Source organism: Macaca fascicularis, chromosome 3 (assembly GCF_037993035.2).
Source record: "Macaca fascicularis isolate 582-1 chromosome 3, T2T-MFA8v1.1".
Lineage (NCBI taxonomy): Eukaryota > Metazoa > Chordata > Mammalia > Primates > Cercopithecidae > Macaca > Macaca fascicularis.
In genome coordinates this window covers 4,130,882-4,201,016 of record NC_088377.1, presented here as the reverse complement: position 1 = coordinate 4,201,016, position 70,135 = coordinate 4,130,882, and the positions used below count along the sequence as shown (strand labels likewise).

General features: G+C 51.6%; 2 protein-coding genes across 13 annotated transcripts; one reads left to right on the top strand and one right to left on the bottom strand.

Moving 5' to 3' along the window:
* Positions 1-14,435: 14,435 nt before the first annotated feature.
* Positions 14,436-45,726, bottom strand: WDR4 (WDR4 tRNA N7-guanosine methyltransferase non-catalytic subunit). Of its 11 annotated transcripts, none has more exons than XM_005548600.5 (11): positions 45,580-45,726; positions 42,868-42,933; positions 40,781-40,921; positions 30,073-30,229; positions 28,933-29,045; positions 26,233-26,293; positions 21,966-22,064; positions 20,539-20,603; positions 19,543-19,726; positions 18,133-18,214; positions 14,436-16,128 (listed from the first exon to the last, which is right to left on the bottom strand). In XM_005548600.5, the coding sequence occupies exons 1-11, from the start codon at positions 45,666-45,668 to the stop codon at positions 15,935-15,937; spliced, it is 1,251 nt and encodes a 416-aa protein (XP_005548657.3). In that variant the 5' UTR covers positions 45,669-45,726; the 3' UTR covers positions 14,436-15,934. The 11 variants fall into 11 exon arrangements, 9 of the variants coding, with proteins under 9 accessions (XP_005548657.3, XP_005548658.3, XP_073890058.1 ...); XM_005548601.5 differs by having other exon boundaries at positions 18,145-18,214; XM_074033957.1 differs by having other exon boundaries at positions 40,833-40,921.
* A 4,891-nt stretch (positions 45,727-50,617) lies between these two features.
* NDUFV3 (NADH:ubiquinone oxidoreductase subunit V3) lies at positions 50,618-66,409 on the top strand. 2 transcript variants are annotated; one of them, XM_005548598.5, is made up of 4 exons: positions 50,618-50,687; positions 54,686-54,806; positions 59,601-60,695; positions 65,625-66,409. In XM_005548598.5, the coding sequence occupies exons 1-4, from the start codon at positions 50,640-50,642 to the stop codon at positions 65,780-65,782; spliced, it is 1,422 nt and encodes a 473-aa protein (XP_005548655.3). In that variant the 5' UTR covers positions 50,618-50,639; the 3' UTR covers positions 65,783-66,409. The 2 variants fall into 2 exon arrangements, with proteins under 2 accessions (XP_005548655.3, XP_005548656.2); XM_005548599.4 differs by lacking the exon at positions 59,601-60,695.
* The last annotated feature ends 3,726 nt before the right edge of the window (positions 66,410-70,135 follow it).

Sequence of the window (70,135 nt, the reverse complement as noted above, 5' to 3'; positions counted from 1 at the left end):
GAGGCAGGAGAATGGCGTGAACCCGGGAGGCGGAGCTTGCAGTGAGCTGAGATCTGGCCACTGCACTCCAGCCTGGGCCACAGAGCGAGACTCCATCTCAAAAAAAAAAAAAAGAGTACACAGAAAAACATAAAAACATAGAATATTATAACACTGTAATTATGGTGTGTAAACTACTTTTAAGTAGAAAGACTAAAAGACGAACCAATCAAAAATAATAACTACAACAACTTTTTAAGACATAGACAGTACAATAAGGTATAGATAGAAACAACAAAAGGTTAAATAGCAGAGGGATGAAGTTAAAGTGTAGAGTTTTCATTAGTTTTCTTTTTGCTTGTTTGTTTATGCAATCAATGTTAAGCTGTCATCAGTTTAAGATAATGTATTATAAGATAGTATTTGCAAGCCTCATGTTAACCTCAAATCAAAAAAAAAAAAATGCAATGAATATGCAAATAACAAAAAGCAAGAAATTAAATCATACCACCAGAGAAAATCACCTTCACTGAAAAGAAGACAGGAAGGAAAGAAGGAAGACCACAAAACAACCAGAAAACAAATAACAAAACCGCAGGAGTAAGTCCTTTCTTATCAGCAATAACACTGACGGAGAATTGACTAAACTCTCCAGAAAAGACATAGAGTGGCTGAAAGGATTTAAAAACAAACAAACAAAAACCAAAAAAAGACCCAATGATCTGCTGCCCACAAGAAACACACTTCATCTACAAAGACACACATAGACTGAAAATAAACAGATGGAAAAAGATATCCCATGAATATGGAAACCCAAAGGCAGCAGGAGTAGCTACAGTTCTGTAAAACAGAACAGATTTCAAGACAAAAACTAAAGAAGAGGCAAAGAATGCCATTACATAAATAATAAAGGGGTCAATTCAGCAAGAGGATATAACAATTGTAAATATATATGCACCCAGCACTGGAGCACCCAGATACGCAAAGCAAATATAATTAGAGCTAAAGAGAGAGACAGACCCCAATACACCAGTAACTGGAGACTTCAACACCCCACTGTCAGTATTCAACAGATCTTTCAGACAGAAAACCAACAAAAATAATCAGACATAATCTCTGCTACAGGCCAAATGGACCTCACAGATATTTACAGAACATTTCATCCAACAGCTCTAGCATATACATTCTTCTCCTCAGCACATGGATTACTCTCAAGGAGAAATCATGTGTTAGGTCACAAAACAAGTCTTAAGACATTCAAAACACCGAAATAATATCAAGCATCTTCTCTGCCCACAATGGAATAAAACCAGAAATCAGTACCAAGGGGAATTTTGAAAACTATACAAATACATGGAGATAAAACAATATGCTAGAATCGCTTGAACCCAGGAGGTGGAGGTTGCAGTAAGCCAAGATTGCACCACTGTACTCCAGACTGGACGACAGAGCAAGACTCCATCTAAAAAAAAAAATTAAAAAAAACAAAAACAATATACTCCTGAGTGACCAGTGGGTCAATGATGACATTAAGAAGAAAATTGAAAGTTTTCTTGAAACAAGTGATAATAGAAACACAATACATCAAAACTATGGGAAAAAGCAAAAGCAGTACTAATAGGGAAGTTTATAGCCATAGGGACTACATTAAAAAAAAAAAAAGAAAAAAAAGAGGCCAGGTGCAGTTTAATCCCAGCCTGGGAGGCCAGGCGCAGCCTGTAATCCAAGCACTGTGGGAGGCCAAGGCGGGTGGATCATGAGGTCAGGAGTTTGAGAGCAGCCTGGTCAACAGTGAAACCCCATCTCTACTAAAAACACAAAAAAATTAGCCAGGCATGATGGTGGAAGCCTGTAATCCCAACTACTCGGGAGGCTGAGGCAGGAGGATCTCCTGAACCTGGGAGGCAGAGGTTGCAGTAGGCCGAGATCACACCATTGCATTCCAGCCCAGGTGACAGTGCAAGACTCCGAAAGGAAAAAAAAAAAAAAAAGAAAGAAAGGGAGAGAGAGAAAGAGTGAGAGAGAGAGAGAGAGAGAGAGAGAGAGAGAGAGAGAGAGAGAGAGAGAGAAGAAAGAGAGAGAAAAGAAAGAAAAAGACAGAAAGAAAGAAAGAAAGAAAGAAAGAAAGAAAGAAAGAAAGAAAGAAAGAAAGAAAGAAAAGGAAGGAAGGAAGGAAGGAAAGAAAGAAAGAAAAAGAAAGAAAGAAAGAAAGAAAGAAAGAAAGAAAGAAAGAAAGAAAGAAAGAAAGAAAGAAAGAAAGAAAGAATAGTGCTGGAAAATGAAGATCTGAGTGCAAGGTGAGCTCACTGTGGCTGGGACATCATCGTTTCTAGGCCCTTCGAGCTTAAAGACCTAGAAAAGATGTGCATACATAATAGCCCAAGCATAGGCACACTTCTGCATTTATTCCTGTATCTACCTGCATACATACATGGTAAAAACCATGGGTTTACACAGATACCTCGGATGCCAACCCAACACCAAGGGTGAATTTCCTTGGCCTCCCCCGGCTCTCACTGTCCACTGTAGATTAGATTAGATTTCCCTGTGTGGTCAATCCTCATGTGTACAGACATTTCAGAACTGCTAGCCTGGACCCCTGTGTGAAAAACATTCACGATCTACAGCAGGGGTGTCCAATCTTTTGGCTTCCTTGGGCCACCATGAAACAATTGTATCGTACCACACATAAAATACACTAACATTAATGATGACTGATGAGCTAAAAAAAAAAAAAAAAAAAAAAAATCGCAAAAAAATCTCAGGATGTCTTACCAAAGTTTACAAATTTGTTTTGGACCGCATTCAAAGCTGTCCTGGGCCGCATACAGCCCACAAGCTGCGAGTTGGACAAGCTTGATCTCCGGTATTCTGTCCAGTTCTTTTTGTCTTTAAACTTAGGGTATCCATCACAATCCTGTTTTCCAAAGTTACTACTTTTTTTTTTTTTTTTTTTTTTGAGATAGAGTCTCACTCTGTAGCCCAGGCTGGAGTGTGGTCTCAGCTCACTGCAACCGCCGCATCCTGGGTTCAGGCCATCCTCCTGCCTCAGTCTTGCCAGTAGCTGGGACTACAGGCGTGTGCATCACCATGCCCAGCTAATTTTTGTATTTTTAGTAGAGACAGGGTTTCACCATGATGGCCAGGCTGGTCTTGAACTCCTGACCTCAGGTGATCCTGCCTCAGCCTCCCAAAGTGCTGGAATTACAGGTGTAAGCCACCGTCCCTGGCCCACAGTTACTCGTTTCTTTCCTTCACCCTGAATTCAGGGTGGTGAACTTATTTTTGAACAGTGAAGTTTGCTTGTTACTGTTTCTATCCATTTGGGATTCCTCCCACAACCTGGTTGATCTTCACTGTTTATTTTGGGGGCTGTGATATGTCACTGTGATTCGAAGAATGGGGCACTTCACAGAATGTCTCCTTGGAAAAATGTTGCCCCGCCCCATCCCTGCTACTCCATTCATGTTCCCTTCTTTCTGCCCCACTCCCATCCACACCTGCAGGCAACCACTCTCTTTAGGTCCTGGTTTATCCTTCCTTCCTCCAGGGCACCCGAGTAACTGCTTCTCTCCCCATTTCTCTTACCTGAAGGGCACACACTGCAGACACACATCTGCACCTGCCTTCATGCTCAGCAGCGGGTCGTGGGAACCACCCCACATTGTCACTCATCTGTCACAGCTGCACAGTGCTCCCTTGTGAACAAAGCACAACAAATAACCTTGGGTGTGTGTTTGTTGGACGTGCATCTTCAGGGCAGACTCCACCAAGCACTGCTTCTGAGTGTGGGTCGGACTCTCAGACTTAGGATCTGGGAAAAGAACCAAAGGGCCGGGTTGGGTGCGGTGGCTCACGCCTGTAATCCCAGCACTTTGGGAGGCCGAGGCGGGCACATCACGAGGTCAGGAGATGGAGACCATCCTGGCTAACACGGTGAAACTCCGTCTCTACCAAAAAATACAAAAAAGTTAGCCGGGCGTGGTGGCGGGCGCCTGTAGTCCCAGCTACTCAGGAGGCTGAGGGGGGAGAATGGCGTGAACCCGGGAGGCGGAGCTTGCAGTGAGCTGAGATCCGGCCACTGCACTCCAGCCTGGGTGACAGCGCGAGACTCTGTCTCAAAAAAAAAAAAAAAGAACCAAAGGGCCCTGTGGTCCGGGCCAGACCAGGGTGGGGCGTGGAGGGGGTTCTGCACAGCCATTTGCAGCTCAGCCAGCACCGGGTGGCGGCAGGGAGGCCTGGGCTTCCATGCTGGCTTCTGACTTCTTCTGGGCACCCGCGCTTCGTCCATGAATGGAAGGCAATGCTGATGGCTGCCAAACCCGTCCAGGATGTTTATGAAACTCCTATCCCTCTCCTTGTCTCTCTGTCCCTCTTCCTCTCTCTGTCCCTCTCTCTGACCCACTGTCCACCTCAGTGACCTCCTCTCTGCGCAGCTCTCACCCCACACTCTGCCACTGCCACATTTTCCTCTGTGCCCAGCCTCTGCCTCCACCTGAAACTTTCCTGGAAATCTCAAAATGTAATTCCAGGTCCCACTGCCCTGGGCAGCACATCACCCTTCAGAATAAAGGGCACCCACCGTCTTCCGGCACCTGCCCAAGCCATACCCCTTGCTCCCCTCCCCTGTCCCTGCAGCCCGAGGGTCCCTTCGGCCACCTCAAGTCCCCACCTGGGTTTCTGCCCCGCCCGCGCTGCCCTCCCCACCCCTGGCCTGCAGCACCTTCTCCACCCGGGGCCCCTCTGCTCACAGCGCCCCCCTCCCCATCTCCCCGGGGAGCCCTCTGAAAAGGGTTGAAAAAAGGGCTGACCCTGAAAGCCTAGCCCTGGCCTTGACCTCCCCGGAGAGCCCTCCCCGCCCTCTGCCCTCCGCCCTCCGCCCTCCGCCCTCCGCCCTCTGCCAGCCCCAGCCCCAGCCCCAGCCCCAGCCCCAGCCCCGCCCCGGCCTCGGCACCGTCCTCTGCTGCCGGCCTTAAGGTAGCGCCCGCGGACTGAGCTGCGCGTGGGGGTCCTGGTGGCCTGGGCCGTTCCGCGCCTAATCCAGGAGGATGGAGTCCGGCGGGGATGGGCGAGGTCCTTCTCGGGGCTCCTCTGACTCATCCTCGAGTCACCTGAGGGCGCTGCTTCCCTGCGGCCGCCCCGGGTTTCTGCGGAGGAGCCGAGGCCTCCTCCCCGGCCAGGTGATCCCGAGAGACCCCGGGGAGGCCGCTGGGGAGGCGCGGGCTCTGCTCCCAGGTCCCAAACGCATTGGCTGCGCCTTAGGAGGGACGGCGACTTCCACCCACAGCGCTGGCGCCGGCGGCTGCTCCTCGGGCTCCAGAACTTGCTCGTCGCCCTGTACCCTGTTTAGTTCTCATCACCAGCAGCCTGGACTAGGGCCTGCATCCTTCTGGCCTCCTTCCACAGCCCACTGCACGTCTCCCCCACTTCCCCGAGGTGCTGTCATTGTTTAGCTGGGACCTTCAGCCTCCGTGGTTTAGAACCGTCAGGAACCCGGAATCATCAGGTCACTATTGATTCTGGTTTGCATAATCCTTTCTGAACTGTGTGACTGTTTCCTGTCAAATTTGTTTGTCACCCAGGCTGCAGTGCAATGGCACGATCTTGGCTCACTACAGCCTCCACCTCCGGGTTCAAGCAATCCTCCTGCCTCAGCTTCCCAAGTAGCTGGGACTACACACACCACCACAACTGGCTCAGTTTTGTAATTTTAGTAGAGATGGGGTTTCACCATGTTGGCCAGACCTCAGGTGATCCACCCACCTCGGCCTCCAAGACTGCTAGGATTACAGGTGTGAGCCACCGCGCCCAGCCAAGCAGAGATTTTTAAAGGCAAAATGAAGGCCAGGCACAGTGGCTCACGCCTGTAATCCCAACACTTTGGGAGGCCGCGGCAGGCGGATCACTTGAGGTCAGGAGTTCGAGACTAGCCTGGCCAACATGGTGAAACCCCATCTCTACTAAAAATTCAAAAAAATAGCTAGGCATGGCCGGGCGCGGTGGCTCAAACCTGTAATCCCAGCATTTTGGGAGGCCGAGACGGGTGGATCACGAGGTCAGGAGATCGAGACCATCCTGGCTAACACGGTGAAACCCCGTCTCTACTACAAAATACAAAAAAACTAGCCGGGCGAGGTGGCGGGCGCCTGTAGTCCCAGCTACTCGGGAGGCTGAGGCAGGAGAATGGCGTGAACCCGGGAGGCGGAGCTTGCAGTGAGCTGAGATCCGGCCACTGCACTCCAGCCTGGGCGACAGAGCGAGACTCCGTCTCAAAAAAAAAAAAAAAATAGCTAGGCATGGTGGACACCTGTAATTCTAGTTACTCAGGAGGTTCTCTTGAACCTGGGAGGTTGAATCTCTTAAACGTGGGAGGTTGAGGTTGCAGTGAGCCATTATCACACCACTGCACTCCAGCCTGGGCAACAAGAGCGAAACTCTGTCTCAAAAAACAACAACAACAAAAAACCTCTACTTTCTGGCTGGGTGTGATGGCTCATGCCTATCATCCCAGTACTTCGGGAGGCTGAGATACGAGGATAACTTGAGCCCAAGAGTTGGAGGCCAGCCTGAGCAACACAGCAACATCTCGTCCCACAGGTTTTCTTTCCTGTTCCCATCTCTTTACTCTCCTCGGCTGACTCTTCCGTTCCGTTCTCCTGCTCAGGAATTTGTTCTCCAGGGATTTTCATTCCACTCCTTAGCAGAATGTGTTCCTGTTGCTTTCCATGGTCAGTTTTCACTCCCAAGGCCTCTGTGTTCTTCTCCCTAATGGGTGCCCTCTCCCATATCTGATGGAAGCAAGCCCCTATCAACTCTGGAGGTCCCCAACCCCCAAACGTGGTGGGTGGGTAGATGGGAGGGGCTGGGCAGGAGGAGGGTTCCCGGGGCCACCTCTGTGTACCTGCCGTGCCTGCCTGAGTTAGGCCCTCCTGTCTGCATGCCACCCCTGCTGGCTGCAGTGACTCCATCTCCAGACCAACTCTGCATGTGTATGAGCGTGTGGTGTGTCTGTATGGTATGCGTGCATATATGGTGTGTGTAAATAGTATGATGTGGTATTTGTGTATGTGCATATCTATGTGGCGTGTATGTGGTGTGGTGTGTGTATGGTGTCTATATAGTGTAATGTGTGTGTGCATGTGTAAGTGGTCTGGTGTGTGTGTGTGTGCATAGCTGTATGCAGTGTGGTACATGTTTGTGTACCACATGTACATGTGTGGTGTGTCTGTATTTGATGCTGTGTGCATGTATGCATGTGTAGGGTGTGTATGTACATGTATGGTGTGAGTGGGATGGTATGGTATTTGTGTGTATGCATGTGCATGTATGGTTTGTGTGTGGTGTAGTAAGTGGTATAATGTGTGTGGTATATGTGGTGTGTACTTTATCTGTATGGTGTCTGTGCACGAGTGGACATGTGTACGCATGTGGTGTGGCGTGTGTACAGTGTAATGTGGTGTGTGTATGTGCACAATGCACATATGGTGCAAGTGTGCGTATGTGATGTTTGTGTGCATGTATGTAGTGAGGGTATGTGTGGTGTGAGTGTATGTATGTGAGTGTATGTGCACATATGGTGCATAAGTGCATACATGGTGTGGTGTACTGTGATGTGATGTGATGTGTGCTGTATGAATATGTGTGGTGTATGAATATATGCATATATGGTGCAGGAATGTGCATATGTGATGTGTGTGTGGTTGTGCGTGTGTGCATTTATGGTGCGTGCATGTGTGTGTTGTGTGGCATATGTGGTGTGTGCCTGTGTGTATGGTGTATGTGTGCCATGTATGAGTGTATGTGCATGTATGGTGCGTGTGTGTAGTGTGGTGTGGTGCAGCACATGAATGTGCATGTATGGTGCGTGAGTTTAGTGGCACATGTGTATGTGGATGTGTGGTATGCGAATGCATGATGTGGTACCTGTGTATGTACATGTAAGGTGCATGTGTATAGTGTGTGGTATGGTATGTGCGTGTATGGTGTGGAGTGTGCACAAGTGATGTGGTGTGGTACATGTGTAAGTACATGTATGGTGCATGTGTATAGTGTAGTGTAGCATGGTGTGGTTGTGTGCATGTATGGTGTGGAATGTGCACGTGTGATGTGTGGTGTGTGGGTGTGCATGTATGGTGCACGAGTGTGTGTAGTGTAGTATGGTGTGTGTGTGTGTGCATGTATGGTGTGATGTGGTGTGGCACATGCATACGTACATGTATGATGCACGTGTGTGTAGCATGGTGCATACTCCACACTCCTCTGGGACTCTCAAGCTTCCCTGCCTCCTCCGTGGGGACCCCTGGGTGAGGTCTTGCTGTAGGGGAGCGGGTGCTGCTGTGCGATTCTGGTCCAAATGGTTCAGCCGGGAAGAGGTCCCAGGCTGCATCCCTGCAGAGTGGTAGCTGAGCCCATGCCTTGACCCCAGGGCCAGTCCCCGCCATGTGTGCCATCCTGAGCAGGGCCACAGAACGGATGTCCCACATAGGCAGGACCCCTATGGCCGCCTGACCCCAGAGGGCTGAGGCCCTCGGTGAAGCAGGTGACCAGGCAGGTGTGGGGTTTGGTGTCAGCTCCGCAGCATCACTGCCGCTCAGCGTATGAGTTTCCACTCCCAGCAGTAAATGAACGAGCAACTGTAGGTGCCTCCGAGTGCTGGGAGAGGGGACGCTCAGCCAGCCAAGGGCCTTTACCCCAGGGAAGTAAACTGGGCCATTTCCTGGGGGGCGCGGGCTGGGCTGGAGAAGCTGGGCCTCCTGGCAGGGGCTGGCATACTGTCCAAACACCGCATGGGCAGCCAGACACTCCTCACCTGGACCTCGGGCTTCTCACCTGAACCACCGGGTGGTAACCCCTGCCCCTCAGGCAGCATCAATGTGACCTGCCTAGTACACAGTGAGCCTGAGGCAATACAGTCACCACCGGGGGACTCCTTGGGGAAGAGGCCCCCAGACTGCGAGGTGCCCTTGCAGAAGTTCTGCACAGGGGCCGCAGCCGTCCAGGAGATGGGAGGGCCCCTGTCTGCACCCTGTCTGGAAGGGGAGTGGGTTGGGCAGGCCCCTTGGCCTCCCTGGTGTAGGTAAGGCAAAGGCAGCTAGAATTTGGGACAGAATACCCACAGAGGGGAGGGGAGCCGCACAGACGGAGAGAAACACGCACCAGGGTCCCATCAGGGTCTTTGAATGAACACCGACCTACACGTTCTGTAAAACCCCAGGACGCCTTGGCCGGGCGCGGTGGCTCAAGCCTGTAATCCCAGCACTTTGGGAGGCCGAGGCAGGTGGATCACGAGGTGAGAAGATCGAGACTATCCTGGCTAACATGGTGAAACCTCGTCTCTACTAAAAATACAAAAAATTAGCCGGGCACGGTGGTAGGCGCCTGTAGTCCCAGCTACTTGGGAGGCTGAGGCGGGAGAATGGCGTGAACCCGGGAGGCGGAGCTTGCAGTGAGCCGAGATCACGCCACTGCACTCCAGCCTGGGAGACACAGCGAGACTCCGTCTCAAAAAAAAAAAAAAAAAAAAAACCCCAGGAGGCCAAAGAGTAGCTTTTGAGGAAAGAACAATCCCCCGACGGTAAGACAAACAATTCCTGCGCCTTGCACAGAGATCACCCTCGTCCCTCCAGCCAGTGTGCAGACACTTCTGAATACACAGGATTCTAGGGTCACACCTTGGAAGGACTAAATCATCCCAAGGAAAGGCCACTCCAGCCTCACTCTAGTGAGCTTAAAACAAACCTGAAAAAGACCAAATTAATCTTCATGGGGCTTAACAGCCTGCCAGAAAGTGTAACATTCTTTAAAGGAACGTAACAAAACTTCGCACTCAACAATGTAAATCTCCACATGTTCATTATCAAAAATTTACTAGACAGACTCAGTAGCAGAAAAACATATCCCACAAGCAGAGGACAAATCGCAGATGCTCCTTGACTTACGATGGAGCTACATCCCAGTAAGCTCATCTTTGGCCGACAGATTGCACATAAGTGGTCCACAGTCGACAGAAACCGACCTAGATATGACAGTGACAATGAATTAGCAGAAAAGGAACAATTATCTTAAATTTGCTCCATATGCTCAAGGGTATTTTTTTTTTCCAAGGGTATTTTTTAAAGCCATGATTATGATTAGAAGAGAAATGGAAGACACTGGTGTGCTTTTTTTTTTGAGATAGTCACTCTGTCACCCAGGCTGGAATGCAGTGGTGCGATCATGGCTCACTGCAGCCTCAAACTCCCAGGCTCAAGTGATCCTCCCGCCTCAGCCTGCCGAGCAGCTGGGGACTACAGGCATGTGCCATCACACCTGGCTAATTTTTTTTTAATTTTTTTATACGGAGTCTTGCTCTGTCGCCCAGGCTGGAGTACAGTGGCGCAAACTTGGCTCACTGCAACCTCTGCCTCCCAGGTTCAAGCGATTCTTCTGCTTCAGCCTCCCAAATAACTGAGACAACAGAAGTGCACCACTGTGGCCGGCTAATTTTTTATATTTTTAGTAGAGACAGGGTTTCACCATATTGGCCAAGCTGGTCTTGAACTCCTAACCTCGTGATCCACTGGCCTCAGCCTCCCAAAGTGCTGGGATTATAGGCGTGAGCCACAGCATCTAGCTTTTTAAATTTGTTTTAAAGATGAAGTCTCACTGTGTTGCCCAGGCTAGTCTCAAACTCCTGGGCTCAAGCAATCCCCCTGCCTCAACCTCCCAAAGTATTGGGATCACCAGTGTGAGCACCAGCCTACCTGGAAGACATTTTTTAAAATACCAAAACCAAATTTATAGAGATGAGAAAATACAATGGCTCATACGGAAAACGGCCATGGCATAACAGCAGCTTAAAAGAAAGATCAGTGAGCTTGAAGACGTGAAAACAGAATCTACCGAAAATGAAACGCAAACTGAAAAATGTGAGCAGAGACTCACGGACCCGTGAGTCCAGAGCAAGCAGCCCATTCGAGTGCCTGGGACTGTAGGAGGCAGGGCAGGAGTCTGTGAATAGCTGGAATATTTCCAAATTGCATAAAAATGACAAATCCTACTAATCTTGACAAACCCCAGAACACACACACATACCCTAAAGCTTATCAAATTACAGAAATCCAGGGATAAAGACAAAAAAATCAAAACCAGCCGCAGAATACTTACATGATGACTGACACATCATGTATCAGTCAAGAGACAGAAACATTTAACATGAAGAATGATTCAAAAGGAACAGAGGGTTCCACTAACATGTAAAGAGACTTCCAAGAACAGGGGCGCTGAGACCTCGGGAGAACCTCCACCTCCAGGACTGAGACAACAAACCTACAAGCATTGAGTCTGGATCCCCGTGAGAACCTCGGAACCCCACGTCGGCTGAGACGCAGCTCTGACCTGAGTGGGGCTATGATGTGCCAGGTGGTGCAGTTGGCCGAGGTGCAGCAGGCCAAGGCCTGAGAGCAGGAAACCCGGGGCAGGCGTGCCAGTGAGACTCACCCAGAAGCTCTCCCTGGGGCAGGAGGGAGGCAGACCCCCTGGGAGCTGGACAAAGACAAGGAAGCTTAGCAGGAATCCTTCCCACCATGATGAATGAACCTGGGTGTCGCTAAACTCCTGGAGACTGTCACTGAGAGCCCCCGCCCCCCCCCCGCCCCCACTGTGAGGTTTAGCAGGCACGCACCATGGAAGCCAGGAAAAGCAAGCACACTGGAACCAGGAGGGCAGGCCCTCCCTCCTGTGGAGTCCCTCCAGTTCCTTCCAGTGAGAGCCAAACACTGTGCCAACCTGCAAAGGAGGGCACAGGGAGGGCCCAGCTCCAGGGCCACACAGCAGGGCTGAGAAGGGTGCGCTGGGCACGGAGAGGCAAGACAGGGATAGCTGGAGACGCCGTGTGGGGCCACACACCTCTGCACGTGCACATGCAATCGTCATCCCCCAACCATGAAGCACAAAACAGGGCTCAACAAATCTAAACAGAGGGAAGTCAGCAAAGTAAATTCTGAGACCACAATGGAATTAAAACCAGAAACCAGAAACAACCAATTCTGGAGGAAAACCCTAAATGTTTGGAAATTAAACCATACTTCCAAATAACCCACGGACCAAAGAAATCACAAGGGAAATCAGAAAGAAAAACGTATCACGTCAACATATACGGGGTGCAGGAAGAAATAGAAAGCTCTCCTGTCCCGGAGGGGCCCTCGTGGCTGGTCAGCTGCTACTGGCTGCTGGCAGGAGGCCTCAGTTCTCTGCCATGGTATCCTTTGTAGGCTGGCTGAGTGCCCTCGTGACCTTGCGGCAGGTTTCCCCCAGGGTGAGTGATCTAAGACTGGGTGAGCCAAGCTTTTGGTAAGGTGGCCTCAGAGAACAGGATCAAGGTTAGGTCTGGATCGTAGGTGGGCAGCATCACTGGCTCCTACACCAGTCTGTAGGAACCGCAGGTCGGCCCCCTGCAAAACTCCACACCACACACTGTGGGCCTTCCGAGTCGATCATAAGCCACCACAGTCGCGAACACGAGGCATGAGGATGCACTGCGTTTTCCACGCTGGAGTCGGGGTCTGGGATGAAGGACTGGCAGGATCTTCTAAGAGAAACATGCATTAACTGAGAGCCAGCAATTCCACGTGCAAGTACACGCCCAACAGAAATTGCTTACATATGTTCCAGAAGACAGATGCTAGCTGGGGGCGGTGGCTCATGCCTGTAATCCCAGCGATTTGGGAAACCAGGGCAGGAGGACTGCTTGAGGCCAGAAGTTCGAGACCAGCCTGGGCAGCAGAGCAAGACACCATCTCTACAAAAACTACAAAAATTAGCCAGCATGCTGGCACACACCTGCAGTCCCAGCTACTCAGGAGGCTGAGGTGGGAGGATCGCCCGAGCCCAGGAGGCTAAGGTTGCAGTGAGCCAAGGTCATACCACTGCACTCCAGCCTGGGCAACAGAGCGAGACTGTCTCTAAAAATTAAAAAAAAAAAACAGAAGACAGGTGCCAGCATGTTCATCACTGCACTATTCCTAACAGCCGAACTGTGGAAACTACCCAAACGCCCATCAATAATAAAATGAACGCGCTGTGAATTTTCACATAATGGAGTACTTGGCATAGCACTGAGAATGAACAATCCACAACCACAAGCAACAAGGGGGATGAGCCTCAGAGGGTGAAGCAGAAGCAGCCAGAGCAACAGAGGGAAACTGAGGTCAGGCCGGCCAGCACGCGTGTGCAGTGCCTAGAAGGGAACATGGGCATGGGGGCTTCTCAGCAGGTGCTAAGTGTCCTGCTTCTCGTGGGTAGTCACACACGTGCATTCAGTTGCTGAAATCCCAGTTCTAGCATTTCACATGCACTTTTCAGATGTACAGTACGCATACTGTAAGCAAAGTGGAGAAAGAGGGGCTGGGCATAGTGACTCACGCCTGTAATCCCAGCACTCTGGGAGGCCAAGGTGGGGGGACTGCTTGAGCCTGGGAGGTTGAGGCTGCAGCGAGCTGAGATCACACCACTGCAATTCAGCCTGGGTGACAGCGTGAGACAGTCTCGAAGAAAGTGCTTAGAATTAAATACAACAGGTTGGGTGCAGTGGCTGACACCTATAATCCTAGCACTTTGGGAGGGCGAGGCGGGAGGATCACCTGAGGACAGGAGTTGGAGACCAGCCTGGCAAACATGGCAAAACCCCATCTCTACCGAAAATACAAAAATTAGCCAGGCATGGTGGTGGGTGCCTGTAATTCCAGCTACTTGGGAGGCTGAGGTAGAATAATGGCTTGAACCCAGGAGGCGGAGGTTGCGGTGAGCCGAGATCACGCCACTGCACTCCAGCCTGGGCAACAGAGCGAGACTCTGTCTCAAAAAAAAAAAAAAAATACAATGACCACATTTTCTTAATTAAAGAGGTAGAACAAAGTCCAAGGAATGAATGTCCCAAAAGTAGAATACACAGAAACTAAAAAATAACGGAAGGGAGCAGATGAAATTGAAGGCGTGAGATCCTCGCAGACGGCAATCAGGGTGGCGACGTCTCACAGAACAGACCCAGCTGCGAGGCAGTCACAGCGGACAGAAAGGCGGTGGGTACTGCTGTTCTGGGTGAAGGGGCAAGAGACAGAACCCTAAACACATGCGGAGCTGGGTTCCACCCACACAACTGTACGAGGTATTTCCGGGAGACGTCGGGCAGGTGAACAGGAACCAGTCTATCAGTCAAGGTACCAGCAAGAAGGCGGCTGCACCATCCACTGAGACACACAAACGGCTACCGGCAGAGGGACCAACTCAGGACCAAGGCAGGATGCTGAGGAATAGCAGGAAGCCGGCACCGCTGGGGAGGAAGCAGAGCCTCGGAGAAGCCCTGAAGTCCTCGTGGAAAGACGTGGCCCTGTGGGGAGGCCATTCGGTCTCAGTCCAGGCCCCTCCGCTCTGCGGCAGTAGCACAAAGCAGCCACAGATGAGACGTGGACAGGCAGGCATGGCTGCGTCCATAAAAGTTTATTCTCAGGCAATGAAATGTGAATTTCATGATTTTCATGTCACGAAATATATTTTTAATTTGTTTTCAACCATTTTTAAAACGTAAAAAAGCCATTCCCAGGCCATCTATCAGGCTGCGGGCGGGAGGCAGCGCATGGGCCTGTCTGCCAGCCCCTATCTTAGGTGAAGATGCCAGCAAGGCAAACCTGAACCTCTCCTAAAACTAAGACTTTCAAAGCAGACTATGAACGAGAGAGCGTGCCCTGCGCCAGATGCCCCAGCAGCGTGAAGGAGACCAGGCTGCTCGGACAGGACGGTGGTCCAGCGTGGCCCCTGCCTTCTAAAACCCCTGATCCCCAGCAGAGAGGAGTGGGCCTCAGCTTTGCAGACAGCACTGTTTCCAGATCAGTGTTAAAAGGAAAACAAGGCACTTATGAAAAATTTGAAGCATTCCAGCTTTTGATACACAAAAGGATTCTCAGTCGCCAGCGATACCCCACGTCAAAGTCATCGCCAGCGTGAACCTGTTCCTGTGCGGAGGTTTCATCACTGCAGAGCAGGCAGGAGCCGGCCTGAACGGATCACGTGACGCGCCCAAAAGCCTGCCCATTGCAGAAGCCTCTTCCCAGTTCTCACAGTGCGCGCCTCACTCGCACACGGTGCAGGCACCCAGGCGTTTCGCTTGGTACATTATGTTGCTGCTAAACATTCCAGGAGGTGGCAAAGGTTCATCCTTGCTGACTGGTGACTGAAATTCAGCAACATCCCTGCGGCTCTGCAGTGTGCGCCAAGGTCAAATCAAATCACCACGACGTCCTCAATCACCTCCCTGTAAACTGGGTGCCAGCCGGGCCCGTGTGCTCACACTTCCTGAAACAAGTTCACCGTGTGCCCCAGCGCTGCCAGACAGAGCTCCCTGTGACTCCAAAACACATTTCTCACTTCCCACAGGGGAGCCACTCTCCAGGAGCAGCTCCTGAGCACAGGGGTATGGCTGGGGCTGGGGCTGGGGCGGGCTGAAGCGTTCATGCTGCGTTTCAACAGCCTGTGCGGCGAGCAGCTACTGCGGGGCAGCGCATCACCTGGACGCTGAGATGGCGGGAACAACATGAAAAAGTCCACTGTGCCAGAAACATCGGCCCACAGATGCTCCTAGAGGCAGACGCAGCAGACGTGAAGGGCAGATGAGAACAGCAGAAACACAGCTGCTGCCACCACAGGCTCGCACGCGGCCTCCAACGTGAAAAGGAAGTGCTTCGAGAGTTTCCACTCCACCGGTCTGGCTTCCCTTCAACCAGAAAGGGGGCACAGGCACCCAGCAAGAGCCTGTGCTGGTGACACAGCATGTTCTTTCTAGAGCCCGGGGGACAGTCCCGTCCTCTGAGCTGGTCACAACTGACCTCACCTTTTCCTTCTTGAAGGGAGATGCCAGGATGCAGGGGAACAAGTGAAAAAGCTTTTCCTAATTTGAGGTGAGAGGCACCACTGACCGCCACAATCAGCAACTCAAGGTCGCCTCCCCGGGCCTCATCTTCTTGGCCTGTCCGTTGGGCCCGGGCGGGGGACTCCGGCGCCGCTGCTTCTTCTCCAGCTGCTGCTGCAGTCTCTCCTCTTTCTTCTTCAGGTAGGAGGTCATGTTGTCGAACGTGGCCTTGTAGAGACTGCTGAAGTTGGCGTCCGCACCAGCAGAGCCTGTGACGGGGGAACAAGGACAGGTGCCAGGTGGGGCAAGAACATGGGACTCGGCCGCCACAGCGGGCCCCCTGCAGCAGGGAGTTACTTTGTGACACCCGGAGTCCTCGGTGGAGCGTGGAGGGCATCTTCTGGGATGGTTCCCCACGGTACCCACCTCCTGGCACCCACACCCTGGCTGGACCTGAGGACTGCCTCCTAACAGAATGGGGCAAAGACGAAAGAATGTATCGGAAACCAGGGCACCAAGGCTGGGCCTCCACCCTGCCAGCACTCTCTGTTCACGCGCCCAGAGAAAGCCACTACTGCACCATGCGCCGCCCACTGAAGCAGCCCAGGTGGCCAGGGATTGGGAGCAGCGGCCTCTGGCCAACAGCCAGAGAGGACCCCTGTCCTGGCGACAACCCGGACTGAGCGAGGTCGGGCCCTGCCTGGTGAAGTTGAGGTGGCCACCTGCAGAGACACAGCTCAGCGGAGTCCAGACCCCTGACCCACAGCAACAGTGAGACGCTCAGGGTGGGGTGCCTTAAGGCATCGAGTGTGGGATAACATGTTCTGCAGCCACAGGGAATGGACATGGATTTCATCTACTTTAACTGCCAAGGACTGGGGGGCAATGACTGACCACAGGCACAGAGACGGCCTCAGCCTGGCCAGGAAACCACAGGCCTAGCCGGTAACTCACGCACCAGCGATGGCCTGAAGCCCGTTCATCCGGCAGGTGGCGCAGCCTCCCCGCCCCTCCAGTGACTCTGCTGCTTGTGGGACACTCAAGAAGCAGCCCTCCCCCATCCCTCTCCCAACAAGGCCCCCAAGTCTGCGTCGGGAACGTGCCACCCTATCTATGAAACGTCTCAGGAGAGCGAGCCCAGGCTTTGGCCTGAGAATGTTGTGCAAGATGACACTCAACAGGTCCAGGCTACCTGTGGCCTAGAGCACGGGGGCCATGAGCACTGCAGATGCCCAGCCATGAGCACTGCCGCCTGCAGTCCCTGACACAGCCGGTGACAGGCCCACTCGGAGTGTTCCTAAAGCAGATCCCAACCACACTGGGGGGGCCCAACCCTGCCTGTCTCAACCCTCAACATCCTAAGCAAAGCAGGAGAGAGAGAAGCCTCAGAGGCAGAGCCAGTGCGCCACCACCACTCAGGAAGCTTGGCAGAAGGCGATCGGGCCACCGTCAGCGGAAATTCCTCCGACCTGCGTTTGATTCCCTCCAGAGCTCCAAGGAACCTCAGTGCTCACTGCAGCGGGTCTGGCTTTGCAAGACTTCCTCAGAGCAGCAACTTCTTGTCGTGAATGAGGTACTAGGATTCCGTGCTGGGCTAACCCATCCTGCAGACACCATCGCCTCCAAGACAGCGCAGTGCTGGCGCAACGGCGCACCCAGAACTACAATGCGCCGTGTCCCCCGAAAATGTTCGTCCAGCTCCTCCCTCAGCCCGGCTGCTCTCCTTCCTGCAGCCGCAGCCACACAAGTTGCTGACCAGATTCCCTCCCCTCAGCTGAATGTTCCCGTCAGGACAGTGACCATCCAGCCCCTGCTCAGCCTCCTGAAGACCCCCACGCCTCTGGCTGGACCCCCACCTGACCTCCCAGTGGGGTCCTGCACTTGCTGACGCACGCTGTAGTGGGATCAATTCCCTCAACACCATGGACCAGGCCCGAGGCAGCACAGCACCCACTCCCTCTGGGAGCCACCAGATGCCAGCCCTGCCCTGGGGACCTTCAATGCCCAACTCTGAAGGCAGGTGGGGAGCGGGGGATGCTGCTCAGACCCTGAGCCCCCGGTTCCTGCGTGGCTCTCGTCAGCCTGACTCCCATGGGGGGGGTCCTCCTTCTCCTGTGCGCCACCCTCCTCCTGCCCCGGCCCGCCTTCTGGATGGGTACACATGCTGACCCTCCCTCTTTATCTGCACACCGGGTCCCTCGGGCGGGTCACAGTGTGTGCTTCTGCTTTCTCTGGGGACCGCGCTGGGTGTGACCCCCAAGGGCAGCCTGTACCTGTGCTCTCACCTTCCAGCATGGCCCAGTTCCCACGAAGAACGCCAGAGACTTTCTTTAACACGGCGCTCTCCGGAACAGACTGCAGGTGACAAACAGAACACCTTCACCAGAAAGAGGAAGGCCTGGAAACCCAGCACCGGGACGCAACACACACTGGCCACAGAGGCTTGCAGGGGAGGTCCCCGCCTGGTGCCTGGTGACCCCCATTCGCCTTCCATGGAGACCCAGGGAGGCAGCTCCCACAGCTGGCCCATGATGCCAGGGTGAGCTCTTCACACCCAGCTCATCAACCTCAGGGTTCCAGCAGGTGCGACAGGCACCCACTGGGGACATCATGTGGCCCGCCGCTTCTCAGGTGAAAAAAGCTAGATGGCTTAAAAGTGCTTCCAGGCCAGGTGCGGTGGCTCACACCTGTAATCCCAGCACTTTGGAAGGCCAAGGTGGGTGGGTCACCTGAGGTTGGGAATTCGAGACCAGCCTGACCAACATGGAGAAGCCCGTCTCTACTAAAAATACAAAATTAGCCGGGTGTGGTGGCGCATGCCTGTAGTCCCAGCTACTCGGGAGGCTGAGGCAGGAGAATCACTTGAACCCAGAAGACGGAGGTTGTGGTGAGCCAAGATCGTACCACTGCACTCCAGCCTGGGCAACAAGAGTCAAACTCAGTCTCAAAAAAAAAAAAGAAAAAGAAAGTGCTTCCAAAGTGCTCAAATGAGCTTTAGTAAATGGGCACCTACTCCACTCAACTACACAGCAACCCCGTGAGACACGGCGGGCAGGGGCATTGCTCCCACGTTACCAGGAGCGACACAGACAAGGTACAGGGCTCGCCCCGTCCCCCAGCAAGGAAGCAGCTCAGCCCACCGCCCTTGCCCCCTCCTCTACCTGGGGCTCTACGTGCTCCTGAATGCTCAGCCCGTGCCCCAGGCCCGAGGCTGTGCTAACCCAGCCTGCAAGTGTTAAGTCTCACACACCCTAGCCACACTGAGTGCCAACTTCATCACTAAGTGTGGTGTGGGGGGCACACACTCTCCTGAAAAAAGAATTGCTACAGACATCACCACACGGGATAAGCCAGCCAGGCACCCGCTCCCTTCACCCACAGTGGAAGCCCCAACCACTGCCCCTCAGGACACAGACCCTGGGCCCCAGAAGTGGCTGAGTTGAAAAAGGCTCATGTTTGGACCCAAAAACCACAGCTGCCGCCCCACACCCCGAGGCTCGTGGAACAGGAGGGCACAGGACATCAGGAAGGTGCCGAGGCTCACCTGCCACTGGCCACCCACAGGCTTATGGAACAGCAGAGCACAGGACATCAGGAAGGTGCCGAGGCTCACCTGCCACTGGTCACCCACAGGCTTATGGAACAGCAGAGCACAGGACATGAAGAAGGTGCCCGAGTCTCACCTGCCACTGGCCGTCCACAGGCCTGTAGAGCACCAGGGGTGCTTCCTGGCAGTCCTGGAGCACCCACAGGCCCTGGGTCTCCTCGAAAGCCATGTCCCACACTTGGTGCTGGAGCGCCAGCTGCTGCCTGTACACCAACTGCTGTCTGCGGGCGTCCAGCTGGAAGATGTAGACCACAGGAGTGCTTGCCATGAAGAAAGAGAGCACGATTACTAGGACTGCAAGCCCACAGTCACCGCTCTGCAGCCAGCACCCCAGACGGCGCAGCCCTCACTGGGGCCACCTCAGGAAAGCCTGCGCTAAAAGCTCCAGCTGCGCCACTCCCAAGTGCCAGCGCCAGGGAAACCATGGGGTGATGCACGCTCGTGGTTTAAGTCCTAAGCTCTGGGGAGGCTCATGGTGCAGCAACAGATAACCACACGGTACAGGCGGGCAGGGCGGGAGGACGCCTGCCCTGGGCTCAGACACAGGCTCTCCTCTCACATCTGCGTACTTCTAGAACAAGCTAAGAGACCTCCCCAAGTTGTCATAAGGACAAGATGCAAAGTGCCGAAAGCACCAAATAGAATACCTTTCCTGACACACAGAGGCTGCTCGGGAATAAGCAGCAGAACTACACTCCACCCCTAAACCCACCTTGTCAGCACCGCCAACCCCAGGGGGGTCCCATCCAACCAGCCCCGAGCAGGGAATGAGGTGATGCCACCGCGACTGGCCCAGGGGAAAGTCTGTCATCTCAGAAGGCCAGGCAGAGGCTGCTGATGCTCTTTACACCAGGGGAGTTCAACGTCAGGCTGCAGAGCGCTGGCTGAGAGGAGCCCCCACCCTCACGCAGCAGCAGTCATCAAAAGTGACATTCTCAGGGGGAGGTGCTGGACCAACACCACCACTGTCCAGGACATCTTCATTAAGGACGTGGGCCAGTGGCCAACTCCCTAACTCTTCCCCCTGCAGGTCTGCAGAACCGGAGGCCATAGAGGTGCCGCCACAGCTTACCCATCGCACAGAAGCGCCACGCAGTTCTCCTGGCACCAGAACGCAATCCTGGACGCAGCAAACCTCTGAAAGAAGCAGCCCATTAATTTCACGCCAGCTGCAAGGGCCCGACGCTGGGCGCTCTGATCCAACAAGAGCAAAACCGAAGGACGCTCACGCCCCCACATATCAAGGAAGAGGAAATAGCGCTGGAATCAGCAGAGAAAGGAGGGTAGCTGATTCCCTGTTTCCCATGCAGATGACAAAAGCCCCCCAGTGGCTCTGGCACTCCCTACAGGGCCTGTGACAGCCTCCAAAGCCAACAAAATGGGTCAGACAGTGAGGAGAGGAGGGAGCGGAGGACACAGGGAAAGGAAGAGACGAGAGCTACACACACCACTGCCCTGGGAGCTCCCATACTTCCTGGCAGAGGAAATAGTAAAAATGAAGAAGAGGCCAGGCACAGTGGCTCACGCCTTTAATCCCAGCTACTCAGGAGCCTGAGGGGGAGGTTGCTGTGAGTCGAGATAGCACCACTGGACTCCAGTCTGGGCAAGAGTGAGACTCCATCTCAAAAAAAAAAAAATTTTTTTAAATGAAGGAAACTTCCAGGAACCTGAGTCCATGTGAAGCATGGAGGAAAAGGCCTGGTCCTCTCTTACACGGCTGCCTGGCAGGGGGCAGAGGCCACACCACACAGTTCTCTAGGAAACAGAACAGACCATTTGGTGGGAAACTTCGCCAAGGCCTGGGCTTTCAGGGCATCATGAGATTGCTCCAAGCTGGCCGGAGAATGCTGGGGTGGGCCTGGTCCCACCCCTACCCCACCTGGCTGGCAGACCCACAAAGGTGCATGCTCAAGCACTTCTACTCCTTCCACTTCAGAAAAGGATTAGAGGTCAGCCGGGCGCGGTGGCTCAAGCCTGTAATCCCAGCACTTTGGGAGGCCGAGACGGGCGGATCACGAGGTCAGGAGATCGAGACCATCCTGGCTAACACGATGAAACCCCGTCTCTACTAAAAAATACAAAAAACTAGCCGGGCGCGGTGGCGGGCGCCTGTAGTCCCAGCTACTCGGGAGGCTGAGGCAGGAGAATGGCGTAAACCCGGGAAGCGGAGCTTGCAGTGAGCTGAGATCCAGCCACTGCACTCCAGCCTGGGCGACAGAGCGAGACTCCGTCTCAAAAAAAAAAAAAAAAAAAAAAAAAAAGAAAAGGATTAGAGGTCTTCCTGTACGTTAACTGTTTGCATGCAACGGTGAGACAAACTATTTCCCACTGACGTGACTAGCCACCTTCAGAATTTGAAATATGAGATTTCCCTCACACAGGAAGAAGTCTGGCATTGAGAGCAAACGTTTCCAATGGCGAAGTGCCTTTTCACTCAAGCCAAGCGACTGCAGGTGCCTACAAGCACTCAGTCGCCCAGGAGTGAACAGAAGCAACTACCTGGGGGGCCTGGGGGTCCACCAGCTCCTGTAGATTGGCCAGGTGACAGCAGTGCAGCTGGCGGCCGCTCCTGTACTCCCAGAGCCTCAGGGTGCCGTCCTGCACACACCAAACACACAGGTTAGCACACGGTCGCAGGGCTTCCGTCAGGCAAGGTGACAGAGAGGACAGCTGCATGTGGTCAGGTGTCCACTCAGTGACAGCCATGCCACCCACCTTCAGGAATTAAAGGCTCTCTGCTCGGACTGCGTAAATCACTCATGCAAATCATCAAGAACAAGAGTGGGGAAAGGAAGGTGACCGACTGCCTGTTTCTTGAGTGCCAATATGCCCAGGCAGATGACAAAGGCAATGAGGCAGAACCCAGCAAAATGAGCCAAGGCCACCAGACGGCCAGGTTGTCATCTGCCAGGAGGCCAGACCACATCTGCTGTGCCCGGGCCAGGCGTAGACAAGGGAATGCACACAGGTGCAGACACTTCACTTCCCACAGGGAGACACGCGTGGCCTCACGAGCGCGTGGCCACTGTTCCATTTCACTAAGAATGACAGGAAGGACATGGTCATCGGCAACCATTCCATGGCGACTGGTACAACCCTTCGGGAAGCCAACACGGGAACCAAGAGCCTCCACTCTCTAAAACCACCATAAATGGAAAAAAGGGTTTCTCTTTTTTTCTTGGTTTTATCTGTTGCTATTTTTTTGTTTAATTGAAATGGGGTCTATGCCACGCGGCCCACTGCAGTGCAGTGGCTATTCACAGGCTTGCTCCCGGCTCACTGCAGCCTCTGACTCCCAGGTCCAGGCAATCCTACTGCCTCAGCCTCCGAGTGGCTGGGACTACGGTAGGAGCCACCACACCTGGCTTAAAAAAATTCATTACAGCACTAATGAAGTGGAGAGAAATAAATCAATACTCACTAAATCTAATGAGAGAGTGTCTGTGCACTACCTGTGAGTATTTTTAAAAGACTAAATGAAAAAGATGAAAAGTAAATACCCCAAACAGCTAACAGTAGATGCATATCCTCTGGGTGCCAAGGTAAGAGTGGATGTATGAATGCACACACACACACAGGTGCACACACACACGCACACACACCTTGCCACAAATGTGGCAGATAAACATGGAGACTAACACACACATCTACAGGCATTTCACTCACCTCCAAACCTCTCTACGATGACAAGAAAAAGATATTTAATAACCATGAACCCACTAAGACAAAGACAACAGGTAAGTAGAGAAGGCAGCCGCGGAGAGACGACAAGGAAACCTGGGGACTAGAGGCCGGGGAACAAACACGCCAGCCACAGAGAAGCCTGAGAGGTGCCAGGACCTTCCAAAGACCAAACTGGGCCAGGCAGCTGAAGGCCAAGGTGGTGAGGGGAGCTGTCAAATGTCTTTCCAAAGAGAAGCAGGACCTCCCCGATGCATCCTCAGCCCCAAACTCCAGGCCAGCAGAAGGCTCTGGGGAAACGGAGCCGAGAGGCCCTGTCTCGGGGATGCCAAATACCCACTGAGGAGAGGGCCACCTAGCCCCTTCGCGCTCACCTCCCAGAGCCCCAGGGGACAGACCTGGGCAAGAGTGAAGGCCGGGACACTGACTACCCAGAAGAGACTGACTGACCCACACGTTCTACGGGGTCCACAGGCAAGGGGCTGCTGCCCACTCTCAGACACCTGCTCTGAAGCCCCTCGGGCCCCATCCTGGGCGCACGCATCCAGCCTCTGAGGCCGGCTGGTGCTGATTCCCACCACACACAGGCAGATGGGATCACCAGACATCCGACGAAAACCTCCAGTGAGAAAGGCGGCAACACACTCCAGAGAAGGGAATCAAACACAACGCCAGGAACAAATCGAAGAAAGACAAGCCCATGCTCATCTCAGGAGGTAAGAGACACGTGCGCTATCCGAGAATGGGTGGCTGCAGAAAAGAACGTGCCGAGGGCAAGAAAGAACTGAAGATTCAAAATAATCCTAATAAAACTCAAGTCTCCACAGAAGGCTGGAAGTAAAGCTGAGGCAATCTCCCAAGTAAGACTATTCCTAAAGGAGTAGAAACACAAGATTGAACAGGAAAGAAAAGAAATCAGAGAATTATGGCCAGGCATGGTGGCTCTCGCCTATAATCCCAGTAGGTGGAAGTGGGTGGATCGCTTGAGGTCAAGAGTTTGAGACCAGCCTGGCCAACCTGGCAAAACCCCATCACTACAAAAGTATAAAAACTGAGCGGGGCGTGGTGGTGTGTTGCCTGTAATCCCAGAGACTCGGGAGGGCTGAGGTGGGAGGATTGCGCGAGCCTGGGAGGCAGAGGTTACACTGAACCGAGATCATGCCACTGCACTCCAGACTGGGTGACAGAGCAAGACCCTATCTCAAAAAAAATAAGAATCAGAGAATTAAAGTGGTTCAACTAACACAAGCTTTAGAAAAAGCCAGCAGGAAGCGGGGATAGAGAACAGAAAGCAATTACGTAAGAAAATGCCCCAGGTCGGAGGACACTGGAGATCACTGGCTGCACAGCCAATTCCTCTCCGGGGTCCACCAAGTCACCTCAGTGGCTTCGACATTGCACACTGGGGCAGAGAAGGTCCTCCAGGCAGGACAGCCCCGCTGTCACCCCACGGACCCACAGCAGACGGCTGCAGGCTTCTACGGGAAGAGCGCAGGGAAGCCCACAGGAGCAACCAGCGGGAGAGCAGAGCGGGCAAGGCCTCTCAAGCTCCGAGGTAAACCATTTCAACCAGGACTTGTCCGCCAAACTAACAACCAGGCCTCAAAAGGAGATTAAAGGTATTTCCAGAAAGGCAAAGTCAGAAAACACACTCCTCCTGCCTTCTGGCAGCGACCAGATGACACATTCCACTCAAACAAAGCAGAAAGCCATGAGGGACAGATGGGGCCTGGGGAGGCCTCTCTGCCCGTGGAAGATTCTCCTCACTATCATGAAAAAGACTGGAAGGTGCACAAAAAAACGCTGACGAAGCCTGACCCTGACCCTGACCCTCTGGGGACTGTGGCCACACTGTTCTTCTTCTCTCAGGGCACATGGCTGTGCGTTAATTTAAAGAGCAGGAACAGGGCCGGGCGCGGTGGCTCAAGCCTGTAATCCCAGCACTTTGGGAGGCCGAGACGGGCGGATCATGAGGTCAGGAGATCGAGACCATCCTGGCTAACACGGTGAAACCCCGTCTCTACTAAAAATACAAGAAAATTAGCCGGGCGAGGTGGCGGCGCCTGTAGTCCCAGCTACTCGGGAGGCTGAGGCAGGAGAATGGCGTGAACCCGGGGGAGCGGAGCTTGCAGTGAGCCGAGATCGCGCCACTGCACTCCACCCTGGGGCACAGAGCAAGACTCCGTGTCAAAAAAAAAAAAAAAAAAAAAAAAAAAAAAAAGAGCAGGAACAGGAGGCTTCGAACGAAGCCCAATCAGGGAAGAAATGTAGGAGCGGCCGGAAGGTCCATCAGCCGTCCTGCCACACCACACAAGGGACCAACACAGACAACACAGGGAAGGGCAGCGGAGAGGAAGGTGGTGGGACGCGGGCAACAATTCCGCGAGAGGACAGAATCAGACCCTGTGCGGAATCCGAGGCCCTCACTTTGGCAAAATCACTAACAGTCCTTCTACTGTATTCCTCAGGGGAAACACGTCTCTCATCACTGGACTGTAAGGCTGCCAGGACCCAGCCACTGGGACGCAGAAGTTGCAGCCAGCAAGTAAACACGCACTGTGGTAACCCGGGTGCAGGGGCTTGAACCTGTGGTCCCAGCTACTTGGGAGGCCGAGGAGGCAGATCGCTCGAGCCCAGGAGTTTGAAACCAGCCTGAAAAAATGTAGCAAGACCCCATCTCAAAAAGAAAAAAACAATGCAGCCCGTAATGGGATGGACTGAGACCCCTCCAGGAGTCAGAGAGGCCCCCATCTACGGTGTCTACCTGAGATCCTGATCGCCGATACTATCGCAGATGGAGCAGCCGCCCTCTCAGAAGGGAGCCTTCCACACACCTGTTCTAGTTCATCCCACATGTGAACACATGCACCTGCACACGCCCCACACACAGTCCTGAATGAGCAGCATGAGCGGGGAGCGAGCCGCAGGCAGCTCTAAGATTCGAAAACAAGCACCATCTAGTGGACAGCCGCGGACATCCAGGGGCCAGCGATCCAGAGGGGCCGGTTCCAGGAGGCGCCCACCCCCCCCCGCCCCCCGCAGGCTCAAGAATCCAGAGGTGAGTGACGCTGGGCAGAACACTTACCCCAGAGGAGGACAGAAGCAGTCCAGGCTGAGTGGGCACCACGGAGATGCGGCTCACAAACCTGTGGGGGCGAGAGAGAGAAGCAGAGCCAGCTAGCCCGGCACCCGCGGGGACGGGAAGGCCTGGGGAAGCCGCCTGTTCATGTAAGGAAGAGAAGCCTCTGCCCCAAACCCCCTGACCCAGTAAAAACAGCCGACATGGGAAGTATCTGCTGACCCTAACCTGGTTAAAGGCCCCTGGACACGATCGGGGAGGTGAGTGAGGTCATTCCTGGGTCCCCAACAGCACAGCAAGCTCTAACCCAGGCTGCTCCTCAGCCATGCCTGCCAGAGACCCAAGCACCCCTGTGCCCCTCTGCAGCCCCCTCTGCAGCAGCTCTGCTCAGCGGCACCTCCACAGGCCCCCCAGCACCCACCCTGGCCCAAGGCACCTGCACTGTGATGAAAGGAGCCTTGGGGGAGACTCAAAGACACAGCACACAGGGAGGAGGGAGGAGGGAGGAGGGAGGAGGGAGGAGAAGCAGCCAAGCCCCCAGACAGATTCCTATCAGGGTCCGACAGCCCCTCAGCAACAACTCTGAGTGACCTGGCCAGAGAGCTGTCTGTGCTGAGCCCGGCCCAGTCCTCCTGTGAGGGCTTGGCCTGCAGCTGCACAGGAGCCAGTCATAGGCACCCTCCCATCAGCACAGCCACGAAGAGTGACCCGAGCAGCCCAGCTCGCCCGGAAACCCATCTGGCTCGGGCACCTACAAGGGTGACAAGGCTCCTTTTCTTCCCGCTCTAACAGTGACCTCAAGCAATCCCTCATGCACGGGGTTCCCAGGGACCCTGGAATGGGGTGGCTCGTGAGCCTCACTCCATCTCCGCCAGTCATGGCCTCTGCTACCTTGAGCTAGCCATGGCATGAGCTGGGCCCAGTCCTGCAGCCACCGCCCTGCACGGCACCACAGCAGTGACAGCAGCCCACAGCCCAGGACAGATAGGGCACAGGACGCCCCATGCAGAGGGTACGAGTGGCCTCACAGTTCTCAACAGTTTGAAAGGGGTTTCACCATGGGTTTGAAACAAAAATCTCAAAAAATTCTTCTTCTAATCACTGCAGTATCTACTGAGTGCCTACTCATGCCAGGCACCACGCTGAGGGCTGCACACAGCAACAGGCCCAACCGACCCCCAGAACCACTCAGACGCAGCGGGAGTCGGCCAGTGAACCAACTGATACTGCAGTGTCAGCAAAGGGTACGGAACAGCGCCATCCAGCAGAAACGCAGCTCCAGCCACACACGGGGGCCACGGGGGTTTGTTTTCAACTTGCCAGCCACTGTGTTGAAAAGTAAACGAGCAGGCCGGGCGCAGTGGCTCACGCCTGTAATCCCAACACTTTGGGAGGCCAAGGCAGGGAAATCACGAGGTCAGGAGAGCAAGACCAGCCTGGCCAACATAGTAAAACTCCATCTCTACTAAAAATACAAAAAAAAGTAATCAAGTGTGGTGGCAGGAGCCTGCAGTCCCAGCTACTTGGGAGGCTGAGGCAGAAGAATTGCTTGAACCTGGAAGGCGGAGGTTGCAGGGAGCCAATATCGCACCACTGCACTCCAGCCTGGGCAACAGAGGGAAGGAGAAAAGAAAGGAAGGGAGGGGAGGGAGGGAGTGGTGGGGAGGGGAGGGGAGGGAGGGAGTCGTGGGGAGTGGAGGGGAGGGAGGGAAGGAGGGAGAGGAGGGGAGGGGAGGGAGGGGAGGGGAGGGAGGGAGGGAGGGGAGGGGAGGTGCGAGGAGGGGAGTGAGGAAGGAAAAGAGCTGTTGAAGTTAATTTTAATACTATGTTTTTACTCAATATATCCAAATGATGAGGCATTTCCCTAGAGGGGTGGGAAGTGTGTTCCTGTCAGCAGAAGCCTCCCTCACGTGCCTGGCGAGGCAAGGGAGCTGCAGACACCCCAGCTAGAGATGGCGAAGGGGAGGGGCCCAGGGGCGGCAGTCCAGAGAACTCCGGAGCTGGATCACTAGGGAAGTAAATGCAAGTCAGAATAAGCTATCCTGAGGCACACATCAGTGACTGGCCTTCTTAAACAGGGAAATGTTTGCATCCGTTCAAAACCAGGAAAACGTAGGCAACCTCGGCATTGAATTCCCTCCCTCCAATTTCTTCCACTGCCTCAAATAATGTATTTTAAAACATTTCAGCCAATTACACTAAGCACTTTTCCTCTGTAAATTCTAATGAGCCTTTTGTGAGATAGAGAGAGAAGCGGGCACTCAGGAACACCTCCACGTGGGTCCTGGCAGAACTCGCTGCCACAAGAGGCCGCCGCCGGGCCGCAGAGGCTGCTTAATTCTTGGATAGCTGAAATCATGGAAGTTCATCCTCGCCCCCAACACACCCACCGCCCACCAGCCAACAATGGCCGGGCATGGCGCAGGGGTCTCCACACTGAGACAGGGGTTTCCCAGAAACAAGCCCTCCCGTTCGGTCAGAACCAATGGGAAGTCACCACACAGACTACAGCTAACAGCGCAGAGTGAACCCCACCCTTTCAGGGCTTCTGCAGGCAGCACCCACGGCGCCTGCGGTGACCAAGCACCAGGGCTGCTGTCACCTGTGTGGGGCCTCGCCAGCTACAGTGGCACCTGCTGAGCTGCAAGCTGATGCTGTTTTCAAAAAGAGCTTCTTTCTGCTGGAGGGGCAGGAAGGGGCACTCACTCTGTGTGCCCCAAGCAGAAGGACTCGATGCTGTGGGGCGCCGCGGCCCAGCTGACTCGGATCTTCTCGTCTCGGTCGGCAGTGAGGATGAAGCGGTCATCAGGACTCACAGCCTGCATCACCAGGGGCCAGAAAAGAAAAAGATGCTCACCTGAGTCGTCCTGAATCCAGTCCCTCATGGAAGCAGGCAGGGAGGCTGCAGCCTGGCTGCCAAGAGGACGCGGCCTTCGAGGACAGACCAGCTTGGCTCCTCCCCTCCTCCTGTCCCTGCGTCTAATCGCTGGCCCTCCTTCTCCCTCCCCAGAGGGTCCCCGACCACCTCCAGCCCTCACTCCTCAGTGCTAGAGCAGGCTTCTGGGGTAGGGCTGGGCCACCCCGTCTGCCTGTCTCCCGCATCTCGGCAAATCCAGGCCCCACTCCCATTTCCACCCACCCCAGGCCTGCTGCACCCTCATGCCCAACACTGGGTTGCCTTCCTGTCACACATGTCCCCACACCCAGCTGTCACCAAGTCCCAGTGAGGTTCCCTTGATACCCCGCACTCGCCACTGTTCCTGACTGTCCCTGCATGCGTCCAATCCCAGCTCTACCACCCAGGCTGTGGGCCTGGGCCCTCTGGAGCGCCACATGTTTGTGTGGACACATGGGGCAGGCAGAATGGGGTGACAGGGGCTGCTGGGAGCAGTGCTGAGGTGATGTTCCTACAGCACCTGGCACAGCTCCGGGCCAAGGAGGCGAAGCCAGAGGCTCGTGGCTGCACCTGCTCCTCCCACACCTTCACTTCCCATCTGGCGCCACCCCACTGGCCACCTCCTGCCTCACCTGCCTTCTTCGTTCTCCCTGCTGCCTGCTCCATCTTCCTAAATCCTGTTCCCACCACTCCCCTGCTCCCAAATCTGCAGAAGGCTATCCCTGCTATGGGGGAGCCCCACTCTCCCCACCAGATGCTGGGGCGCAGACCGGGCAGATACTGACTCAGCCTGTACCCCACATATCATGCCCCCCAAGTACTGCGTCTAAGAGCATGGACAGGTGCCCCACCTGCCTGAGCCTTGACAGGGCAGACATTGACTCAGCGCATGCCCCACGTACCGCGTCCCCCATGTACCGCGTCCTGCACCTACCATGTCCCCCACCTACCACATCTAACAGCATGGACAGGTGCCCCAGCTCTAGACGGCCACACCCGTGTGGCTCCAGCACCGAAAAGGAGTAGACGTCTCCAGACTTGTCGGCCACCAAGACCTTCTCCTCAGAGGCTATGAAGGTCAGGGCTGTACACCTCCTCGCCACAGTCCTAGAAGGCCAGAGACACCCCCATTAGCTTCCAGAAGCAGCGCAAGGTCCTTGACAGCCCTGCAGGCCCTGTGGGCAGTGGTAGGCACCTGACCATATGCTCTATTTTCCAGCTGCTGAAGATGGTGCCAAAAAAATTAAGCAATGCTAACAACTGGAACAAAGCCAGTGCCTTTGACAAATTTACTTTCACAACATTTTTCTTTAAGAAAATTGCGGCCGGGCGCGGTGGCTCAAGCCTGTAATCCTAGCACTTTGGGAGGCCGAGATGGGCGGATCACGAGGTCAGGAGATCGAGACCATCCTGGCTAACCCGGTGAAACCCCGTCTCTACTAAAAAATACAAAAAACTAGCCGGGTGAGGCGGCGGGCGCCTGTAGTCCCAGCTACTCGGGAGGCTGAGGCAGGAGAATGGCGTGTACCCGGGAGGCGGAGCTTGCAGTGAGCTGAGATCCGGCCACTGCGCTCCAGCCTGGGGGACAGAGCGAGACTCCGTCTCAAAAAAAAAAAAAAAAAAAAGAAAATTGCTCCTAGCCGAGCACGGTGGCTCACGCCTGTAATCCCAGCACTTTGGGAGGCCGAGGCAGGAGGATCATGAGGTCAGGAGATTGAGACCATCCTGGCTAACACGGTGAAACCCCATCTCTACTAAAAATACAAAAAATTAGCCGGGCGAGGTGGCGGGTGCCTGTAGTCCCAGCTACTCAGGAGGCTGAGGCAGGAGAATGGCATGAAGCTGGGAGGCGGAGCTTGCAGTGATCCGAGATGGCGCCACTGCACTCCAGCCTGGGTGACGGAGCGAGACTTCGTCTCAAAAAAAAAAAAAAAGAAAAGAAAAGAAAATTGTTCCTGATGGTGGGATCTAGGAGGTGGATAAAAGGGTGACAAAATCCTCAACTTTCCTGTGTGTTTGAAAACTGTCATCAAGAAATGGGGGAATGGTTCCTTGACCCCACAGTCTTCATCGTACATTGAGGGAGACAACGGCCCTCTCCATAAATGCTGAGTGTGCTGGGGGCCACTGTCAAGGACAAAGGCAGGCACCAGCCTCCAGGGCCCCCCAAGCCTTGCTGCTCCCCTGACCTGCACTGACCCCTGCTATCATTCTGCTGCGTCGGACCAGGAGCCTCAGACAGACAGCCATGCCCCGTGCCCTGCAGAGGGATGGAGGGGCCCGGCCACCCTCGGCGCAGGACCCAGCCCAGGGCAGCAGTGAGGCATCACCCTACCCTCCTTGGGAGGAAGCGCCGCTACCCAGCGCGTGAGAGGCCTGCGCTCCCCACAGTCCACATCCAGATCAGCACATCCACGAATCTAACCCTGACCCAGAGCCACGGATGTGCCAGAGTTCCAGATGCAGCACGTCTGCACACTCGTTCTGTAAGAACCAAAGTCTCAGTTCGCTCCCTCTCCTTCACCAGGGCTCAGGGCTACACTACTTCCTGGGGCTCTCATTTCCACACCATTTCTACTGGAATCATCCTGTATTTGTGTCCTTTCCACAAGGCAGGGACCCTGTGTTCTATTTTACATAGATATGAGTTGTAACACTGCTTCCCACACACGCAGTTAGCCACAGGGCCTCACCGTAGAACAGCGGCCAGCCCTGCTTCACCACCCCCAGGGCTGTGGCGGTGCACACTGCCCAATACACAGCCAACACCAGGCAGACAAGTACAGCGTGCCCGGCCCCCTGCGGCTGGAAATGCAGATGGAAGCTTCAGGAATGCTGTCCTCAGCAAGGCCCCTGTTTCTCTCAGGGGCAGAGGGACAAAAGGACAGAAAAGGGCAGGCAGGACCTTTGGGTCACACCCCAGCCTGGAAGCAGCGCCCCTCCTCCTCCCCCGCAGCTGTGCCGCGCAGCTGCAGAAAGGAGGCAGAAGGGAAGCATAACAGGGTAAACACAGAGAAAACAAGGACAAAGAAAGATCATTACGCTCTAGGGCAAGATTAATCAGAATTCTCAGGGTGCACTGTAATTTAAACAAACAGCCCTGCACTGCGCCAGCAACACAGCCCCCAATGTCCGATGGGCTCATTAAGCAGCTGCCACGAACACGACCACGGTGGCACAGAGGAGCAGCCCAAGAGGACGCCACGGGGAGAGGAGATGGACTTGGACTCACGGGGCGCTCATCCCCACAGTCAGGCTGGAAGGCGCGTGGCACAGATGGCCCCCAACACCGCGCCTCCTGCCCAGCTCAGCAGAGGGCACTGCTCCTCGTCCCTTTGTCCTGCCCCAGCCGGAGGCTCCCAGCCTCTCCAGCTGGGCTTATCCTGGCACCGATTCTAGGACACAGCTGAGCCGTACTCTCGGTCTTGGGTGCCAGGATCCGAGGGAGGTCACAGAATGGGGCAGGTCATTGGACCAATGGCAAGCCGGCCTGTCACCCTAGCTGAGGCACAACCCCACCCTCAGACCACCAGCCTGTGCAGGGTCTCGGGTCTCAGCACTCCCTCCACAGTCACTGGGTTCAGGACCCAGAGACCAGCAGAACTCAGCAAGTATTCGCCCATCTCCACAGGCCCCCCAGGGGGGCCAGGCCCTCTGTCCTCTGCCGGAAGTCGAGTGGTTGAGCCCTGAACCCCCAGACTGAGTTGGCGCTGCCCCGAGCCCCCCTCCAGAGAGCCGCCTGGGCAGCCCCAACAGGGCACTGAGGACGCCAGGCGCCATCCACACCCACACTCCAGCAGCCAGGCACTCTCTCTCCATCCAACGGGCAGAGCGAATCGGATAGTTTCCCGGCTCGGCCTTTCCCACGTGCTGCCGCAGCCCTCACAGGCATTTTCAGAAACACTGACTCCACTGGGAGGATTTCTCCCTCATAAACGCACATGTCAAAATCAATATATCACTTGTCACCCTGTGTCCTCATCTTCGGTTTGGAAAACCTGGCCTCAGTCTCTCGGGCCAGGAGTCTCCTGACTGCCCAGGTGGCAGGCCCTCTGGCCCTCGCGGTTCTAAACCGCTACCTGGGCAAGAATCGTTGCTGCCCACAACTTCCATCTTGGCTGTGCCTCAAAACCCTTCAACAGGAAGCTTACCAGCAGCAGCACAGTAACTAAGCCACCACTGGACAGAGCCTGGCGTCTCGCCCAGCTCAGGGGCATCCTGCAGCGGTGCAGGGCCTCAGTGAAATGCACATAGGCCACGAGTACATGGAACCTCTAAAACTGAATGGAGGTGGATGTGCAAAGCGTAGGTGGTTTTCTGGGGAGAGGGTGCATCTGATCTAAGAGTCTGCGTAAAAAGCCTCCAGGTGTGGGGAGCAGCCCCATGTTTGCGGACCAGCCACAGGGTGCTGCCTGCCAGCTCAGCATGGTTCCACTCACCCCCGTCCTCTCCTTGAAAGCAGCTCCTGATAAAACTCACCCTATGCTCTTCTCCCTGCCCCACTCTCATCCCCCAAATGTACTCCTCCTGCCACAATAATCCCCTCCAATTTCTCACTGAGAGAAAGGGTAAAGATTTCACTCCACCTGATGCTGAAAAGTTTACAAACCCACAATTCTAAAGGAATTTTAAAAAGATTATTGAGGAATTTGCCAAGGGATGTTGAAAGTGGCAGTAACTTCACACCTGTGCCCACTGTCCTGCAGTTCAACTAGAGAAAGGGGAGGCGGCGACGCGCGCCCTACACCAAGGTCAGGAGAAATCCCAAGCACACCATCGAGGCCGGAGTTTGTAATTTGCTGCCTGGACCGCATCAAATCACAGGGTCCGTCTTCCATACCACCTAAGGCAAACATTTCCTACACGAAGTTATACCGCTGACATCACTTTCAAAACCAAGAGTAGGCTGGGAGCAGTGGCTCACGCCTATAATCCTAGAGGTTTGGGAAGCCAAGGTGGGCAGATCACCTGAGGTCAGGAGTTCAAGACCAGCCTGGCCAACGTGGCAAAACCCCATCTCTACTAAAAATACAAAAAATTAGTCAGGCATGCTCGTTCATTCCTATAATCCCAGCTACTCATGAAGCTGAGGCAGGAGAATCACTTGAACCCAGGAGGCGGAGGTTGCAGTGAGCCAAGACCACACCACTGCACTCCAGCCTGGGTGACAGAGAGACGCTCCACTCCACAAAAAAAAAACAAACAGTGAACTCACAGGTAAAGGGTCACTGCCAGGAGCCAGCTCCTTGCTCACACGCCGCAGGCTGCCCATCCCTCATCCCAAATGCGTGGGACCAAAAGTGCTTTGCACTTCAGATTTGTTCAGGTTTTGGAATATTTGCAAATACTTACTGGCTCAGTATCCCTAACCTAAAAATCCAAAATCCAAAACATGCCGGTGAGCATTTCCTTTGAGCATCTTGCCTGTGCTCAAAAAATTTCAGATTTTGGAGGATTCTGAATTTCAGATTAGGGGTACTGAGTGCACTGCCCACTCTTGGACTTGTGCTTTTTTTTTTTTTTTTTTTTTTGTAGAGATGAGATCTCACTATGTTGAGGCCAGACTGGCCTCGAACTGCTGGCCTCAAGCAATCTTCTCGCCTTGGCCTCTCAAAATGCTGGGACTATAGGCGTGAGCTACCATGCCAGCCTCCCAGAGTTTTACCAGGTGTTTACATAAAGAGAATCACACCAGCACACGACCTTCAAAAGGGGAGTCAACACAGCAAGACATCTCCCTCTCGGCAAAGCACCTGCAACCAAGATGAAGAGGCCCCGCCCCCCACCAGGTGGCAGCGGTGTCTGCACCCACCGTGAGTCCCGAATCACGGAGCTCCCAACCTCAAACGGCCTCCTCCGAGAACCTCAAACCTCCTCCGAGAACCTCAAACCTCCTCCGAGAAGCCGACTGCACAGGCAACCACATTGAGGGGAGAGAATTCTAGATTCCTCCCTGCTCCGGGCCATGCACGATGCCAGCAGCAGAGGCCCCGTCCCTCTGCAGGAGTCAGAACCCCTGGAGGAGCCCTGGGCCTCCGTGCTTCCATCAAGGTGAAGAAGCTCCACGGTTAGGAACCAGGACACAGCGGGCAGGCGGACTGGACATACCCTTTCTCCCAAGTTCAAAGTGAGACACGACCTCTGGACAGCGAGCCCACATTGAAGTAAAGTGACATTCCACCCACGTCTCCATCTTTCTGGTGACCTCAGAACTTCACAGCCACAGCACTGTCCGGACTTGAAAGAGTTAGCGTGTTCAAGACACGAGCAAGCTCCCTGCCCCTCACCCCTACCCCCCGCCAGGCCTGCGGCACACACGGCCAGATCCTGCCTCCTCTACCCTCTGCAGGCAGTGGCTACTTCCCAAATGGTGTCTGGTACCAGACATCAAAAGCCTTGGCACAGGGTACACCCTCTGCACAGTGAAGAATTAACCTTGCCTTTGGCCTCATCTCTAAAAGTAGGGGCCTTGGGCCCCACAGGCAGCCTCAGTATGTGATTTAGGGCAGGGGCCTGCGGCCACAAGGTGTCCACTCCACCTCTGGAGGGGCTGGGAACTAAAGGTCAGCCACCGACAGCATGTGATCAACCCCAAGAAAACTGCCGGACACCAAGGCTTGGGAGGCTTTGCTGTGTGCGTTGTCACACATCAGTGCCAGTAAACCCACGCTGTCTGCACCTCTGCAGTCCCACTTGCTCTCACTCAAACTTCCCAGAGTTTAAAGGCAGGAAGAAGTACAAGGAAACAGTAGCATTTGAACAGTGGAACAGTGCAAACAATCCAATGGCCCAGCTACAGGGAATGACACAGTGTTGTCAACACTGCCCGGGGTGGGGAAACAGGCTACAGGCTAGCACATGCCACCGCAACAATGTAACACATGCAAATTCTGTAATCCATCTGCAGAGACGAGGAGGGCCTGGCCCCAGTGCTCATCACATACTCTGACTCTGGGTGGTGAGATTCAGGGTGGTTTTTGTTACTGTTCTCATTTGTACTTCTCAGTGGTTTCCAATTTTCTGTACAGACCAAAACCAAAGGATAAAAAAGGCAAAAGGTAGCACGGGAGGACACCGAACTGTACTCTAGGGGAAGCAGACAAGTGAGAATTTGCTCTCAACTTCTACGACCCCACTCACCATAGCTGAACGGGAACCCACACATTCCACTGTCGTCTAAGTAACTGGATCAAGTCTGAGATCCACGTACACATCAGCACATGGATCTCAGCTCTGCACCTGTTCTCGACCCCAGGGCTTTGAAGTTAAGGCAAGGGTACTGGAAAATGCTAATCCAGTCTCAGTGGTTACCGGTGCAGCTCACCTTACACACCTGTGCCACAGAAAGGCCATGTGAGAGCGATACTTTGGTAGATGGGCTTATTCTGTAAAAATAAAGTGTCCTAATATAAAGAGCTCCTACAAACCAATAAACAATACCCCAATGGAAAAACATAGGATATGAAAAAAAAAAACAGCTTACAAAACACAAATGATTCTTTTTTTTTTTTTTTTTTTTTTTTTTTTTTTTTTTTTTTTTTGAGACGAAGTCTCGCTTTGTCGCCCAGGCTGGAGTGCAGTGGCCGGATCTCAGCTCACTGCAAGCTCCGCCTCGCGGGTTTACGCCATTCTCCTGCCTCAGCCTCCCGAGTAGCTGGGACTACAGGCGTCCGCCACCTCGCCCGGCTAGTTTTTTGTATTTTTAGTAGAGACGGGGTTTCACCATATTAGCCAGGATGGTCTCGATCTCCTGACCTCGTGATCCGCCCGTCTCGGCCTCCCAAAGTGCTGGGATTACAGGCTTGAGCCACCGCGCCCGGCCACAAATGATTCTTAAGTACATAAAAAGTTGCTCTTCCAGCTGGGCACCAGTGGCTCACACCTGCAATCCTGGCACCTTGGGAGGCCGAGGCGGGTGGATCACCTGAGGTCAGGAGTTCAAGACCACCCTGGCCAACATTATGAAACCCTGTCTCTACTAAAAAAATTGAAAAAATTAGGCAGTCATGGTGATGCATGCCTGTAATCCCAGCTACTCAGAAGGCTGAGGCAGGAGAATCACTTGAACCTGGGAGGTGGAGGTTGCAGTGAGCCGAGATCATGCCAGTGCCCTCCAGCCTGGGCAACAAGAGTGAAACTCCATCTCAAAAACAAAAAACAAAACAAAACAAAAATGCTGACCACCAGTAGACGGACAGTCAAGAAAATTGCTGTAGCTGGACTCAGTGGCTCACGCCTGTAATCCCAGCATTTTGGGAGGCCGAGATGAGTGGATCACCTGAGGTCAGGAATTCAAGACCAGCCTGGCCAAAAGGCAAAACCCCATCTCTACTAAAAAGACAAAAATTAACTGGGCATTGTGGTAAGCGCCTATAATCTCAGCTGCGCGGGAGGCTGAGGCAGAAGAATCGCTTGAACCCAGGAGGTGGAGGCTGCAGTGAGCCGGGATTGGGCCACTGCATTCCAGCCTGGGTGACAGAGCAAGACTCTGTCTCAAAACAAATAAACAAATAAATAAATTGCAGAGCATATGGCCTAGCCCAGATGAAATAAATGACAAAGTCTGCGCTTTCACAAGACACCCAGGTGGCTCTTGTGCACATGCCTGTCAGAGCTCAGCCAGGTCCTTTACTTTAGGAAAATAATTACCAGGCCGGGTGCGGTGGCTCACTCCTATAATCCTACCACTTTGCGGGGCTGAGACGGGTGGGTCACCTTGAGGTCAGGAATTCTAAACCAGCCTGACCAACATGATGAAACCCCTTCTCTACTAAAAATATAAAAAATTAGCCAGGCATGGTGGCACATGCTTGTAATCCCAGCTACTTGGGAGGCTGAGGCAGGAGAATTGCTTGAACCTGGGAGGCAGAGGTTGCAGTGAGCTGAGATCGCACCATTGCACTCCAGCCTAGGCAACAAGAGTGAAACTCCGCCCCCTGAAAAAAATTTTTTTTTAATGACCATCAGATTCTTTTAGATCATTTCATTTTTACCTTTTGGGAGTCAAAGCCCCCTTTGAGAATCTCATGTGAATTATGAAAGCTCTCCACAGCAGCCAGGGTCCAAAAGGCAAGACGAACTGTTAGTGCTTAACTGAATCCCCCAACCCACAACTCCTGTGTGGAAGCCCTGACCTACCTACGACCTCAGAATGTGACTGTATTTGGATGGGACCTTTACGGAGGTGAAACAGAGGCCAATGGGGCAGTCCTGACCCCATCTGACCGGTCTCCTTTCAGGAATAGGAAATGAGGACATAGACACAAAAGGACGACTCTGTGAAGACACAGGGAGAAGACACCATCGGCAAGCCAGGGAGAGAGTCCTCTGAGGAACCAGCCCTGCCCTGCCAGCCCCTTGATCTTGGTCTTCCAACCTCTACAACTGTGAGAAAATTGTTAAGACCCCTAGTCTGTGGTATCTTGTTAGGCAGCCCAAGCAGACTAGGACAACTACCATCTTCTTTCAACACTGAGAGGGTGAAAACCTATCCATCCCTCCTTCCCACAGGCTGTCTGAGAAATCCAAAGTCAAGGCCAACCTACTAGAAAGCGCCTGCCACCTGCAGAGATCCCTGTGGAGGGTGCAGGGCAGGACACCTCAAGGCCACCTTGAGGCATTCACCCTGAATCCTGAAAATACTTCCCATCTTCTCTATTCTAGGTCCTAAATGACTTACTCGTGTTGCAGCTATCTTAGCAAGAGGCTGCCGTTCACAGGTCTTTCAAGATAAAGATGATGCAATCCACAGCAGTCAGGTGGAAGCAGCCATTTATTATCAGTTATGACTCGGACATGTGGGGACATGCAGTTAAAAGTCATTTTCCTACTGGGAAACCATCACTGCCTATGGGAAAGGAGCCGGAAGGCAGGTGAGAAGGGAGGCTGTTGCATATGCTTTGGTTTAATTTTGTTGTGTTTTAAGTTTTTAAACCATGCGCATCTATTACCTACCTGATACACAAAAACATATTGTGAATCACATACACATAAAAACATGTATAGTAAAACCCATATACACAAAAACACATAAAGTAGAAATGATGCAGCGTTTCAGGGCTTTCTTTTTAACCTGACTGGAAGAGAGGACAGAACAGGCATTCATTGCTTTTGATGCCACCTAGAATTTGTTTTTTTTTTTTTGAAATGGAGTTTTGGAGTTTTGCTCGTTACCCAGGCTGGAGTGTAATGGCATTATCTTGGCTCACTGCAACCTCCGCCTCCTGGGTTCAGGAGATTCTCCTGCCTCAGCCTCCCAAGTAGCTGGAACTACAGGCATGTACCACCATGCCCGGCTAATTTTGCATTTTTAGTAGAAACGGGGTTTTGCCATGTGGGACAGGATAGTCTCGAACTCCTGATCCACTCCACCTGCCTCGGCCTCCCAAAGTGCTGGATTACAGGTGGGAGCCACTGCGCCCAGCTGAATTTGGATTTTTACTCTTCTCTTTGAAAATGAGATGAAGCTGGGAGCGGTGGGTCAAGCCTGTAATCCCAGCACTTTGGGAGGCTGAGCCAGGTGGATCACCTGAGATCAGGAGTTCGAGACCAGCCTGGCCAATGTGGTCAAACTCTGTCTCTAGCAAAAAACAAAAATTCTTGGGCATGGTGGCATGCACCTATAGTCCCAGCTACTCGAGAGGCTGAGGTGGGAGAATTGCTTGAACCCAGGAGGCGGAAGCTGCAGTGAGCCAAGATCACACCGCCGCACTCCGGCCTGGGTGACAGAATGAGACCCTTCTCAAAAAGAAAAAAAAAAAGAAGATGAAATAAAAATCTTAAAGACAGGCCGGGTATAGTGGTTCACACCTGTAATCCCAGCAGTCTGGGAGGCCGAAGCCGGCAGATCACCCTGAGGTCAGGAGCTCAAGACTGGTCTGGCTAACATGGTGAAACCTCGTCTCTAGTAAAAATACAAAAAATTAGCCAGGCATAGTGGCGAGGGCCTGTAATCCCAGCTACTCAGGAAGCTGAGGCAGGAGAATCGTTTGAACCTGAGAGGTCAAGGTTGTGGTGAGCGAAGATCGCCGCACCACTGCACTCCAGCCTGGGCAACAAGAGTGAAACTCCATCTCAAAAAAATAAAAAAAGAGGAATGGGGAAGGCAGAAGAACCTTTCTGGACTTTGCTTGGTAAGAGGGCAAGGCATAGCGATATCTCCGTTCTTGCCAGAGTTACTGGCCTCCCCATCCACACGGATGCACTCCCCATCCATTCTTCAGACACTCAGACATATGTGCACTAAACCCACCCTCAACAGACCCCAAATCCCTACCACTCTCCAGTGCAGGCCCACAGCCTCCTTCCCGCTAATCACAACGACAGAGGACCGCCCTGGAAGGCAGGGGCACCGGCACCAACACTGCAGCCGGAGGGACCAGCCACAGGGCCCGGCTCTGTCTTCCAAGCCCACTCACCAGAGGTCTGCTACCTAACTCTTCACCACCCAACGGGGAACAGAACAGCACCCCTGCACCCTCCCAGAGCTGCTGTGAGGATCAGATCAGCCAACACACATACGGCACTGAGCGGTGCCTGGCACCGAACTGCAGCTCCATGTCAATCACTTATCACCATGTTATGGTCACTATTGCTACAGGCATGCAAGAACAAGGTGTGCATTCGACAGCTTAAGAATCCAGCGTTAGCATCTCATACCTGACACTCAGACATTGCCATGGTTTTGTACGGAAAAGAATCAGACGCTTACTGTCATCAGTTAAAGCAAAATAGCTGCCAGACTTGGAGAAGGTGGACGCCAGAATCACACCGCTCCCCTGGTCCAAGGGCGCGTCCTCCCTGAGGAAGAGAGGAAGACAGTTAAGCTTCTGCTAAGGAAATAAGAATGCATTCCCCCATGGCCAGCATGGTAATTTCTAACACGGGAGGAGGTAGAAACTGTTAAGGGGTTCATGTAGCCAAATTACAGACATACTAAAAGGACATGGGGAGGTTCCAAACAGCTCTAATTTTATCAGCGTGAAGACTAACTAAAGAGAAAATCTCCCAGCATACATGCCAGAACCCAGAGAGCTAAGCTGGAAGAACTCTCAAAGACACATGACCCTCTTCCTCACGGGCCAGGACTAACCCAAGGCTAGAGGCAGGGATAAACTCACACTAAAAATACTAGTAACAGGCCCGGTGTGGTAGCTCACACCTATAATCTCAGCACTATGGGAGGACAAGGCGAGAGGATCGCTTAAGTTCAGGAGCTCAAGCCCAGCCTGGGCAACATGGCGAAACCACGTCTCTACAAAAAACTACAAAAACTAGGCAGCCTGGGCGCAGTGCCTCACGCCTGTAATCCCAGCACTTTGGGAGACCGAGGAGGGTGGATCACGAGGTCAGGAGATGGAGACCATCCTGGCTAACACAGTGAAACCCCATCTCTACTAAAAATACAAAAAAGCCGGGCGCGGTGGCTCAAGCCTGTAATCCCAGCACTTTGGGAGGCCGAGACGGGCGGATCACGAGGTCAGGAGATCGAGACCATCCTGGCTAACACGGTGAAACCCCATCTCTACTAAAAATACAAGAAAATTAGCCGGGCGAGGTGGCAGGCGCCTGTAGTCCCAGCTACTCCGGAGGCTGAGGCAGGAGAATGGCGTGAACCCGGGTGGGGTGGAGCTTGCAGTGAGCCGAGATCGCGCCACTGCACTCCAGCCTGGGGCACAGAGCAAGACTCCGTCTCAAAAAAAAAAAGAAAACAAAAAACAAAAAAAACTAGCCAGGTGTGGTGGCAGGTGCTTGTAGTCCCAGCTACTCCAGAGGCTGAAGCAGGAGAATGGCGTGAACCCAGGAGGCAGAGCTTGCAGTGAGCTGAGATCGCGCCACTGCACTCCAGCCTGGGCGACAGAGCAAGACTCTGTCTAAAAAAAACAAAAAAAAGGTATGTGATTACTGACAGAAACTAAAAGTATTCAGAAAAGTCCTAACACTGTGTTTTTGTTTTTGTTTTTTTGAGACGGAGTCTCGCTGTGTCACCCAGGTTGGAGTGCAGTGGCGTGATCTCGGCTGACTGCAACCTGTCTCCCAGGTTCAAGTGATTCTCCTGTCTCAGTCTCCTCCTCAGTAGCTGGAACTACAGGTGCCTGCCACCATGCCTGGCTAATCTTTTTATTTTTAGTTGAGATGGAGTTTCACGACATTGGCCAGGCTGGCTTCGAACTTCTGAACTCAGTGATCCTCCCACCTTGGCCTCCCACAGTGCTGAGGTTATAGGCATGAGTCACCGCACCTGGCACTAACACTGTACTCTTTTTTGTTGTTGTTGTTGTTGTTGGAGACGGAGTCTTGCTCTATTCCCCAAGCTGGAATGCAATGGCGCAATCTTGGCTCACTGCAACCTCCACCTTCCAGGTTCAAGAGATTCTCGTGCCTCAGCCTCCCAAGTAGATGGGATTACAGGTGCCTGCCACCACGTCCAGCTAACTTATTTTTAGTAGAGACAGGGTTTCGCCATGTTGGCCAGGATGGTCTGGAACTTCTGACCTCAGGTGATTCATCCTCCTTGGCCTCCCAAAGTGCTGGGATTACAGGCATAAACCACCACGCCTGGCCAACAATGTACTCTTAATGCCTAACTTGAAAGTTACTTTTACGTGTCTCTGCTGAGGTGGTACTTACCCGCACCACTGTGGGACAGAAGCTAAGAATTCAGCAAGACAATAATCGCTTCTTAGACCCTCTGGTCCCATTATCGAACATTAAATCAGGCCCTGAAAAGCTTCCCCACATCTCACCCTTTATTTTCTTGTGACTTCTTTTCCGCAGCACTGCAGTCATAGATGAAGAGGCTGTCATCGTCACTAAAGAGAAATAACAGAATGATTTTAAAAGGAGTTACCATTAGACAGAAATAGCAACTTTTTAAATAGTTTTTTTCTTTTTTTTTTTTTTGAGACGGAGTTTCACTCCCATTGCCTAGGCTGGCGTGCAATGGCACGATCTCGGCTCACCACAACTTCTGCCTCCTGGGTTCAAGTGATTCTCCTGTCTCAGCTTCCCGAGTAGCTGGGATTACAGGCATATGCCACCATGCCCGGCTAATTTCGCATTTTTAGTAGAGACGGGGTTTCGCCATGTTAGCCAGGCTGGTCTCAAACTCCTGACCTCAGGTGATCCGCCCACCTCAGCCTCCCAAAGTGCTGGGATTATAGGTAGAACCACTGCACCCAGCCTAACAATGATTTTTATTTTTATTTTTTGAGACGGAGTTTCACTCTTGTCCAGGCTAGAGTGCAATGGTGCAATCCTGGCTCACTGCAACCTTGGCCTCCCAGGTTCAAGCCATCCTCCTGTCTCAGCCTACCAAGTAGCTGGGATTACAGGCATGCACCACCACACTCGGCTAATTTTGTATTTTTAGTAGAGATGGGTTTCTCCATGTTGGTCAGGCTGGTCTCGAACTCCTGACCTCAGGTGATCCGCCTGCCTCGGCCTCCGAAAGTGCTGGGATTGCAGGCGTGAGCCACCATGCTCCGCCTGCCTAACAATGATTTGTAAAGGAGCACTTTATTAAAATAAAACAAAACAAAAAAATGTTGATTTTTTTTTCTCTGTGGAACAAAAAATATTTGCATACTCATTAAAAGTCTTTCCTTGACAAGAAAACTGTCTAGATACAATATTTCAGAGAACAGTTAACAAACTTTATTTGCTTAATCTCTTATTGGAATATGTCATACACTACCTGCACAGTTCTGTGGGAAAAAAAAAAAGTTCAGTAAAACAAATGAGGGATAAATACTCAACAGGAATTACTATGCTATTCTCTCAGGCACCAGAAAATCTATGCGGCATGGTTATAAGAAATCATGTTCTGGCCGGGCGTGGTGGCTCAAGCCTGTAATCCTAGCACTTTGGGAGGCCGAGACGGGCGGATCACGAGGTCAGGAGATCGAGACCATCCTGGCTAACATGGTGAAACCCCGTCTCTACTAAAAAATACAAAAAACTAGCCGGGCGAGGTGGCGGGCGCTTGTAGTCCCAGCTACTCGGGAGGCTGAGACAGGAGAATGGCGTGAACCCGGGAGGCGGAGCTTGCAGTGAGCTGAGATCTGGCCACTGCACTCCAGCCTGGGCTACAGAGTGAGACTCCGTTTCAAAAAAAAAAAAAAAACAGAAATCATGTTCTGATACTGTTGAGTTTTCAGTGGGATTCTGTATACAAATTTCAAAGAGCCATTACCTATTTAGAAACATATCTCACCTACCTGAAAATGTTCCCATGACCCCAAGCACGTACCAACGTAAGAATTACCCATCTTCCACACCGAACCTAAACGCTAAACTCTCTTCGGTTTATCCCATCCCATCCCTCAGCACGTATCCTGTACATATTTATAGCCTTTAAAGTGAGTGCACCAAAAAACTTTCCATATGGAACCGTAGACTTGTCTTCCAAGTCAGAAACTCCACCAACCACTAGAATTTCCTCAAAATGCATAGACTGAAGGTAAGCAGATCATGTCTAATACATCCACAGCTCACTCTGGCAGGTATTAGACCGGGAGTATAAAACAAAATCATCTGGGATACGTGACAAGTTTCCGAGTACAATTTTTGTGAGACCTAATTTAACATCGAATTGGCTTTCTGAAACCAAACGAAGAATATACAGTGCATGTGACAGACGCGTCGTCCGTTTCAAGTATGAAATCACAAATAACCTGGGCAAGAAAACGAGGGGCTGAAACTGACAGCACTACTAATTGCTCCCAGAGTCCTGAGTTAAGACTATTCCATCAACAAACATTAACTAATTTAAAAATCCCCGGCGTCGTCCTAGCACTGGCGATACACTAACGAAGGAGAATAAAATTACGGAAAGCAAAACCCGAGCCGTGTGAAGGGCCACTAGGAGGTGCGCGCTGCGAGCTCTGCGTGCACCCTTGGGTCGAGTAAGTAAGTGTCGGAGATGACCTGGAGCGCTAAGGAGCAATGAAGGCCGGGTGAGTGGATGCAGACCGGGAAGAGGGAACCGGCAACCCCTGCAAGGAGAGGGAGCGCGCTCGGAGGTCAGTGAGCTCGCCATTAGCCCCTCCCTTCTCACCAGGGAGACCCGAGACCCACTTCTTCCCAGTTCTCCAGAGCGTGTTCGGCCGGGCCTTGCTGACTGGTCAGCAACGTCCCACGTGCTCTGCCCACCCGGTCCCCGCCGGCGCCGCGGAGACCGGAAGTGACCCAGCGCTAACCGGGCAAGAACACCGCAGACCAGCCATCTACGGCAAGGAGCGCGCCAGCGGCCGGGGAGGGAGCGCCGAAAACGCACCCTCCAGGCGCAGACACGCGGCCAGGCGGAGACTGCGGCGGAGGGCTCGCAGGATGGAGCGGGGTTCCCCGAGGTCACTCCAGAGCAGGTGCGACCAAGCGGTGCCGGAGAAGCGGGGCCGCCAGGACCCGACGCGCGCCCGCAGCCTGGGCGCCCTGTTCCAAGACCAAGGCCCCCTCACCTGCTTGCTGTGGAGGTGGCCAGGAATCGGCTGCCGCCCCGCACCACCAGCGTCTGCCCGCACAACGCCAGTCCCACAGAGCCCGCCATGTACCCGCCCGCCTCGCCGCCATACACATGTGCCCGCCTAGAGCCTCTTCCTGTCTGCACCGGTCGCTGACGCCAGGCGCGGACGCCGACAGATGACGTAGCCCTCACCTACTGCGCATGCTCCAGGCGAGCCTGCCTTGAGCATGCGCGGCAGGCGCTGTGACCGTCCTCCCGGTTGGGATTCGTGGCCTTCGGTGTTTCGGGCTTGGCGGTTCACTCACCAAGGTGATCTGATGGCGTGCACTTCGCACGATTCCAAGTGCTTGCCTAATGTTCGTCCTTTCCTCTAGACGGGGTAGGGCTGGTTCTGGATCTTTTTCCGCTGTAACTGGAGAGACCTGATAGCTACTTGATGCGTGCCTCACATGAAGTCAGCAGTTCGAAACTAGCCTGACCAATATGGTGAAATCCCGTTTCTACTAAAAATATAAAAATTTGCTGGGCGTGGTGGCGTGCGACTGTAGCCCCAGCTACTTGGGAGGCTGAGACAGAAGAATTGCCTGAACCCGGGAGGTGGAGGTTGCAGTGAGTCAAGATTGCCCCACTGCACTCCAGCCGGGGCGACAGAGCGAGACCCTCTCTCTCAAAAAAAAAAAAAGTCCAAAATGTGGTCATGGGTGTGGGTGTCTCGGGTGGCGTTAAGTCTGAGGTCGCTAAAGGTAAGCCTACTTAATCTTTGCACTTAGAAAAGCCAAAGATGCCTTAAAATCTCCAAACTAGAGTGATATTTCCAACCCAAACTATGGTTAGTTTCCAGTGTTCATCCCAAGATCCCCCAAAGCCTCTTACAATCCCAGCATCAGGCACAAAATCTAGGATCTCATGGTCTGTCTTAGATTGGCTTGTCCAGTGCAGCTTCTCTTGATTCAGAGACTTACAAACTAAGAAGATGAATTTTCTCTCCCATGCACCCAACATATGATGGTGAACCAGGACCAGATAACCACAATAAATACTTGCATGTGAAAATGAGAAGAGGAGGAGACAGAGCAATCACGGGGCCAGAGCAATTCTCAAATCCTATTGGAAGCTGTTTTCAGGCCCTACAAGAATAAGAAGTTCTCCTTAACCAGGCCCGAGTTCTGCTTCCTGGGAGTGCCTCCCCAGGCTGTATCTCCGCACAACTCTTGCCTCTGCCCTCTTGGGTGTCCCTCCTTTTCCAGCACCTTCTTGGCCATTTTGAAGAAAAAGGCTTTTGAGACACTTTCTCAACCTACTTCCTGTCATTAGCAAATTATGGACCCACAGATCTTTTTTCACTCTAAACTGTTCTCTCCACATTTTTGCAGCTGGTGGTGCTTTGTTCACTACAAGTCCCTTAAAAACTTTGTGGGCTTCTCAAGCATCTGATTCAGGTGCTCTCCATGCCCCAGAAGCCACTCTCACTAGTCTTTTTTTTTTTTTTTTTTTTTTTTTTTTTTTTTGAGACAGAGTCTCACTTTCTCTCCCAGGCTGGAGTGCAGTGGTGCGATCTCGGCTCACTGCAAGCTCCGCCTCCCGGGTTCATGCCATGCTCCTGCCTCAGCCTCCCTAGTAGTTGGGACTACAGGCACCCGCCACCACTCCTGGCTAACTTTTTGTATTTTTTAGTAGAGACGGGGTTTCACGGTGTTAGCCAGGATGGTCTGGGTCTCTTGACCTTGTGATCCGCCTGCCTCGGCCTCCCAAAGTGCTGGGATTACAGGTGTGAGCCACCACGCCTGGCCAACACTACCACTAATCTTGTTGAAACAAGCCTCGCTCTAAGATTTTTAATAAATATTTGTATATTGCTGAAAGGGTATACTAGTTAACATTTAAATCATTGAGATCACCTTGACTTCAGCATTATTCTTAAGGCCATATTTTACTAGCACCACTCTGAATTTGATCTTTGGCCCAGGTTATGACTTACTTTGAGACCTTGTTACCAACTATAGAGTCTAATAATACTTTCCCCAGCTCCAACCCAATGTATGTTCTAAATTCTGCTAGCGAATTTGTTTGTTTGTTTTTAACCACACTCTTTTCTATAAGTGTCTCAACATATTCAAGCAAAAGAAAAACAGGTTAATCTCAACATTATACTGAGATGATTTTTTTCAAGTCCCAGAATTCAGTAGTTGCCTTTTTCTCTGCCCATCTTACTGAAGGGAAACAATTTTACAAATCCTTCACCATGACACTGAGTCGTTCACCATTTGTCCACCTCCAATAGTTTTTCTCACCATTGTTCCAGTGTTCACTACCAATTTCCCCACTGCTTTTCCAGGCATCTAGTCCAAAGCTAATGCCACATGTTACAGTAGCACCCACTGCTAGATACAAATGTCTGTAGCATGCCTATCTTCCTTGTAGTCCTAGATACAGATCAACAAGCTCATGAAAACTATCACTTTTTTTTTTTTGAGATGGAGTTTCGCTCTTGTTGCCCAGGCTGGAGTGCAATGGCATGATCTCCGCCTGGCCCAACTATGGCCATTTTTATAATTCATCGATTACATTAGCCTAGAGTGAGTGTGGGCTTTCTTTTTCAATTAAGAAATTTATGGATTGGCCAGGTGCAGTGGCTCACACCTGTAATCCCAACACTTTGGGAGGCCAGGGCAAGTGGATCATCTGAGGTCAGGAGTTCGAGACCAGCCTGGCCAACACGGCAAAACCCCATCTCTACTAAAAATACAAAAATTAGCTGGGCTTGGTGGCACACACCTGTAATCCCAGCTACTTGGGAGGCTGAGGCAGGAGAATCACTAGAACCCGGGAGGCAGAGGTTACAGTGAGCCGAGATCACCCATTGCACTCCAGCCTGGGCAACAAGAGTGAAACTCCATCTCAGAAAAATGAAAAAAAAAAAAGTTATGGATTGTTGTGTTATATTTCTGGTCCTGTCCTGAGTAAAAGGTATTAGGAACCTGAGAATCCTTCCATTAGCACAATGGAAAAATGGGCAAAAAGGCCAGGCACGGTGGCTCACGCCTATAATCCCAGCACTTTGGGAGGCCAAGGTAGGAGGATCACTTGAGGTCAAGAGTTATAAACCAGCCTGGCCAACATGGTGAAACCCTGTCTTTACTAAAAATACAAAAATTAGATGGGCATGGTGGCGGCCCCTGTAATCCCAGCTACTGGGGAGGTTGAGGCAAGAGAATCACTTGAACCTGGGAGGCAGAGGTTGCAGAGAGCCGAGATTGCCTCTGCGCCACTGCACTCTAGCCTGGGCAACAGAGTGAGACCCCGTCTCAAAAAAAAAAAAAAAAAATCAAGATGGTTCATGCACCCTCAACCATATGTACCCCACCCTTACCAACCTGGCCGGTGATCACGCCGGAGGAAGTCTTTTCTTTTTGTTTCTTCTTGAGTGTTGTAACTCCAGCAAGATGTCAACATCTGGCTGCATGTGCCCGCTGGTGGTGGTGTGGAAGTGGGGGGCTGCAGGTCCATGAAGGACGGTGACGTGGATCTTCCAATTCCAGATCAGGATCCCCAAATGTGTTACTAAACTGTGAATTAAGCACACCTCACAAAGGCAAATGTGACCTTTTCCCTGGACACAACAGAATTAGCCTGGTGGCGAAGAAAAAACAAAAAAATCTGGCCAGGTGTAGCGGCTCACGCCTGTAACCCCAGCACTTTGGGAGGCCAAGGCGGGCGATCATTTGAGGTCAGGAGTTTGAGACCGTCCTGGCTAACACAGTGAAACCCCATCTCTACTAAAAATTACAAAAAATTAGCTGGGCGTGGTGGCGGGCGCCTGTAGTCCCAGCTACTCGGGAGGCTGAGGCAGGAGAATGGTACGAACCTGGGAGGCGAAGCTTGCAGTGAGCCAAGATTGTGCCACTGCACTCCAGCCTGGGCGACAGAGCGAGACTCCGTCTTAAAAAAAAAAAAAAAAAAAAAAAAAAAAATTTAAACAAAAAAAATCTGTTGGCATTTTTTTTTCCTTCTCCCTTTAGAGACAAAGGATTCCCTTCTCATGATTATCCTAAGATCTAAGATTATCCTAAGATCTCTTTGCCTCCCAGGGTGGATGGTGGCAGATGCCCTTGCAATTACTTGCTTCCAGACTCCTCTTTGATAAGGGCTTGGGGGCACCTCATTCTGCCAGTTTATCTTGCCACCTCAATGAATCGCTAGCTGTGAGTCAGGAATCCCTACACAATCCATTTAAATGACTGTGGCAGGGCCTCTTCAGACCCTGTGGAAGCTGAAGGTGTGGGCACGTCCATCTCCGATGAAATGCGAATGGGCGCTGGGCACGCGGGGGAAGGCAGAGAACTCAAGAGGCAGAGAAGGAAGCTAATAACTAATTACACCAACTCCACAATTAAGACTAACGTTGGGGGCAAACTCTTTGCTCTGAAAGTCATAGACACTTAGGTGAAACAAAGCTTCCATTTCCAGTCGGCCTAACTCTGGTATTAGCGTTGGCAGGGGCCGTGCAGGAGGGGCGGTGTGCAGTGGTGGCCGCATTGCCGACAGAGGGTGAGGGAGCTGGGCGCGTGGTGCGGGCGCCGAGGTCGCGAGCTGAGGAGCTTTAAAACCTCTCAAAGCACAGAACTATCAATCAAGTAGGAACTGTGCCCCTGGGGAAGGTCGCAGATTTAAGGTTGCGAGGACAAGGGCAAAGAAGTGCGAAGCGGTCGGGTGGACATTCAGGCAGGCCCAGCGCAGACGCCTGGGAGGGGTACCCAGCAGCCCCTACAGGTCTCTGCCGCGCCCCCGCCACAGCGCCAGGCGCCCGCCGGGAACAGGGCTCGGCACCTGCCGGGGACGGGCCCTTCACGCTGCTCCCTGTGATTGGTGACTCTGGTCCGGGGCGTGGCCCCAAGGGCGGCACGTAACCCTACTGGGGATGCGCGCGCAGGCCTACGGCTTCGGCTACGCCCCCACCTGGCCTGTGATTGGCTCACTCGGCCCAAGGGGCGGGTGTTCAGGCGCGGGTGCCCGCACAGCTGCCGCGGCTCTTCCTGGTGCGCCAGTGTCACCGCCATGGCTGTCCCGTGTTTGCTGCGGCAAGGACGAGCTGGGGCCCTGAAGGTAAAGGAGGAGCCTCCCTGGGCTGGCTGCGCGGCCCAGAGCCCACGTAGGGGATGGAGTGAGGGGGCGCGGTGCTGGTCAGGCCCGGGCCTGTCCGCGACCTTTAGCCGTCCTGGTTGGGCCGCTGACCCCGCTCCCTGGGCCCAGGACTGACAGCCGGGGGCCAGGCCAGGTGTGGCCGGCGAGCGTCCCGAGGTTCCCCCAAGCCCGCTGCCCGAGGCGCAGGCCGAGGCTGGCGTGCACCGTGCCGACGGGCGCTCCTGGGGGCTGCATGCCTGGGCGGCAGACTGGGTCGGACCTTCCCAGGTGATGCTGCCGCGCCGCTGGGGTCAGCCGCAGCGTGGCCTCCCGCACGGCTTCTTTGAAGGACAATGACTTCTCCATTTAGCCAAGAGAGGAAATGAGGGAACTTTCAGGGACCTGTTTAACCCGGTAACTTACTGACAGCCGTTGAGAAGCCAGCTGACATGACCCGACCTGTGGAAAGGGGAAGAAGGGCTTTCTTTTCTGCAAATAGAAAGCTAAGGCCAAGGCCGGCCGCGGGCACTTTGGGATTCTGCCAGTAATCCCAGTACTTTGGAAGGCCGAGCCAGGCGGATCGCTTGAGTTCAGGAGTTCGAGACCAGCCTGGCCAACATGTCGAAACCCCGTCTCTAAAAAATACGAAAAATTAGCCTGGCGTGGTGGTGCATTCCTGTAATCCCAGGTACTTGGGAGGCTGAGGTGGAGAATCCCATGAACCCAGGACGCGGAGGTTGCAGTGAGCCGAGATCATACCACTGCACTCCAGCCTGGGGAACAGAATAAATAAATAAGTAAAATAAGACTAAGGCCACTTCGGTATCTTACAAATTTAAAAATGGCTGTTATTACAAAAACAGTAACTATTCCCTGCAGAATATGTATATATGTGGGGGGGGTCGTGTGTGTGTGTGTGTGTGTGTGTGTGTGTGTGTATATATATATATATATATATTTTTTTTTTTTTTTTTTTTTTTGAGACAGAGCCTCACTCTCTCGCCCAGGCCCAGGCCGGGGCGCAATGGCACCATCTCAACTCCCTGCAACCTCCACCTTCCCGGATTAAGCGACTTTCGTGCCTCAGCCTACAGAATAATTTAAAAGTACAGATAGGGAAATCCATTGACAGTCCACTATTACTCCTTTTTTTACTACTTTCTTTTTTTTTTTTTTTTTTTTTTTTTTTTTTTTTTTGAGACGGAGTCTCGCTCTGTCCCCCAGTCTGGAGCATAGTGGCCAGATCTCAGCTCACTACAAGCTCCGCCTCCCGGGTTCCCGCCATTCTCCTGCCTCAGCCTCCTGAGTAGCTGGGACTACAGGCGCCTGCCACCTCGCCCGGCTAGTTTTTTGTACTTTTTAGTAGAGACGGGGTTTCACCGTGTTAGCCAGGATGGTCTTGATCTCCTGACCTCGTGATCCGCCCGTCTCGGCCTCCCAAAGTGCTGGGATTACAGGCTTGAGCCACCGCGCCCGGCCTCCACTATTACTCCTTCAAGCATCTAGTTCCTAACGATTTTTATCAGCTTTTATATGTTCACAAAAGCACATGTACTCATGCTTACAATCATGAACATAAATGTTTCATGTTTATATGCGCACATACAGGCACCTCTGTTCTGTATCCAGCATCTAGAACATTGTACTGTCTAGCACTTAGTAGGCCTTAGTGAATATATGCTGAGTGAGTTGGCATAATGTAAGATGTAAATACTTATATTGTAGACATTTTTGAAGCAGTTATTATATACCTACATCATTTTAATGGCCAGATAATATTTCTTCTACTCTATTTTCTAAGGATAAGAAAACATTTTACAGAAAGAAACATAGGCCGGGCACGGTGGCTCAAGCCTGTAATCCCAGCACTTTGGGAGGCCGAGACGGGCGGATCACGAGGTCAGGAGATCGAGACCATCCTGGCTAACACGGTGAAACCCCGTCTCTACTAAAAAAATACAAAAAACGGCCAGGCGCGGTGGCTCAAGCCTGTAATCCCAGCACTTTGGGAGGCCGAGACGGGCGGATCACGAGGTCAGGAGATCAAGATCATCCTGGCTAACACGGTGAAACCCCATCTCTACTAAAAAATACAAAAAACTAGCCAGGCGAAGTGGCGGGCGCCTGTGGTCCCAGCTACTCGGGAGGCTGAGGCAGGAGAATGGCGTAAACCCGGGAGGCGGAGCTTGCAGTGAGCTGAGATCCGGCCACTGCACTCCAGCCTGGGCGACAGAGCCAGACTCAGTCTCAAAAAAAAAAAAAAAAAAAATACAAAAAACTAGCCGGGCGAGGTGGCGGGCGCCTGTGGTCCCAGCTACTCGGGAGGCTGAGGCAGGAGAATGGCGTAAACCCGGGAGGCGGAGCTTGCAGTGAGCTGAGATCCGGCCACTGCACTCCAGCCTGGGCAACAGAGCGAGACTCCGTCTCAAAAAAAAAAAAAAAAGAAAGAAACATAGGGCCTGGTGGGTGGCTCACACCTGTAATCCCAGCACTTTGGGAGGCTAAGACAGGTGGATCATTTGAGGTCAGGCGTTCGAGACCAGCCTGGCCAACATGGTAAAGCCCCATTTCTACTAAAAATACAAAAAAAGCCGGGCGCAGTGGCTCACACCTGTTATCCCAGCACTTTGAGAGGCCAAGGTGGGTGCATCACCTGAGGCCAGGAGTTCGAGACCAGCCTGATCAACATGGTGAAACCCTGTCTCTACTAAATACAAAAACTTGGCTGGGCATGGTGGCACATGCCTGTAATCCTAGCTACTTGGGTGGCTGAGGCAGGAGAATCGCTTGAACCCAGGAGGCGGAGGTTATAATGAGCCAAGATTGCACCCCACTGCATTCCAGCCTGAGTGACAGAGCGAGACTCCATCTCAAAAAACAAAAAAAAATACAAAAACATTAGCCAGGCGCAGCGGTGCACACCTGTAATCCCAGCTACTTGGGAGGCTAAGGCACAAGAATCACTGGAACCCAGGAGGCAGAGGTTATAGTGAGCCGAGATTGCGCCACTGCACTCCAGCCTGGGAGACAGAGTGAGACCCTGTCTCCAAAAAACTAAATAAATAAAATAAAAGGGAACATAGTATTTTGTAAGTTAATAAATAATCTTTATTAAACCAAATATTAATAGTGATTGTCCTTGAACTCAGGTGTTTTCTTCTTGCAGCCTTTTTGTATTTTACAAAATGTCCATGATATACATACACTATGAAAACTGTAATAACCATTAGAAGTATACCATGTGAATATTTTGCACTTATATGTAGTGGTGATATATAATATTCATATGCGCAGTACCTACATGCATACAATCCCAGCACTTTGGATGGTTTGTTTTTTTTTTTCTGAGACAGAGTCTCACTCTGTTGTCCAGGCTGGAGTGCAATGGCATGATCTCAGCTCACTGCAACCTCCACCTCCTGAGTCTAAGCAATTCTCCTGCCTTAGCCTCTGGAGTACCTGGAACTACAGGCACACACTACCATGCCCGACTAATTTTTTTTGTATTTTTAGTAGAGACGGGGTTGGCCAGGCTGGTCTCGGAACTCCTGACCTCAAGTGATCTGCCCATCTCACCCTCCCAAAGTCCTGGGATTATAGATGTGAGCCCCCGCACCTGGCCAATCCCAGCACTTCGGGAGGCTGGGGCTTCAGGATCAGTTGAGGTCAGGAGTTTGAGGACGCCAGGACTTTGAGACCAACCTGGACAACATAGCCAAATCTCGTCTCTATAAAAAAATAAAAAATATTAGCCAGGCGTGGTGGTGCGTGGCTGTAGTCCTAGCTGTGTCAGGGAATCGCTTGGACCCCGGAGTTGGAGGCTGTAGTGAGCCACGATTGATTGTGCCACTGCACTCCAGCTTGGGCAACTGAGGGAGACCCAGACTCAAAAAAAAAAAAAAAAGAAAGTATTTGTATACAGTACTAGCTATTATAATGGCATAACTCTAAACATCCATATTCATTAATTCTTTTGTCAGGCTGTACTCCAGGAAGCCCAGGTGTTTCGAGGACTTGCTTCTACGGTTTCTTTGTCTGCGGAATCAGGGAAGAATGAAAAGGGTCAGCCACAGAATCCCAAGAAGCAGAGTCCACCAAAAAGTAAGATTTTGATGGTAGTCATAAGGGAAAGAGAATGCAAAAAGAAAATAGATTAGTCAGCCTTCCAAGCACAACAATGAGTTTTACTAGCTACATAGTTTAAGAGAGGGGCTCTGGCTCTCTCTCTCAGGCTGGAGTGCAGTGGCACCGTCATAGCTCACTACAGCCTTAAACTCCTGAGCTCAAGCAATCCTCCCACCTCAGCCTCCTGAGTAGCTGAGACTACAGGCACATACCACCACGCCTGGCGTATCCCTGGCCTGTTTTGTTGTTGTTGTTGTTGTTATTTTTTGAAACAGACGCTTGCTTTGTCACCCAGGCTGGAGTACTGTGGCACAATCATAACTCACTGCAGCCTCGACCTTCCAAGCTCGAGTGATCCTCCCATCTCAGCCTCTGGAGTAGCTAGGACTATAGGTGCACACCATCATACCCTGGCTAATATTGTAATTTTCCATAGAGACGAAGTCTCACTATATTGCCTAGACTGGTCTTGAATTCCTGGGCTCAAGCAATCTCCCCACCTCATACTCCCATAGTATTCGGATTACGGGCATGAGCCACTGTGCCCAGCCTACCTGGCATGTTTTTGACATTTCTCTAAATGTTTACTGATGAACAATTAGTTGAATTTCATTACTAACATTATCCTCTCCTTTGGTGAATTTTAGTCTGTGTCTGCAATCCTACATCATAGACTTATGAATTTGGATTAAATGGATTTTAAAATATCATGGCAGAGCCAAAGAGCCCCCTTTTTAGATACATGCGTGTGTGTGTGAGTGGAAACGGAATGCTTCATTCTGTGGCCATCTGGGGTGTGGTTGGGGGAGGGGAACGCTGACCTGGGAGTGGGCCTTGGGCTCTCATGGAGCTCCTGCCTCTGGCCTTGACGGGCCCTGCAGGCCTCTGAGCCTCGGTTCCTTTGTGCTTAAGCAGGATGAGCATGCCAGCCTCATTGGGTGGTTGTGAGACTGGCTGCGGTGGGATAGCTTTGAGGTGGGAGGAGAGTTTTCAGAACTGAGCTCATCAATACACAGAACAGTTGTATCTCGTAACCTTTTTTTTTTTTTTTTTTTTTTTTTGAGACAGAGTTTCGCTCTTTTTGCCCAGGCTGGAGTGCAGTGGCTCAATCTTGGCTCACCACAACCTCCTCCTCCCTGGTTCAATCTATTCTCCTGCCTCAGCCTCCCAAGTAGCTGGGATTATAGGCGTGTGCCACCACGCCTAATTTTTTGTATTTTTTAGTAGAGACAGAGTTTCTGCATGTTGGCCAGGCTGGTTTTGAACTCCCGACCTCAGGTAATCCTCCCGCCTCGACCTCCCAAATTTGCTGGGATTACAGGCATGAGCCACTGCACCGGGCCACGTATCTCATAATTTTTAAAAGAATTCCTGCACAGGCTGGGCATGGGGGTTCATGCCTGTAATCCCAGAACTTTGGGAAGCTGAGGCGGGAGGATCAGTTGAGTTCAGGAGTTTAAGACCAGCCTGAGCAACATAGTGAGACCCCATCTCTAGAAAAAATTAAAAAAAAAAAAAAAAAAGAAAAAATTTTAAAAAGTATCTGGGTATGGTAGCGTGCACCTGTGGTCCTAGTTACTCAGGAGGCTAAAGCAAGAGGATCATGTGAGCCCAGGAGGTCGAAGTTGCCGTGAATTATGATTGCACCACTGCACTCCATCCTGGGTGACAGAGTAAGACCCTGTCTCGACAAAAATAAATACTGAGTTCAGGCGTGGTGGCTAACGCCTGTAATCCCAGCACTTTTGCAGGCCGAAGCAGGCTGATCACTTGAGGACAGGAGTTCGAGAACAGCCTGGCCAATGAGGTGAAACCCCGTCTCTACTAAAAATACAAAAAAACTAGCCGGGCGAGGTGGCGGGCGCCTGTAGTCCCAGCTACTCCGGAGGCTGAGGCAGGAGAATGGCGTGAACCCGGGAGGCGGAGCTTGCAGTGAGCTGAGATCCGGCCACTGCACTCCAGCCTGGGTGACAGAGCGAGACTCCGTCTCAAAAAAAAAAAAAAAATACAAAAATTAGCTAGGCGTGGTGGCGGGCGCCTGTAATCCCAGCCGCTCAGGAGGCTGAGGCAGGAGAATCGCTTGAACCCAGGAGGCGGAGGCTGCGATGAGCTGGGATTGTGCCATTACATTCCAGCCTGGGCGTCGCAGCGAGACTCCATCTCAAAACAAACAAAAAATCCCTGTACAAAGAAAAATAAATAATCCTTGTAAATGGACACGTGCAGGCCCATATTTTCCCCGGAAGTGTTGGTAGTTGGTAAGTGTAAGATACAGAGGAACTTTTCGCCCTCCATGGCATATTGCCAGATCAAACCTTTCTCAGCCAGAAGTGGCTTTGGAAGCTCTAATGGAAGTTTCCTACATGCAAGTAAGGGTACCCAAAGCTCTTATCGTTGGAATCAAATCTCTAGTCAGTGTGTCTGCCACGGGACAAGACCCTGGGGCGATGGGACATGCTGTGCCTTATTTCATCAGAGGTGTCCAGCTTTGCCCAGCACATGCGTTCTCCCTGATGAAGGCTGCCGGCACAGATGTCAGGGCTGGGTGTTCTCGGAGGTGCACCTTGGGGAACCGCCGGGCTCTCCAGCTTGCTGCTTTCCTTGAATCCAGTAACCAGGCCTAATTTTGCAACAGTCAGTAATAAATTGTTGACTGAGTAATTTCTGTGTAGCTTTTTGAAGAGTATGTCCAGAAGCCAAAGTTAATTATCCATTTGAAGTCCTTGTTTCAGTTTTAAAAGTGAGGAATATCTGGAAATAGAAATTTAATGTATCCAGCCAGGCACAGTGGCTCACGCCTGTAATCCCAGCACTTTGAGAGGCTGAGGGGAGTGGATCACCTGAGGTCAGGAGTTTGAGACCAGTCTGACCAATATTGTGAAAGCCCGTATCTACTAAAAATACACAAAAAATTTAGCCTGGCATGGTGGTGCGTGACTGTTATCCCAGCTACTCAGGAGACTGAGGCAGGAGAATCGCTTGAACCTAGGAGGTGGAGGTTGCAGTGAGCCAAGATTACGCCACTGCACTCTAGCCTGGGCAAAAAGAGTGAAACTCCATCTCAAAAAACAAACAAAAATTACCCAGGCATGGTGGCACACAACTGTAGTACCAGCTACTCGGGAGGCTGAGGCAGGAAGATAACTTGAGCCCAGGAGGCGGAGGTTTCACTGAGCCGAGATTGCGCCACTGCACTCCAGCCTGGGTGACTGAGCTAGACTCCATCTCAAGAAAGAAACAAAAAGAAAACGAAATATATGTCCAGTTATAACAAGCAGTGCCAGGCACTGTTCTGAGCACTTTTTTCATCTTCCCCAGTCCTCAACAACCCAGGGAGTAGATGCTACTGTTATCCCCATGTCATAGACAAGGAAGTCGAGGTGTGGGACTGAGCTGCCCGAGTCATGCGGTATCCACACAGGTGTCAGCGGAGAAGCTTGGATTTGAACCCAGGCATTCTGGCAGTGCAGTTTTAATCACTGTGTGATTTTAATCACTGTGCTGTCTTCCTTCTGAAAATTCTCAATTCTCATGTGTTTATTTAAAAATAAAATGCTAGGCACAGTGGCTCACGCCTGTAATCTCAGCACTTTGGGAGGCCAAGGCAGGCGGATCACCTTAGGTTGGAAGTTCGAGACCAGCCTGACCAACATGGAGAAACCCTGTCTCTACTAAAAATACAAAATTTGCTGGGTGTGGTGGCACATGCCTGTTATCCCAACTACTCAGGAGGCTGAGGTAGGAGAATTGCTTGAACCCGGGAGGCAGAGGTTGTGGTGACTTGAGATCGCACCATTGCACTCCAGCCTGGGCAACAAGAGCGAAATTGCATTTCGAAATAAATAAGTAAAAAAAAAAACCTTTTTATAGTGAAACATCTGTAGAAGTTTTCATTACCATGTAAAATTTGAGTAACTTTATTCTCTAATGTAATGTTTAAATGCACCTCTGTTTCTGAATGTGCCTTGTTTCCAAAGTTAGTTTTGTGACCTTTTGACAAGATACGGAAGTATTTTAAGGTTGCTAATCCATGTCTCACACCCTAACCCTTTTTACTTTTGATAGGGGGATCACTAAAAACTTGAAGGCCGTGCCCTCACTTTTCAACAAAGCAGAAAGGAGATTCAGGAAATTTGAGTTCTATATTGAGAGGAGATAGGGAAGCAACAAGGTGAACTCCTGCCTTTACTAATTACCAGTACAGTATTTGTAGACCTTTATGTTACATAGTTTGTTATGGTCTCTCAGGGAAGAGAAACAGTCTCTGAAAGTCCCCATCTTAGGCTGTGAGATAGGCCTACGCAGCTAGTCTTAGGTCGGTAGTTTTGTGTTTTATTATACAGTCATCCTTCAGTATCTGCGGGGAATGGGTTCCAGGCCACCCCTCCCACCAGGATTCCAAAGTTTGCAGATGCTCAAGTCGCTGATATACAGTGATGCAGTATTTGCATATCACCTAAGTACATCCTCCTGTATACTTTAAATCGTCTCTAGATTACTTACAATACCTAATACAATGTAAATACCATGTAAATAGTTGTTGTGCTGTTTAGGGAATAATGTCAAGGAAAAAAGCTTGTCAAAGCAGATGATTTTCTGAACATTTTCCATCCTCAGTTGGTTGCTTGGTGGGTTTCTATGGGACCTGTCTTAGGATGAGTGTATTGAAGATACCATCAGTGACGAGTAATGTGTCATGAAATGTCTGTGATTTTGACTGAGTTTTAAGTTGTTTTGTTAAATGATATTCCTCTTTATGCCATTTCCTAGATGTAGTGGAACCAAAGGAGAGGGGCAAGCTCCTAGCCACCCAGGAAGCAGCTGAATTGTCTAAAAACTTATCTTCACCCGGTTCTTACCCACCAGCTGCGAATAAGGGCGGGATGGTAGCTAGTCCCAGTCCCAGTGGCAGCGTGCTGTTCACAGATGAAGGGGTTCCGAAATTTATGTCAAGAAAGACTTTGGTAGAGTTTCCACAGAAAGTTGTGTCTCCATTCAGAAAACAGGGCTCCGACTCAGAAGCTCTTCGGGTGGGTCGGAAAGTGATGTCGCCTTCGTCTTCATCCTCGTCCAGCTCCTCTGATTCTGAATCTGATGACGAGGCTGACGTTTCAGAGGTCACTCCTCGAGTGGTGAGCAAAGGCAGAGGGGGGCTTCGAAAACCAGAGGCCTCTCGTTCCTCTGAAAGCAGAGCCCCCCGAGTTACAGTATCAGCAAAAGAGAAAACCTTGCTGCAGAAGCCGCATGCGGACGTCACCGGTCCAGAGAAGCCCCACCAGCCAAAGAAGAAAGGGCCCCCTGCTAAGCCATCAGAAGGCAGGGAAGATGCGAGACCAAAAACCACAGTGCCCAGATCTCAAGCAGATGAAGAGTTTTTGAAGCAAAGTTTAAAGGAAAAACAATTGCAGGAAACATTTAGATTAAATGAAATAGATAAAGAAAGCCAAAAGCCATTCGAAGTTAAAGGACCGTTGCCTGTCCACACAAAATCAGGGTCGTCTGCACCACCGAAGGGCAGCCCAGCGCCTACTGTGCTGGCAGAAGAGGCCACAGCAGGGGGGCAGCTGCCAGCCACTCCTCCTGGGGCAGCAGAGGGGCATCTGGAAAAACCCGTGCGAGAGCCCCAGCGCAAGGCGGCCCCTCCCCTACCCAGAAAGGAAACCTCGGGGACACAGGGAATAGAAGGACACCTGAAGGCTGGAGAGGCAACTGTGGAAGATCAGATACCACCAAGCAATTTGGAGACAGCTCCTGTTGAGCATCACCAAGGTTTCCATGAGAAGACAGCAGCATCGAAGCTTGAGGCCGAGGGCGAGGCCATGGAAGATGCGGCCGCGCCAGGGGATGACCGAGGCAGCACACAGGGTATATCTTGACTCGCGCTCCCAAGTGCACCCTGTCCCTTAGGGTAGTGAGGCCAAAGAACTAGTTTCCATATGCTTGTAGAGCAGTGTTACAGTCAATCAAATTCTGTACTAGAAACATGGCCTGTAATGCTGTCTCAGCCAGGCAGAAAAGTATGTCTTCATTATGGACAATCCACATCTTTATATTCAGAATCCCTAAAATATAATATGTAACATTCTTTTTTTTTTTTTTTTTTTCGAGGCAGAGTCTTGCTCTGTCGCCCAGGCTGGGGTGCAGTGGCCGGATCTCAGCTCACTGCAAGCTCCGCCTCCCGGGTTTAGACCATTCTCCTGCCTCAGCCTCCCGAGTAGCTGGGACTACAGGCGCCCGCCACCTCGCCCGGCTAGTTTTTTGTATTTTTTAGTAGAGACGGGGTTTCACCGTGTTAGCCAGGATGGTCTCGATCTCCTGACCTCGTGATCCGCCCGTCTCGGCCTCCCAAAGTGCTGGGATTACAGGCATGAGCATCTGTACCCTGCTTAACCTTCACCTTTTTTTTTTTTTTTTTTTTTTTTTGAGACAGAGTCTTACACTGTCACCAGGCTGGAGTGCGGTGGTGAGATCTTGGCTCACTGCAACCTCCACCTCCTGGGTTCAAGCCATTCTCCTGCCTCAGCCTCCCAAGTAGCTGGGATTATAGGCACCCACCACCACGCCCAGCTAATTTTTTTTTTTTTTTTTTTGAGACGGAGTCTTGCTCTGTGCCCCAGGCTGGAGTGCAGTAGCGCGATCTCGGCTCACTGCAAGCTCCGCCCCCCTGGGTTCACGCCATTCTCCTGCCTCAGCCTCCCGAGTAGCTGGGACTACAGGCGCCCGCCACCTCACCCGGCTAATTTTCTTGTATTTTTAGTAGAGACGGGGTTTCACCGTGTTAGCCAGGATGGTCTCGATCTCCTGACCTCGTGATCCGCCCGTCTCAGCCTTCCAAAGTGCTGGGATTACAGGCTTGAGCCACCGCGCCCGGCCTTAATTTTTGTATGTTTAGTAGAGACGGGGTTTCACCACATTGGCCAGGATGGTCTTGGTCTCCTGACCTCGTGATCCACCTACCTTGGCCTCCCAAAGGGCTGGGATTACAGGCATGAGCCACCGCGCCCAGCCCCCAGCCTTCATCTTAAAGAGTATGTCCTTGGCACTCTCGACCGTTTCTTAACCAGTATAATTTTTGAAAACTGGCAGCTTAACATTGTCACCGCTGACTTTTGAAGGTGTCTAAGTGTTCATTGATGACCTTGTGGGGCATCTCACTAAGTGAAAAGGGGAGCGTCCGGTTTAACTTGCTTAGGTGAAGAGCAGTAGCTAGTCACTTGGCATGAGAGTCTTCGGGTAAATTAGATGATTACTTTTAGCATCCTGTGCACAGGGCAGATTCACAGTTCAGGAATTAAAGCAGTGTGTTGTACAGGGCAGCCGCTGCATACACATCCTTTCCCCTGGACAGCATTTCCTTCTCCGGTTAACTGAAAACACATATGGGCTGCTTTACTCTTCTAGAAGAAAGTTTATGAAGGGCTTTTTTTTTTTGACATGGGTTTTGCTCTTGTTGTCCAGGCTGGAGTACAATGGCGCAATCTCGGCTCACTGCAACCTCCGCCTCCTGGGTTCAAGTGATTCTCATGCCTCGCCTCCAGAGTAGCTGGGATTACAGGCGTGTGGCACCACCCCTGGCTAATTTTTGTATTTTTAGTAGCGACGGGGTTTCACCACGTCGGCCAGGCTAGTCTCGAACTCCTGACCCCAGGTGATCCACCCACCTTGGCCTCTCAAAGTGCTGGGATTACAGGCATGACCCACCATGCCTAGCGTATGAAGGCTTTAAAGGGCAACAGCATTTATTCCTATTATGTTACCATTTCCTTTTTTTTTTTTTTTTTTTTTTGGAGATGTAGTCTCACTCTGTCACCCAGGCTGCAGTACAGCAACACGATCTCAGCTCACTGCTGGCTTCACCTCCCAGGTACCAGCGATTCTCCTGCCTCAGCCCCCTGAGTAGCTGCCACTACAGGTGCCTGCCACCACGCCTGGCTAATTTTTGTATTTTTAGTAGAGACAGCGTTTTGCCATATTGGTCAGGCTGGTCTCGAACTCCTGACCTCAGGTGATCCACCCGCCTCTGCCTCCCAAAGTGGTAGGATTACAGGCGTGAGCCAGTGCGTCCGGCTATGTTACCATTTTCTTGAGCACTAAACTTGATAAAATGCAATGTGCTTTAGGTGGGTCGTGGCAAACATGAAAAGGCCAGCTTCCGTTTTAGAATCCATGGCTCTTCTTGAAGACTTCTCTAAAATGCATGGTCCCGAACAAGCGCGGCTCCGTCCTGTGTCCGCTCTCCATCCTCTACCGCCGCCCCTTGCCTTATGTGCCTTACCTGACGCCTTCTTGTTCCTGGTTCCTTGTGCGGCGGGATTTATGTGTTTTCTCCCCTCTCCATCTGCTCTTTCATCAGTACGCCAAGTGCAGGGCTTGCCAGACTTCCCAGGCCTCAGGAACTGCATTTCCTGATGCTGCTGCTTTCACTCCTCCTGCTCTAAAATGGAGACGAATAACACAACTCGCAGGATAAAAACAGAATTGAGAGTTTTCAGATTGCAAACCTGTCTGAAGAGAAAATTCTAACATTTCATGGATGTGTTGTTTCTTAAATATCTTCTGTGCCCATGCGTGCAACCCACCTTGCAGAGCTGTGTCTGTGTGGGGCCACGGTCTCGCTAGGCAGTCCGTGCCCCAGTACTTGCCTTCCAGGTAGCGTGGTTTTAGATCAGAGTTTTATAACCCACATCTTGGTCAGTTATCACCCTCCTATAGTAACTAAAATAATATGTTCTGCTTTGAAGGTGTATCTACACCACACCGAAGACACTCAGCTTGTGGAGATTGGAATGATGCCAGCTCTTTAAATAAGACATCGTTTTTGTTTAACATAACTTAAAACTGAAAATCAGAGCTTTTGATATTAATTGAAATAGTGAGAAAATACATGTATTTAGGGTTTTTTTTTTTTGTGGAGCATGAATGGAAGTTAAGACAGACCTAATGACCTGATTTCCAGAAATTGAGTCAGTACAAATCTTAACCTAAACGTCAGCCTTGTTCCCATGCTGGTTTTGATTTTGCCATTATGTTATATTTTATGTCCTACTGCAGGAAACCAGTACTTCTTTTGCCTCAACCCCTACTTGTAGTTTAGAATTACCAAATGTTTAAATGCTGTGTTGTTATTAGAATTTATCTAATTTTCGGCCGGGCGTGGTGGCTCAAGCCTGTAATCCCAGCACTTTGGGAGGCCGAGACAGGCGGATCACGAGGTCAGGAGATCGAGACCATCCTGGCTAACGCAGTGAAACCCCGTCTCTACTAAAAAATACAAAAAATAGCCGGGCGAGGTGGCGGGCGCCTGTAGTCCCAGCTACTTGGGAGGCTGAGACAGGAGAATGGCGTGAACCTGGGAGGCGGAGCTTGCAGTGAGCTGAGATCCGGCCACTGCACTCCAGCCCGGGCGACAGCGCGAGACTCCCTCTCAAAAAAAAAAAAAAAAAAAAAAAAAAAAAAAGAATTTATCTAATTTTCTTGTATCAGAGATTCAGAAGGCTCCTTTACTTTAAGCTTTTCAATTTTTTTCTTTTTTTGGACACAGAGTCTTGCTCTGTCCCACAGGCTGGAGTGCAGTGATGTGATCTCGGCTTACTGCAACCTCCACCTCCCAGTCTCAAGTGATCCTCCCACCTCAGCCTTCTGAGTAGCTGGAGACTACGGGTGCATCACCATGCCTTGCTAAATTTTTTTTTTTTTCTTTTTTTTGAGACAGTCTTACTTTGTCACACAGGCTGCAGTGATGCAATCTCAGGTCATTGCAACCTCTGCCTCCTGGGTTCAAACAATTCTTGTGCCTCAGCCTCCCGACATAGCTGGGATTACAGGCGTGTGCCACCAGGTGGACTTGCTAACTTTTGTAACTTTAGTGGAGACGGGGTTTCACCTTGTTGGCCAGGATGCTCTCAAACTCCTGGCTTCAAGCAATCTGCCCGCCTCGGCTCTCAAAGTGCTGGGATTACAGGTGCGAGCCACTGTGCCTGGCCCCTGCTTTTTTGATTATTTGTAGAGACAGAGTCTCACTATTTTGCCCAGAATGATCTAGAAATCCTGAGCTCAAGCAATCCTCCCAACTCGGCCTCCTAAAGTGCTGGGATTATGGGCATGAGCCACCATGCCCAGCCCAGATTTCTAATAGAGGTAGATTTTATCATGCATCTCTAAGTTACCTGAAAGTCCTGCCATAATTGTTCTAGGCATTTTCAAACTTTTGAGAAGCCTAGAAGTATACAAACTAAGACGTTAAGACACGTTGTATGTCCTGTCACGGTGGCTCACGCCTGTAATCCCAGCACTTTAAGAGGCCAAGGCGGGCAGATCACTTGAGGTCAGGAGATCGAAACCACCCTGGCCAACATGGTGAAGCCCCATCTCTACTGAAAATACAAAAATTAGCCAGGCATGGTGGCAGACGCCTATAATCCCAGCCACTGGGGAGTCTGAGTCAGGAGAATCACTTGAACCCGGGAGGTGGAGGTTGCAGTGAGCTGAGATCGCACCATTGCCCTCCAGCCTGGGCGACAGAGCGAGACTCCATCTCAAAAAAAAGACACACATTGTAATAACTATTCCATTTCTTAAATTGGTAAGGCTGTATGTTTTAGAATAAACTTCTAAGTAATATCTTTCTTTTTCTTTACTGTGGCTTTTGTAGTCTTTTTTAATTAGACAATTTGTTCCTCACAGATAGGGTTGAGGAAGAATGCTTGGTAGATAATAAGGGCCTGTGTGTGAGCCAAGTCATTCATAAAGAGCTGTCCTTGTGTTGGTCTCACGGGCGTCGTGTTTCCTCCACAGAGCCGGCCCCAATGCCTGCTGAGCCATTTGACAACACTACCTACAAGAACCTCCAGCATCATGACTACACCACGTACACCTTCTTAGACCTAAACCTCGATCTCTCCAAATTCAGGATGCCTCAGCCCTCCTCAGGCCGGGAGTCACCTCGACACTGAGGGCCCTCGCTGTGAAGATGAACCTTCCACTGTCTTCGCTGCATCCTGGAGTGCAAAAATAAAATCCACTCGAGTAACAAAGCCCAGTGTGCATCATCAGTTTCACTTTTACTTGTTTTTTTGAGACAGGGTCTCACTCTGTCACCCAGGCCGGAGTGCAGTGGTGCGATCTCGGCTCACTACAACCTCCGCCTCCTGGGTTCAAGTGATTCTCCTACCTTAGCCTCCTGAGTAGCTGGGACTACAAGTACTCACCACCAGGCCCAGCTAATTTTTGTATTTTTAGTAGAGACAGGGTTTCACCATGTTGGCCAGGCTGGTCTCGAACTCCTGACCTCAGATGATCTGCCCACCTCGGCCTCCCAAAGTGCTAGGATTACAGGCGTGAGCCACTGCACCCGTCCACTTTCATGCTTTTTACAGTAAGTGGTGAATTAGCAACAGTAATGCTGATTATCCAACATATATTTTGGAATATCTACTGTGTGCAAGGAATTCTTCTTTAAGGTTATGGATCACTGGACAAATCCATATAATTAGAGAATTTTAAGCGCTTTACAGCCGTATGATTCTACTGTACTGAGCCTAGTCAATTTAGCATTAAACTGATTATCAGCTGAGTATCAATAATGTAATAGTGACTTTTTTTTTTTTTTTCTTTGAGACAGAGTCTCACTCTCGCCCAGGTTGGAGTGCAGTGGCACAATCTTGACTTACTGCAACCTCCGCCTCCTGGGTTCAAGCGATTCTCCTGCCTCAGCCTCCCAAGTAGCTAGGACTACAGGCTTGCACCACCATGCCCGGCTAATTTTTTTTTGTATTTTTAGTAGAGAGAGGGTTTCACCATCTTGTTCAGGCTGGTCTTGAACCCCTGACTTCATGATCCACCTGCCTCGGCCTCCCAACATGCTGGGATTACAGGCATGAGCCACTGCACCCAGCCAGTAATAGTGACTTCTAATCCTATAGCCCTGGTTTTTTATTATTAGAAATGGGAATTTTGGCTAGGTGCAGTGGATAATGCCTGTAATCCCAGCGTTTTGGGAGGGCGAGGCAGGTGGATCACCTTAGGTCAGGAGTTTGGGACCAGCCTGGCCAACATAGTAAAACCCCATCTCTACTAAAAATACAAAAATTAACCAGGCAGGCTAGTGGGCACCTGTAATCCCAGCTACTCGGGAGGCTGAGGCAGGAGAATCATTTGAGCCTGGGAGGCGGAGGTTGCAGTGAGCCGAGATCACGCCATTGCTCTCCAGCCTGGGCGACAGGAGCGAAACTCCATCAAAAAAAAAAAAAAAACAGGAATGTTACTAATTTTAACTGCTGCATTGCAAACAAATTGTATTGCAGTCTTTTACTATCAGAAAAGGAAGAGAATTGTTCTGTTTGCCTCTGTTAGGTATTTTGTGTAAACTTGGGGACATTTTCATTGGTGACATTAGGAAGAAGTGAAGTTTTGTGCAGTACAATGACAAAGTTGATCCTAGCTGGCCATAGGCACTCAGTGAGCTATTTTACCTATTGAGGGTTTCTGGATTGGCCAAGTAACCTTCCATCCCTTGTGATAACTTGAAGGCACACTTTCGGGGGCAGTGGGGGCGGGAGGGCTCCTGTGCATCACATGGAGCACACTCCCCCAGCGCTGTGCAGAGACAGCCCAGTCTGACTTAGAGAAAGTAACCAATGTAGGTGAGGGCCAGGGCACGGTGGCTCACGCCTGTGATCCCAGCACTTTGGGAGGCCAAGGCGGGTGGATCACTTGAGGTCGAAGAGTTTTGAGACCAGCCTGGCCAACGTGGTGAAACCCTGTGTCTACTAAAAATACAAAAATTAGCCGACTGTGATGGTACACGCCTGTAATCCCAGCTACTCAGGAGGCTGAGGCAGGAGAATCGCTTGAATCTGGGAGGCAGAGTTTGCACCGAGATCATGCCATTGCACTCCGGTCTGGGTGACAGCGTGAGACTCCATCTCAAAAAAAAAAAAAAAAAGTTTTTGTTAAATATTAAAATTGAAAACTAGTATTGTCATCTGCCTCAGATTGTGTTACCACACAGGAGACTTAGCAACTCAGCCAGATTCTTCTAAACACATTTTTTATAATAAAAGTGGTAAAACTATATTACCAAAAAGAAAATAGTAAGCTTACCTAAAATCCACTAAGCTAATCCAGGCATGTTTTTTTTTTTTTTTTTTTTTGAGACAGCCTCACTCTTGCCCGGAGCAGTGGTGCAATCTCAGCCTACTGCAGCCTCGTCCTCCCAGGCCCAAGCAATCCTCCCATCTCAGCTCACTTTGTAGCTGGGACTGCAGGCACTGGCCACCATGCCCACCTAATTTTTGTATTTTTTGTAGAGGCGGAGCCTGCCTCAGCCCCCAAAAGTGTTGGGATTGCAGGCATGAGCCCCCATGCTCAGCCATTAACATCTTACAGGATTCCCTAGTGGTGGTTAAAGTGATGTAACCATTTGAATGTACATACAACTTTTCTATCCTGCTATTTGCTTTTTTTTGGTTTTTCATTTAATAGCTTCTCAAGCTGGAATCCATGGAACTACTGTGATGGGTGGTGATGCTTTGGAAATGGAAATTCCTTTAATATTAAAATGAACATGAATATATTTTGATTTGCATATATTTTTAGGATGAAGCATGAGACTTGTATAAAGTTCTTCCCTGGCCGGGCGCGGTGGCTTATGCCTGTAATCCCTGCACTTTAGGAGGCTGAGGCGGGAATTTGAGACCAGCCTGACCAGCATGGTGAAACCCCATCTCTACTAACAATACAGAATTATCCAGGTGTGTTGGCGTGGGCCTGTAATCCCAGCTACTCAGGAGGCTGAGGCAGGAAAATCACTTGAACCCGGGAGGCGGAGGTTGCAGTGAGCGGAGATCGCACCATTGCACTCCAGCCTGGGCAACAAGAGCAAAACTCCATCTCAAAAAATATATAAAGTTCTTCCCTTAGAACTAGTCCTGTTGGGCTAGTCTTTCTGGGATTTTGGTTTACGCTCCTCCACCCATTGAAAGGGCTTAAAACCCAATAGCCAGCACCAAGCACAGTTCTGCATTTTGTAGCTAGCATTGCAGATGACTTCTTGACAGTCCATCTGGTGGCAATGCGGTGGGCACCCACGGGGCTATTGTTTGGGTCTATGTGATTTCCCACATTCTGTCTTTGAAGAGTGCTGTCAGAGGCCGGGCACGGCTCACGCCTGGAATCCCAGCACTTTGAAAGGCGGAGGTGGGTGGTCACGAGGTCAGGAGACCATCCTGGCTAACACGGTGAAACCCCATCTCTTCTAAAATAAATACAAAAAATTAGCCAGGTGTGGTGGCGGCGCCTGTGGTCCCGGCTACTCGGGAGGCTGAGGCAGGAGAATGGCGTGAACCCGGGAGGCGGAGCTTGCAGTGAGCCGAGTTCGCCCCACTGCACTCCAGCCTGGGAGACAGAGCGAGACTCCGTCACAAAAAGAAAAACATTTAGCTTACAGAAAGGGGCAGGAAGCAGGGCTTGTCTCTTGGACTGTAGTTTGTTGATCCAGTATTAAAGGGGTAATTTTAATTTAATAAAAGGGCTGGCCAGAGATAGGATTAAAATAAGTGAGTGTTTTAGGTGCTCAGCTTCCTTGGTTCTACCACCTTCTCTCCCTGACCCTCCTTCCCCTTCCCCCTGACCTTGGTTGGCCTTTATTCTAGAAGGGATCTGAAGCAATAGAATATAAAAAATTCACAACTGCTAAAACAGTGTTCCTTCTAGTGTAATTTTCACTCTTACAGACCTGTCTGTAATAAACATTATTTGAAATGCCTACTATATGCTAGGCACTATGCCTCAGCCATGGGTTCAGACATGATGGAGACAGCCTGCCTTCTGTGAGTGCACAGCCTGGGAAGGGGGCAGCTGAGAGATGCATGGCGCTGTGCCGGATAATAACAGACGTGGAAGACGAGGCAGGGGAGCTGCCTGGGGAGGGGCAAAGATGGGGATTCATCAGAGAAGGCTTTGAAGGACATCATGCCTCATCCGGATGTTGAAAGGGATTTTGCCAGGAGCACAGGGCATTGGTGGAGGGAGCCCTGGAGGGCAGTCCTCAAGGCCTCTGGATGGGGCTGTGAGAGGCACTGGGGCTGAAGCAGCATCTGGGTGTGAGGAAGCCACAGCCCACTGGCTCTCCACTGCGGTCTCAGAGCAGCCTCGGGCTAAGTGACTGAGGCCAATCCTTTAGGAAAGGCCACCAGGCCCAGCTAATTTTTGTATTTATACTAGAGTCAGGATTTCACCATTTTGGCCAGGCTGGTCTCAAACTCCTGGCCTCAAGCTATCTCCCCGCCTCCACCTCCCTAAGTGCA

Coding starts and splice junctions, on each gene's coding strand:
- WDR4 (XM_005548600.5), bottom strand. CDS start 45,668: ATGGCGGGCTCTGTGGGACTGGCGTTGTGCGGGCAGACGCTGGTGGTG. Junction 30,230..40,780: donor TGGCAATGTCTGAGTGTCAG/GTATGAGATGCT, acceptor CTGGCCTTCTAG/GACTGTGGCGAGGAGGTGTA. Junction 18,215..19,542: donor CTGTGGACGGCCAGTGGCAG/GTGAGACTCGGG, acceptor TGTCACCTGCAG/TCTGTTCCGGAGAGCGCCGT.
- NDUFV3 (XM_005548598.5), top strand. CDS start 50,640: ATGGCTGTCCCGTGTTTGCTGCGGCAAGGACGAGCTGGGGCCCTGAAG. Junction 50,688..54,685: donor GACGAGCTGGGGCCCTGAAG/GTAAAGGAGGAG, acceptor TTCTTTTGTCAG/GCTGTACTCCAGGAAGCCCA. Junction 60,696..65,624: donor TGACCGAGGCAGCACACAGG/GTATATCTTGAC, acceptor TTTCCTCCACAG/AGCCGGCCCCAATGCCTGCT.